Source organism: Lemur catta, chromosome 5, assembly GCF_020740605.2.
Source record: "Lemur catta isolate mLemCat1 chromosome 5, mLemCat1.pri, whole genome shotgun sequence".
Taxonomy (NCBI): domain Eukaryota; kingdom Metazoa; phylum Chordata; class Mammalia; order Primates; family Lemuridae; genus Lemur; species Lemur catta.
The window spans coordinates 53,122,386-53,194,474 of NC_059132.1; the positions used below are offsets into that span (position 1 = coordinate 53,122,386).

General features: G+C 43.9%; 1 protein-coding gene across 1 annotated transcript; it reads left to right on the forward strand.

The window, feature by feature from the left end:
• The first annotated feature begins 12,058 nt into the window (after nucleotides 1-12,058).
• CD83 (CD83 molecule) lies at nucleotides 12,059-29,678 on the forward strand. Its single transcript, XM_045551824.1, has 5 exons — nucleotides 12,059-12,150; nucleotides 12,239-12,354; nucleotides 24,600-24,828; nucleotides 26,743-26,849; nucleotides 28,068-29,678. The coding sequence occupies exons 1-5, from the start codon at nucleotides 12,114-12,116 to the stop codon at nucleotides 28,194-28,196; spliced, it is 618 nt and encodes a 205-aa protein (XP_045407780.1). The 5' UTR covers nucleotides 12,059-12,113; the 3' UTR covers nucleotides 28,197-29,678.
• Nucleotides 29,679-72,089: the final 42,411 nt, after the last annotated feature.

Here is a 72,089-nt window from a genome sequence, read left to right on the forward strand (position 1 = left end):
GTGGAGGAGGGCAAAGGTCCCACCAGCTCTTCCTCTCAGGCTGGGTTCTGAGGTTGACAGACAGGGCCTGGGTGGGGAGAAGGGGGAGTGGTGGGAGGGGTGGGGTTTGATACACTCCCCCATTGCTGTGGGTTCCTCTGCTCAGAGAGAGAGAAGTGGCACTTGGGGCTTACCAGCCCTGAATCCCCAACCACAGGAGATGATGACTCAGATCTAGCAGAAACACACACACACACACACACACACACACACACACACACACACACACACACACCCCATACTCATTCACAAACACACATACCCACTGTCATGTAGGAATATCTCCAAAAACCCAGAATTACAACTCTTCTCGTCCAGATGTGTTTTGAACCCAAATACCAAACACCAAACACCAAAGTTAGTTAAAAAATACCAGTCAGTGGAGATGTCCTTTGATAAAGGCTCTCCAAATCAGCTCAGGGGGCTCGGGGACCAAGTCTGACCCCAGGCAGGGCCCCCAGGAAGATGCTCTGGCTCAGCTGGGTCGTCATGGTCCTGCCTGACTCTTTCTAGCTGTCTGGAGCCCTCGGGGCTTCTCAGCCTGGCTTTCCTGTCCCCAGTCTTAGCACTGGCATGCATTGTCACACCCCTGCTGCTGGCCACCTATCTGCCTTCCCGGCCCCTCCTCAGTCACGCGCTCTCTGTCCCATTCCAGCTTGGACCAGCTGACCATACTCAGAGCACACTGAGATCTCGGTCTCTGCTCCCAGACAGCTCACTTCTTTTCCTGGCTGGCTGTCTTCGCTTTTCAGATACACTTTCTGGACCTATGTCCCCGTGCAAGCCTGTGATTAGCATGGTTGACCATGCTATTAATATCATGTTTAGATCCTTAGGAGGGTCTATTCTGCTAGCTGTGAGACATGGGAAAGACACCTTTACCTTAGCGACATCACAATATTCTTCTGCCCTCGTGTGACCTACTGTCTTTATGTCTTCAAGGAGCTTTAGCTTGTTGGATTCCCCATGATGTAAGTGACCAGAGACTAAGTTGAATTCCCTCTTCTCTTTTGGCTTGACACTCTCTTGAGGCACCTAGAGGGTGTTTATAGAACGTCCTACAGAAATTTTGCAGGGCGTTACGAAAGCATAGGAACATGAGGCTCCTCACTGGCCTAGCAACATAGTAACATCCCACGGGGGAGAAGGTATAACTGTGGGACGGAGTATTCAAAATATGGAAAAATCAAGACACGTGATTACCATGTCTAACAGCTGGCTCTAGGGTCAGGAGTATTTGGGCATCGGTTTCCTCCTGTGTCCAGGTGGAATTGTCATAAGGATTAAGTGGTGCCATGTGTATGTCTGCTGAGGATCACTCAGTAGACGTCCGCTTCTTTTCTCTTACAGGTAACAGTAGAATGTGCTTTCAGGAGCGCAGCTGATAGACGTTCTTGAAAATAAAACCCTTAAGCAAGCTCGGGTGCTCTTGTGCATGAGGCGGCCTCACTGCCATTACTGTTAGAGATAAACGCTCTGCCATGTCGGCTCTTCCTGCGGGCAGCGGCTCTCAGGTCTGTTCGGGTTGGGGAGACCTTTCCTGGCCTCCCCCAGAATTCTCATGTCTGCAGTGTCCCCGGGGCTACATGCAGCAAGGGAATGAGGGGAGGCAAAGGACACCTGGCGCTAAATAAATGTCATCATCTTACAAAGGACTTGTCTCTGCAATAATAATTATTGCACATGTAGAGCAGAGCAAAGCTGACATCAGGCCCCGACACTGGAGAGTAAACGCCCTGGAAGGCAGTTGGCAGGACTTAACTGACAGCTCTACTGTGTCCACAGCTAAATTCCATTTTGGAAAAAAGTGTAGGTGCCAATGTCCATAGCTTTTAGTTACAAACAGGGAAAAAGCCCACCTCTCGCTTCTCTCTTTTAAAGAGCAAACTTCTGCAAACGCAATGGAGGGTTGGTGTTTGGGGCTGCGCTTAGCTGGGGTGTGGGCTTGTGCGGGGCCTGTGTTAGCACCTCCTGCCTTGCTCCTGAACCCCGGGCAGAGACTGTTCCCGTTGTTGTGCTACTACTGCTATAGTTTTGAGTTCCTAAAACATTTCCCAGCATCGTACAGAGTGACGTCTGTAAAGGACTAAGACAGATGCTTTATGCCTTGCCTGATTATTATGGGTGTTATATCCCCAAAGAAGAAAATTGTTAACAAGCCATTTTATAACCCTTAAGTGCCTCCATTAAGCTGTGATGGGAAAGGCTGTTGGCCAAATGACAGTGGATAAGTTTGTCTTTGGCATCCACCTGTTACGTCCTCTCTCCTCAGAGCATGACTGTTCCTCTCTCTCTGCTGCAACCCATCACCCAGCCCCATAGGAAGCAACCAGTCACTTCATGTTGATGCAGGCCATCAGGGGTCCTCTCTTTAAGGTCTCAGACAAGCCTGCTGCCACTAGATGTTGCACATGATGTCATAACTGAGAAATTGCACATTGACAGCCATAGATGTGTTTGGTTCGTCTTTCACAGTGTTTTGAACAAAAAATCAATCATTTGTAGCATTTAAGAGATTTCATATAAGTATCTATATCCTCAGCTTCTTTGAAAAAAATACTTGAAAGATTTGACAACAGCGGGTTATCATTTTCACATTGCCAAAAACTGGTAGGAGTGAAGCGGTGGCTTCCCCTTTTAGATGGGCCACTGCTGTTTCATTTGCCATAGTCCCCACTATTCCCTATTGCTTCCCCTCTCAGTAGGTCACATTTATCGTCAGGCAACTGGCTCTCTTTATTCACTCACATTACCTTCCCAGCCCTGGAGGTACCCGTGTTTGCAGTCACTACTTTAGCCCTCCCAAATTTCCTCCTTCATCATTTGCGTCCATCCAAACTTTGTCAACTTGTGTCCATTTTCTCAAGCTACCCTGTTTCAATTACAACTGAAGGAACTCTAACAGGATCAGCAAACTCACAGTAAAATCTGAATGGTTTTTAAGGGTTTGATGTCTTTATCAGTTAACTATTCCCACAATAATGCTGCCTAAAAACCAATCACAAAATCTCAGCAGCAAACAACAGAAAGAATTTATGTAGTTGTAGGTGGTCAGCCTGTGGGTTGGAGATCAGCTCCAGGCTGAGCTCAGACTAGGGCTGAGGTGGGGTTGCTTTGCTCCATGTGTTTCTCATCTTCTTCCTGGGACTGGTGGGCCAGCCTGGACATAGTCATCCCATGGTAATGGCTGAGATGCAAGAAAGAAAGTGGAATCAGCACATCTTGGTTTCTGCCTCATTCTATGGCCAAGAAGTCACACTACCAAACCCGAGGTCAAGAGGTGGAGGAGTATTCCCACCCACAGCTCAAGGGCATGACAAAGTTACACGGCACGTGTGTAGTGAGGAATTAATTATCCCCAAAGAGAGGTCTGGACTTTGCCCTTGGCTATGGGGAGGGAGTATTTAGGCTGTTGGAGTACCATGACTGATAGAAATGTCTTTGTCTGGGGGCTTCGGCCACATGACAGTATAACAATATGATTTATGATAGAGGCTTTTGCGAGCAGTAGTGGTATCAGTCCTGTCTTTAGAGGGACTGGAGACTAGAGCTCAGCCATGTGGGTGGTATGTGATGGAGCCTCAATAAAAACTCTGGGCACTGAGGCTGAGTGAGCTTTCCTGGTTGGCAGTTCTCCATGCACACTGTCACGTGTCATGGCCAGGAGGTGATATTGCTGATCCTGACTTCACTAGTGGGGGATGCCTGGAATCTCGAGGTCTGGACCCCTCCTGGACTCTGCCCCACCTATATGTCTCATCCTTACTTGGTTTTGATCTGTATCCTTTCCCTGTAAGAAACAGTGACCATGAATAGAACAGCTTCCTGTGACTTCTGTGAGTCCTTGGAGTGAATTATCAAACCTGAGGGTGGTTTTGGGAACCCCTCAAACTTGACGTGATGTCAGAAGTGTGGGTGGGAACCCCTCAAACTTGACGTGATGTCAGAAGTGTGGGTGGTCTCCTGTGGACTGTTTTCTAATGTCACAGTTGGTCTCAACTCTCACCACATGGAAATAAGGAGGGATGAAAATGGAAGGTGATAAAGCAAATTGCCAAATATCTCTCTCAAGTGCAACTTTCTTCATTTCTCCACCCATTTGGAAAATACTTATTGAGCACCTACTATGTGTCCAATGTTATTCCAAGGACCTGAGACTAGAAGAGGTGAATAAGACATGGCCTCCACATTCTAGTGGAGGAGACAAAGTACAAGCAAGTGGACAACATGAGGTAACGTCAGAGGTGAGATGTATTGTGGGGAACAATAGAGCAAGGTGGGGGAGGGGCAGGGGTTAGGTCCTTATATAGGGTGGTTGAGATGGACTCTTTTGGAAAGGTGACATTTGAACACACTTGGACGAAATGAAGGAAGAGGTCTGGCTGGGATTCAGGGCAAGGATTTTCTAGAGAGGGGCAAGCACGCCCAAAGACGTGGGGAGAAGCATGTGAACACGGATTCCAGCACAGACATTACTGTTGCACAAGAAGTCCATCCTAGGGAAAGTTTTCTTCACAAGGTCCTTGGAGGACTGTGCGGTGCATCGGGAAACCCAGGGAAGAGGGAAGCCTTTCCTTGAACGCCTCAGATCAAGCCTGAGACCTATTTCCCTGTGTTTTGTTTTAGTGACACTTGCAAGGTTGTGTGGTTTCGTCCTCACGTTCAACATAGCAATTATTTCACCTGCCTCTTTCCTCCTTCAGAGAGGATGAGCAGCATCTCTAAATGCTTTTGGTTTCCTAGAGAAATAAAGACAGGAAAGGAAAAGTACAGGAAATAAGAGTTACTTCTATTTATTTTGTTCACTAAATGAACAAATAAGCCCGTAACTGGAAAGTACAGGGTGACTAAGAAATAGCCCTAAGGGAAAAACCTAATGGGGAAATTTTATTAAAAAACATAGTTTACATACCCACGCTTTGGGCTTTCCTTTCAGCCCCTCTGTGGTTCTCAAAAGCCCATGGTGGTTCAGACCTTAATGCCGGAAGGAGCATGAGGGTGGAAGGTGTTTGTGAAGGTTCTGTGGGCTTGAGGGAAGGGACGTGGGGTGGGGACCCAAAACCTGGTGGCCAGCAGATGAGAACTCTCCATTGGGGGTGTTGGGGAGCAGAGAGGCAGGAGGGACTGACCGCAGCAGGGCTTGACTCTTGCCAAAGAAACCACAAGTGGTGGGTTTGTTGGCAGGGCTGGGTTAAGTGCATTCTTTTCACTCAAAAGCCCTTCTCCAGAGGGGAGGTTCAGAAGGCATGCTCGGGGCAGCGGGGAACCCCCGCCTTCTCCTTTTACAGAACTTCCTCATTTTTCGGGTCAGTCCACCCAGGGAGCTGGGTCTGGAGATGGGTGCATGGTGGAGTTAACTGTGGGTTTTGCTCCCCATCCCCTGGCAGCAGATCTCAGATGACCTAGTCCTGGTCCATCAGAAGCTTCTCTTTGCCAATTTGCGACTCGCTTAGCATTTGAGGGATGTCTAAGGACAATACGAGTGAGAAGCGTGTTCCCGGCCCCTGCCTACAGGACTTTTTCTTAAAGGGCATGGCCCTCTCGGTTCCTTTTACTCCTGATCCTCTCTCCTCCCTCCCTGAATCCTCACCTCACTGATTCCCCGGCTCTTCACAGAACTGCCCTGGTCCCCCTGCACCTGCTCCCCTCGCCCCGCCCTGGACCTTCAAAGAGATGTCGTCTAGAACTTCAGAGAGGCAGCAAGGTCCACTTTCAGAAACAGGCTTCTTGTGTAAACTTCTCGAGAACTTAGTAAACTAACACTTCCTCTTCTTTGCACCACCCCCTCAGTCCCCTGGCTTGGTAGAGGTAGGTGAGGAGAACTAATGGAACATTCTAGAAATTTCTCCCATTGTTCCCAAACTCTGACCAGGTTCTCAAATGTCTGAGTTCAAAATGTCACGACATGCTCCATCAGCATGTTCTCTGGGAGAAATGAAACAACAACGCCCCAGATGTAATTAACAAGCAGGCGGGAGGAGTTGGGGGTCGGGAGACCCAGAAAAGGGCACTGGCTGGTTTGTTCTTGGTCTAAGGTTAATGAACACTTACCCTTGGCAGGGAGAATGTGTAACCACAATGTTTTCTAAAGATGTGGGGTTTTCCCCTTTTTGTAGACGCAGAGCTGAAAGACACGAAGGTGACAACTAGTGGTTTCAGAAAGACAAGAAGCTCTTCCTTTGTATTCACTTTCTTTTCCCTTTCCAGTGAAACTGAAGATCAACCCATCTGTAAACTCCTCTCTTGCGCTCACGGAGACCCCAAGTTAGGACTCAGAGCCATTGCTTTCCCACCTGCATTCCCACGTCAGATACACGCTGTGAAATTCTCTGGTTTTTTTATAATGTGGGCTGTAGTTAACCTGCGAATGCTTCATGAAGAATGGCCTTCACCAGAAATATCTTCCTATGCAGTCGAGGGACCATTCGGGACATGAGGAAGAACACGTCAGGTGTGCAAATGAACTTTGGCACATCTGTGGGTTAACAAGGCGCCGCCGTGAAGGCAGAACTCTAGGCTACTGAGCAGTAGATTGTATAATTTTCAGCAATATGGGTTTCTGTGTAATATAAACAACATCCTTTGCAAATTTCTACAAATGCTGAATAAAGTCTAGCAAGCGCATAGCTGCATCTGCAAGAAAGTAAGGGAACCTTGAAGGGTGAAAAACGAAGAGAGAGCTGTGAGACAGCAGGAGCCCACCTTGGGCTGCTGTAGGCTGGGTGGGAGAGGGTCTCTGGCCAGGCTAGTGACTAGGCTTGATGGTCAAGGAGCTAAGGCTTTCACCACCGGCAGGCACACAGGAGGAGGCCTGGGGCCTGGAAGAGTGGGTAGGAAGTTGGAACTGAGACCCCAGTGTAAGGATGAGCTAAAAACAGTTGCCTCCTCGCACAGGGAGATGACAAGGAAGCCTGTCTGAACAAGGGCAGAAACGCTCCCCTTAAAATTCATAACCATATATGTGTCCTCACATGAATGTGATATTTAAATGTATATTACTAGAGTGTCCCATTTTGTGTGACACATTGCACCAAGAAATTAATACAAAATGCTGTCACAGGCTGATAGTATCCTTGTGGCACTAGGTTGAAACAAGCATAAAAGCTCTCTGGAAGGCCACACCCTCACCCCAGACCCTTTGCCACACCCCCATATGAAGCCCCAATGAAAGACTAACTTACAATGAAACATTACCAAACACATGAAAAAACAATCCACAGAAACCAAGAGTTAGCCAACAAAACAAAAAGCTGTATGAAACCTCCAACAACTTCAGGTAAAACATAATTATCAGGTAGAGGTAGATTATAAAATAAGCATGTTTAAAATCATAAGTCATAAAAGAAGTAATAAAGAAACAAAAGAAGAAGACACCATCAACAAAGACCAGATTGAGTTAAATAAGAAATCAAACATAACTCAGATATTTAAAAATTACAATTTAAAACTTAATATGTTAAACCAAAGGTTACATATCACTGAACAAATAACTAGTGAAGGGAAAGAAAGATCTGGGGAATATTCAGAAGCCTGTGCAGAGAGAGGAAGGAATAGAACATGTGGAAGAAAGACAAGGAGTGTGGAGCAGGAAGGTCCAACACACATTAGATGTTCAAGACGTAATATGAGAACGAATGAAAGTTATGAACCCCAGATGGTTAAATAACATGAAATCCTCCACTGAAAACAGCATAGTGTAACTAAAACAAGACCAAGTGTAAAGGCCAAGCTCTCAGGAGCACTGATACTTAGGTAAAAGCATTGCCTGCAAAAGAATGGGCATCGAGTTGTCCGGAACTTTGCAACACAACAACAGAAGCCAGAAGAAAAATGGAATAATAGATTCAAAGTGCTGAGAGCAAATAACCATCAATTTACATTACAACTTAATTATCATTCAAGCAGATGGGCAGAATAAACATTTTCAGACAAAAACTGAGAGTATTTACCACTAAAAGATCTTTGCTAAAAGAATTACTCAAGAATATACTTCAGAAGAAACTGACCTCAGAAAGAAGCAGTGAGATGCACAATATTAGATAAATTTGAACAAATATTTAATACATAAAAAAGGACTAATTGGGGAAGTATAAAACAAGGTGGAATGAAGGTACTGTTCATAATAGGATAAAAGATGAGCAGAGATGGGCAGAGTTCAGGCATTCAGGCATTTTGGGGAGAAGGGTGAAAATATTGATTAAGTTTAGAATTTATTAAATGAAGCATGCTTATTGAAAATTATGTAAAGGTAATCATTTAAGGAGAGAAATAGTATGCATGACTTTCAAACCAGTAGAGAGAACACCATTGATATGAAAAAAATTGGTCAATAAAATAGATGCAAGAAAGGAAGAAAAGAAGCAGAGAAAATGGAGTTAAGTATAAAGCATAAAACAAGATGCCCAAAATAAATCTAAACATAGCAGAATTCAGAAAATAAGTAAAATTAAACTCTCAATTAAAAAGACATTGTCAGTCATATTGGATTAGAAAAATCTAGCTATATGCTTTTTTTAAAAAGAAGACACATTAAGAACTTAAGGACAAAGGAATGTTGAATGTAAAAGTATGAAAAATACCAGCAAAATATTAGCCCAATGTGGTAATATTAAGAGTAGACAAGACTGTCTTTCAAGCAAAAAGGAATATTAGGGAAAAAGTCACTAAATGAAGATAAAAAGGAACAATTCATTGGAAAGATACAATTATGAGCACTAAAGCACTAAAACATGGCATTAAATTATTAATATATGAAACAATAAATTGACATTTCAAAGATAAATAGACAATTCCATAGTCACTGGGGGAGAATTTAAGACATCTCTTTCAGCAATCGGTAGTTTACAATGACAGAAAGAAAGCGTATAGAAGATTGGGGCAACTCCATGAGCAAACAACCAAAAAAGACCTACGCAGAGAAGGCACATTCTTTCCACACACACAGGCACACTTACCAAAAGACCACATATGAGGCCACAAGCAATCCTTGATATGCAACAAAGAATGGCACAGACTATGGTCTTGAGTATTCAACAACTGTTAGATACCAGTAGCAAAATTAAAACCAAACCATATATTTGGAATTTTTTGTTTGTTTGTTTGAGACAGGGTCTTGCTCTATTGGCCAGGCTAGAGTGCAGTGGCAGCATGATAGCTCACTGCAATCTCAAATCCCTGGGCTCAAGGGATCCTCCTACCTCAGGCTCCCGAGTACTTGGGACTACGGGAGCACACCACCACAGCTGGCTAATGTTTTCTATTTTTATAGTAGAGATGGGGTCTCACTCTTGCTTAGGCAGGTCTCAAACTTCTGACCTCAAGCGATTGTCCTGCCTTGGCCTGCCAGAGTGGTAGGATCATAGGCGTGAGCCACCTCGCCTGGCTGGCAAAAAAAATTTTTTAACCCTCTAAACTATTCATGATTAAACAAGAGCCTTAATGGAGAGTCTAAGAACATATTCTTAACATGAAAAAGAAAGTAAACTTGTATTTACTGGCTATGGACACCCAGAAAAATATAGTTTAGAAAAATATATGTGAATATAGCAACCAAAAATATAAAGGTACCCAGAAAGAAATCTGTCAAAAATCTTTTTAAGTTCTTGGAGACCTAAATAAATGGAAAGATACACAACATTCATGGATGTGTAGAATTGATTTTTTAAAGATATTGATTTTATGTAATTTATAAATTGAATATATTCCTATTAAAATTCAAATGAGGATTTTGAAGTTCACCAGTTGATCTAATTTGCGTAAGGTAAGACAAAGGACCAAGAATGCCATAACAATTTTGAAGAGGAAGTTCAACATTTGAGGACTCACTCCACTACCCCAGCAAGACTTAATTAAATTGTAGTAATAGGAAAGTGTGATATTAGCACAAGGAAAGGCAGAATAGAGTCTAGAAACAGAGTCATACATAGAAATTTTTATAAAGCAGAGATGTCATTTCAAATCAGTAGGGAAAGAAGACTTTTAGCAAGCTGCATTGGAACAATTGGTTATCCATGTGGAAAAAATAAGTTAGACCCCCTACATCAAACCATATTTAAATGGATTAAAGACTTACATATAAAACAGTGTGACCTTAAAAGTTTTGGAAGAAAATGAAGGAGAATGTTTCTATGATATCATAGTAGGAAAAGATTTCTTAAACACAACACCAGAAGTACAAACCATAAACAAAAAGATCAATCAATCTGATGACATTAAAACATTTATTTTATTTTATTATTATTTTTAAATCAGCTGAATTTAAGATTCATGCATTATTTTTTAAAAACTCTTTGGTAGATTAAAGACATCATAAACAAGTGGAAAATAACAAATCTCCAACTTGGAGAAGAGATTTGGCATGCATGTAACCAAGAATAGATTTAGCCCTGATTTTATAAACAGCTCTAATGGAAAAGACCAAAGGATATGAATAGATAGTTCTCAGAAAAGGATATCCAATAGTCTCAAAACATATGTAATCAATGTAACACAAATTAAACAAAAAGGATATAATATTTCATACTCATTAGATATACAGAAATGGAAAAAAAAAAAAAAAGACTGACCATGCTAAGATCTGCTGAGCATAGTGTAAATGGGTACAGGCACCTTGGAGGACAAGATGGCAATATCTAACAATGCAGTGCCATGCTGAGCCAGAGGGTTGGACGCCTTCAGCTTCACTGCAACATTGTTAATAATGGAGAAAAACTTGAAGGACTCTAAATGCCCAGGTATGGGATCTGGCAAAGGGCACATAGGAGGCCTCGAAAACATTAGTAGTATTTTATTTCTTAAGAATGAATGTCTACAAATATTTTCAGTTCTATCATTTTCTATACTTGTTTTTGTATGCTTGAAAATTACATAATTAAAAAATTAGTTTGGCGAGGGTTACCAGGAAAAGGCACTCACACAGAGCTGGAGTGACTGTCAACTGTCAGTTGGTACAACCACTTCCAAGGGCAAATTAAAACTTCATGGTGACACAACTCTTTTTAACCTCTTGGATGGACAAGATGGAAAAGCTGGATAACAGTTTGTGTTGCCAAGAGTGTTGGGAACAGGCACTCTCCCACACTGCAGGTGGGAATAGGGAGTGAGGACACCCCTTGGTGGTAACTCTGGGAATATTTAACACAATCGGAAACTCCCTTTGACCTGGCACAATTTCCCCCAGGTGTTTATTCTAAGAAAATAAGCAACATTAGAGCAAAGATTTATGTACACTAAAGCTCATCAAAGCAATCACAGCATTGACCAAAATGATGCTGTTGAAACTTTTTAATGATGTGGAACTGCTTCCAAAATATTAAGCTAAAATAAAGTAAATTACAAAATAGCATGAAGACTAAACCATGAAAAACACTAATCTATATACACTGAAGTAAATGTAACAAAATATTAACAGGAGTTACTTCTGGATGGATTATAGGTGATTTCATTGTCTTCTAGAATTCTTTCTTTGTCTTTTCCAGAAATGTTGTGTATGTGTGTGTAACTATTATTAAAATAGAAGAAGCTCTCTTTAACTGAAATAATTTAAACATGCCGAATGACACTGACTGATACCCTCCCGCCCCAAGGCAGGGAGTCAAGACCAAGTACTACAGACTTATCCTATTCCTATGGAAATCTAAGGAGTCTGACGTCACCACAGGCAGGCTGGGCTTTCAGGGAAGCTGTCCACCCTCTCTGGTTTCGCCCCTGTGAAATGGACATGACCAGCTCGGGTGGCCTGGTTCCCAGCTCTGTTTTGAGGGTCACCGGCGGTGTCACGCGTGCGAGCGCGGTTTGCAAAGCCTCAAGCGCCGGAGCTTACGCGGGAATTGCTGTCGCCGCTGCACAGCCGCAGCAGCGACGCTAACTTGGGGCCCCCGGCTCGGGCGCGCGGGGGCGGGGCGACGGGGCGGGGACCCGGACGGGGGCGCCCCCGCCACCGCTTCCGTTGCCCGGCCGGGGAATCCCCGGGGGCGGCGCACGGGGAAGTCCCCTCCCGCGCGGGTACAAGAGCCGGCGCGGCGCCAGCGCGCCCCAGGACTGCGGCCCCGCGGCGGCGGCGCAGCGCTCCAGCCATGTCTCGCGGCCTCCAGCTCCTGCTCCTGTGCTGCGGTAGGGCCCGAGAGCCCCTGTCGCCCCCCGCCTCTCGGCGACACCCGCTCTCGGCGCTTGCTCACGCCGCGCGCTCTCTTTCTTGCAGCCTATACCCTGGCGCCCGCGACGCGGGAGGTGAAGGTGACTTGTTCGGAAGACGTGGACTTGCCCTGCACCGCCCCCTGGGACCCGCAGGTCCCTTACACCGCCTCCTGGGCCAAGGTAAGCGCGGCGATGCCCGCGGGCTGGGGTTTGGTGCGCTCTTTGGGGACACAGAAACCATCTCCCCTGGGCTGGCGACCCTTTGTGGCTGAGAGTCGGGCGGGGGGGCGTCTCCTGCAGCTGAACTCGGAGTACCCTGTCTTCTGACACGCCTGCCCCACCCCTGCTCCCGCCCCATCCGCATCCAGGTACCAGGCAGACTTAGGTTTTGTTCCCTGAAGACCTCGATCCTGTCCCTGCCCCTAAAGGTAGCCTGAGAGGAATGATCCAAATAAGATACTTTGGAAAGGTGGAGAATTTCTCATTTGGATGAATTCTGAAGGCCACCTGTGGTTGTGGCCAGCAGGTCAGGAAGAAAGCGACAGGGGCCCAGATTTGAGCATTGGCCAGGAGGAATATCCCCAGACTTCCAATGTCTTGTGTTTTGTGACTAGGATGTCCACAAAACGTGGGAGGAGGAGGGGGCAATTTGAGAGGAAGAACTAAGAGAGTCAGAAGTGGTCGTTTTCAGCGGTCATCCCCTTTCTGGGGTACCCCCGGGTCTTCCCCCAGCCCTGCTTCTTCCGCTGGCAGCTTGAGAGGTGCGGAGATGAGGGCATCCTTCAGGGTGCGCGAGCCCAGCCCACAGGTGGAAGAGCAGGCCTTGCTGCCCCTACTGTGAGAGGATGGAGTTGCAGGGAGGCTTTTTAAGGTTTCCTCTCAACTGGAACATTCTCCGATTGCAATTCTGGTGGCATTCCAAAGCCAAGCAGCCACCGTTTGATGTTACTTACTGGTCCTTTGCTCCCCTTCTTTAAGTCAGGCTACTGCCTCAACAGCACCTCCATTTTTGGTCAAATGAATATGTTATCCCAGCCTCACTCTGTGGCTCTGTCTGATTGGCTGTCTTACCTTGGAGGAAATCCATGCATTTGTAGCTTTCCACAAAATGCAGGCCTTCTTTCTGCCCACCATAAAAGATACTATAGGAACCCACGCAGGTATCTGGCCATTTAACAGTCAGTACAAGGCAGCATTGAAGGGATGTGTATGTTTGTGTGTGTGTGTCTTCTTCTAAATGGATTGTCAGTTGCCTGGGGACAGCGCCTGTACCAATGCTTTTAAGTATTCAGCAGGGCATCCAATGTTTGTGCTGTTAATTGCAAAGGTGCTCAGTGAATTCAGGCTGGTACTTCAGGCTCAGTGAATTCAGGCAATGTAGAGATGCTGTTGCTGCCTTGGAGCACTGGATGGTGCATGAAAGTAGGGTGTTAGTATTCCTACTTCATTCCACCTTCCTCACTGTGGGATCAGAGAACACAATTCCACAATTGTCCTCATAGTCAAAACAATAGTATTTTTTTAATTATAAAAACAATATTATTTGAGTGCTCACCATAAGCCAAGCTCCAAGGTAAATACGCACATGCATTATCTGTTTCTATCCTTCCAAAGGACTTCAGGGGTCAGTACCATTACTATTCCTACCTCACAGGGAGGAAACGCAGCCGGCTTAATAAGTGGTGGAGGTGGGATTTGAACCGAGCAGCCTGATTCCAGATGCTGAGCTGTTAGCAGTCTGACTTGATAACTCTGATAACTCTGTTTTCTACCTTAATTACCTACAGTAAAGAAAATAAAAGCGCCCCTGGGCTAGCCAGGCAGGGACTTAGTTATCTCAAAGAAGTGGGGAAACATGAAACCACTGTCCCTTCCAGAGAGTAATTAAAAAATAGAAAACATTATTAATATCCCCAGGGGAGTAATTAAAAAGTACTCATGAAACAAGGAGATGAAATTTCAGACTGTAAAGTTCAAACAGTTGTCGAGTTAAATCTTCTTGCACAGCGTCATTTGGAATGGTTCAGTAAACCATAGCAATTAACCTTTGACTTCTCCTTGGATGTCAGCTGGTGACGTAACTCTGTAATGTATGTGCTTGTTTATTGGGCATAATTCTTGCAAGATTTACCCTGCAAGTCTTCTCCAAACTCTGTAAAAAAAAAAAAAAAGAAAAGAAAAGACAGTATGCTATAGGCCTTTTCTTTTTTTCTATTGGTCCATGGAACAGGGCTGTTGAAAAGTCATATCATGGTTAGTTTTTAAGAAGTAAACTGTGGGCGAGATGAGTGGATGGTAGGAGAGTTGTGCTGTGCCAATAAACTAATCAGGTGCCTTGAAAGTGATATGTATTGTTCCTTCAAGTGTTTTTTTTTTGAGACAGAGTCTTGCTCTGTGGCCCTGGGTAGGGTGCAGCAGTGGCATCGTCATAGCTCACTGCAACCTCCAATTCCTGGGCTCAAGCGATCCTTCCACCTCGGCCTCCCAGGGTGCTAGGATTACATGTGTGAGCCATTGAGTCTGGCCTCCTTCAAGTATTTTTTTTTAACACGTCTCAGCATATTCTGTAGATATTTGTTATTTTCCAGCCCAATAATTATACTTTTGCATTGATTGCATTTGCACAACAAAAATGGATAGAGTGTTCTGGAAACAAAGCCAGTAGTCACATACTGAAATGCTTCATTTTATGGAAGATTAAACATCTTGTCATTTTTCCACAACTTTCATCAAAGTAGAGAGGTGGCCATAAAGGGAGGAATTTAACCCTGGTGAGCACGGCCGGCCCAGCCCATCTCCCCTCACTGTTTTGTCATTTCCCTGGGTTTGTAAAACTTGTTTCCTCTGCACAGGAGGAGGGCTTAATCTAGACATGCACTTGAGGTCAAAGTTGAAGCCAAAAGTGGACAGAGATAGCCTAGTTCCTGTTTGCCCAGCTCTTCTTTCCTGTGGACTAGTGTCCTCCTAACTGGGATCCAACAAAGGGTCTTCCTCTCATCCCTTTCTCTCTTGTACCTTTTAAGGCAGAATGGGTGACTAAGAAAAAAATAGGAATTTTTTTTTTTTTTTGAGACACAGTCTCACTTTGTTGTCCAGGCTAGAATGCCATAGAGTCATAGAGTCAGTCTAGCTCACAGCAACCTCAAACTCCTGGGCTCAAGCAATCCTCCTGCCTCAGCCTCCTGAATAGCTGAGACTACAGGCACGAGCCACCTTGCCTGGCTAATTTTTTCTATTTTTAGTTGCCCGGCTAATTTTTCTCTGTTTTTAGTAGAGATGCAGTCTCACTCTTGCTCAGGCTGGTCTCGAACTCCTGAGCTCAAGCAAACCTCCTGCCTCGGTCTCCCAGAGTGTGAGGCATGAGTCACCGCACCCAGCCTGAAAAGTTAATAAATTATATCCCTTAGGATAGTAGCACAATTTGGCTTTAAAGTTGTAATAGATTGTGGCTGTTTGGGGAGGTATTTTGAGAAAATATGCAAATAGATTTTGATCCGTCACTCTTCTTCTGTTGGCCACGACCTGTGGTTAAATTCTGGCATAAGGGGGTGTAGCATGATATTGCATCTGCCAGGAGTAAGAACATGCATCAGAGGGCTACATCTGTGTTTCGCGATGAGCGTCACCATGTCCACACTCTCTTTAGTGAAGGTTTGGAGAGAGACTGTGGATGGAATGCTTTGGGCGTGGTTGGTGTTTGCCACCAATAATGATAATGAGCAGTCATTTATCCAGGAGATGAAGTGTCATCTTGTATCATGGAGCCTGACAGCCTACGGTGATGCAAAATGAAAGAGGATATATAGTGTCATCTCTGGGTGACATTGCGGGGGTGAGGACCATGAAGCATCACAAGACAAGTGCCCTTTACAGATGATTTCCAAAGGAAAGGAGAAAGAGGAAGTAAGACTGTGATTTCAGAGCATAGGTCAAACTTGAACTTTAGAATATTTAGAGAGCTCCAGCTGGGATAGATCACAGGCCATCCCATGGAGTGTTCTGTCTCTGACATTCAAGCCAAGAGAACTGGTGGAGAACAGATTCATGGCTTGCATGAGGCTACTTCAAAAGTTCAGGGATAGTCACCATGCAGATCTCGCTTGTCCTCATTATGAAGCTGTCTTCCCTGTATGTTGCTACACTTATATTCGGCAGAGTTGTATTTTCTGGCTCTACCATCTTGTGTGATAATGAGCTACAAAGCCAGGGGTACTGAGGAGAGCCCAGTGCCGTAGGAGGGGCTGGAGTTGATGAGTGTTGGGGTGGATGTAATCCTTCCAGCCCTGCACCCTGAAGGACCCACAAAGGAGCTGATGTGGGCCACTTCCTGCACTTCCTTGATTCCAGAATGCTCTCTATTGTATGATAGATTTAAGAACATGTTTTTAGGACAAAAAGGAAACATTTCTACATTAAATATAGAAGCATTGAAACATTGAAATGTGAAAACACTGTGTGTCTATTAGAATCAAAGAAAAATTATACTGTCCCCATTGGCACTACAGTACTTGATCTGATCTAATCACTTTTATGGGCTCGACGTAAAGTTTGTTTACAGATGTCTCTCATATTTACACTTTCATTATTTAGTAAACCTTTCTAACTCCCAAATATGGCCAAGTTTTGGGCCTGGCATTGGCCATCCCAAGATTGACACGGAACTTTTGCTAAAGGATCATCTTGAGAAAAGGCATGGAAATAGGAATCCACAAAGCCTTTTTGGGGACCAGTGGAGTAAATAGTAATCTAGAAGGGAGAATAACACAGCAGGAGGCTGAGAGATAATGTTAGAAAGTAGGCAGGGAACAGATTGTGAATGGCCTTGAATGTCAAACTATAATGGCTTGAACTTTATCCTTTTAGCAGAAAAGAGCCATTCAAACGTTTTAAGCAAAGAGAATGACATGCAGAATTTGTCTAAAGAAAAGCACATTTCTCCTGGTGATGGATAGAATATGACTCACCTTGAAAGATGAGTCACTTTGGAAGAGGCAGGCTTCATTCTTTCACTGCAGTGAAATTCCCATTATGTTAACTCAACTAAGGCTTAAACACACTCTTGAGATCCTCCTTACTTTCTCTCTTGGTCGCCAGTCCTGTCCATCTGGTTCTACAGAGGCTTAAACAAGGCAGAATGAGGCTGCCTCACGGGGCTGTGGAAGAAGTCTCACCCAGGTGAGAAGGGGGGATCACTGAGATTTTTGGACAATGGTGGAACAGAGCAAAGTTGCTAAAATCTTTTATCTTGAAAGTGTGTAGGGAGGAGGAAGGCAGCTGTGAGAGTTAAATAGAAAAAAAAAACACAACAAGAAACCCCCACTTGTTTTCTGTGAATAACTTTGCCATGAGTAAAATGGGGAACGTGAGTCACATGAGGACTGGATTGTCTCAGCTACATACTTGGGTACGTTGCTACACAGAGAAGAGGAAGTTTGGAGAAGCCCTCAGTGACATAAGGGAAAGTTTTATGTAGGGCAAGACTAAAAACAGATTCATTACCTAAAAAAGGTTCCTCCATCTAAAGCTGTTTCCATAATTCTTTCCTGGCTTCTCCTGGAATAACCCTAGATTTTCTATCAGCAGTCTTTAGCTCAAACCAGAGCTGGACAAAAATAGTTTCCTAAGATTCTTTTACACCCATAAGCATGTTTTTGTTTTTTGTTTGGTTTTGTTTTGCACTGGGGTGTATTTGGGTAAAATTCCTGTGTGTGCTGTATGTAGCTAGTACAGACTTGGGAGCCCAGGACTTGTTAATATCACTTGGTATTTCTTGGAGCACCAACTAGTCTACTGCATGTTGTTGTTCCAATTCTCCAAAGAGAGTATAGATTACAAAAGAGCTGGTAGTTGTCTAGGATTATGGGTCCAGATGGAAAAAAGCTTTTTGAAGAGAAGGATACTGGTTGCCATAAATAGTTCATAGTCACATTGGACCAGACTCTCTGGGTCAATTCTAGACAACAAAGGTTCTGAATCAAATCAGGCCCTGAGGTCTCATTCTCTGAGGAGTGGGAAGCCTGTGAGCCTAAGGGACAAAGCAGGGGTGGCCTAGAGGCTGGAGCCATGTGCGGATAGCCCCCTGTGTGCACCCTCATTTATGCGGTAGTGCTGGGTGCTCCTATCAGTTAGGAGTCTTTCATTTGGGAGGGATTGTAAAACCAATCAAAACTAGCTTAAGGAAAAGGAAATATATTGGCTTACATAGAATTGAAATGGGAAAAAAATCGAAAAATCAAAATATAGTTCACATTTTAGATATATAGCTGGTGTTACGGGTTGAATTGTGTGCCCCAAAAAGATATGTTGAAATTCTAACTAACCCCTGATACTTGTGACTGTGACTTTTTTGGGAAATAGGGTCTTTGTAGATATAATCAAATTAAGATGCTGTCAATCCTGACTCGGGTGGACCCTGATTCAAAATGACTCATGTCCTTACAAAAAGAGAAAACAAACAGGGAGACAAACAGGGGGACACAGGGACACAGGAAGAACACCATATGAAGATAGAGACTGGAGTGACGTGTCTGCAAGCCAAGGAATGCCAAGAATTGCCAGCAACGTCAGAATCAAAGAGAAAGGCATGGAACAGATGCTTCTCTAGAGTTTTCAGAGAGAGCATGGCACTGCCACCCCCTTGATTTTGGACTTCTGGCCTCCTGAACTGCGGGAGAATACATTCCTGTTTTAAGCTACCCAGTTTGTGGTGCTTTGTAACAGCCCCTCTAGCTAATGAATACAGCTGGACTTAGAGGTTCACAGATGTCCCCAGGGCTTGGTAACTTTCCATCTCTCAACTCTTCTTCCTTCATGTTGGTTTTGTTTCTAGACTCCACGTGGCAGTGAGATAGTAGCCAATAACTGCAGACCTGTACAGGTTGAGTATCCCTTTTTCAGAATGCTTGAGACCAGAAGTGGTTCAGACTTTTTGGGTTAGGGATGCTCAACCTGGGTATCCTTCCAGAAGCAAGTGCAAAGGAAGAGATTGTGCCTCTCTTCTAATGTCTCAACAGATGTCTGATTATTCTTAAGTGGCTTTGATTGATTGGATCATGTGCCCATCAGAACCAGTCTCTGTGGTCCTGGAAGGTCTGGCTTGAGTTAAGCGTGCCCCCTTTAGAGCCAGGTGTGGAGCCCTGTAAATGGCATGAGCTCAAAGCCAGTAATGGTGCCCCTTCCAGGTCCAGCAGGACCCTCATGATGCTAATGGCAGAAGGAAGGTGACATGAACAACAGATGGTCCAACATTGCCTTCAGATCCCAGTTGCAAAGGGATTTTGCTGTACTATTATCATGATGCTTTAGAAAATTCAGAATGTTGTGGATATTTTAGAGACATCGTGGGTGGAAAGCTAATTTCTCCCTAGAGTAGGGATTGGGACTTCTAGGACAACTTCACCAGAGAGGAGACGGGAATTATCAGTGGTGAGGAAATGTCAGGATTGGTGGATGGAGTGGAAAGCTATCATGTGTAACAATTTCTATTACCAACATTACCAATTATAAAGCATTTCTCTAATAATCCCATGGGCAAGTAAGGTAGCACAGATGAGGAAATGAGACTCAGGTGAAGTGATTTATCAAAGATGACCCACCTAACTAACGGACAAGCTGGGACTTGACTTCAGGCCTTTGAATTCTAAAGCCAGTGCTCTTGCAACTGTCTTATTGTTTCCAAAATTGAATCATTCATTCAGCAAATACTTTTTGAATACTTCCAATGTGTAGGGAACTGTTTAGTATGCTGAATGAAACCTTGACTATTAAAAAAAAAATAGAGAGCAGTAACATTTTTAGAGCCTTCTGTGTGATCAGTACTGTGCTTGGGGTCCATGTACATTGTACGTGTCTTCACACCAGCTCTCTGAGATGTAATCACCCCCAGATTCCAGTGGAGCAAACCAAGCCTGAGAGTTTTCAGTGAGTTGGCTGAGAGCGGCACTAGCCGTGGGAGGGCTGGGGTTTGGTTCCAGCTCCGTCCAGTGCCAAAGCCTGTGCTCTTAATTATGCTGCCTCTGCTATACTCGTAACTCTGTTAACAGCCATAAATCCAGCTCTGTCTGTTAGACCTAGTAAATTTCAAAGTGGAAAATCATTTTTCTAATAAAACTACACTTAGAAAAAAATGATGTTAATGCTCATACATTCTACCCTCATTATGACATCAACCTCCAAGCCAAACTATTTTGCACGTTATAAAGAGCTGTTTTTATGATGAATGGGGATTATATTGGCACTTTAATTGAGTTAGAAACCAAGGTACATGAATGCTAGTGCATAAGAAATGCAGTAAAAAAAAAAAGCTGTTCAATGTGCTTGGAATACATCAGATTAATTTAATACCACCTTTAAATCCTTAAAGTCTACCTTTAAATATGTTTCATGAAATTGTTAGATGAAATTTTTATATACACATATATGTACACACATTTTTCTCCCCTGAAAAAAATTTTTTTTTGTTTTTGTTAGGCTCCTATCACATTCTTAACAGATATAATGTATGATATATTTGGATTTCAAGTTTGTGATCAAAGCTCTTTCTTTGCTATAGGAATGGAACTGTTGCCCTCTTAGGTTCAAAAATGCTTATCTAGGAGGTTGGTATGTATTTGGATAAAATTAGGTAAACTTTAAAAAAAAAAAAACACTTTCCACAATAGGATTTTTGAAATATTGGTTCAATTCCAGCCATATTTAATTATTTATTTCTTTTGTTCTAGTCCAAATTTGTCCATCATTTAAAAAAGAAAAAACCTACTTCATTCACTTGCCTTTAAAATTAGTGCTTGTATTTGCTTGATTTAGCTTTCAGCAAATTAAAGAGAGTTTATTTTAATTTAAGGCTTGTGGTTTCCTTAAGGTCAAATCTCCATTTGAGAGAAAGAATATGGTATTTAAATTATTTAGTCAAATTGGAGGCTTTGAGACAAGTCAGAGTCCCTAGGCTTTCTGAAAATGAAATGTCCCACATTTGCATTTTTCAACCCAAGAAGATAGAGTTGTCAGCATAAAAGTTAATGCACAAAGTGTGAATTTTAAAAGACATTTTTGGGATGAGTGTTTTGAGGAACTAATTTGCTGAAATTGTGTTGTGCTTTAACGCACTGTACTACAATATTAGCGTTGTGAAGTGTGCATTAAATAGTTCCTGTCAATTATGGTTGGCTGTGAATGAATCCAAGGGTTCCTTTTGTTATAAATTACTATTTCCTAAAACACTTTTGCAGAGAGGCAATGGAACACTTTTAGATTTGGAATGTTTAAAGAGCTATTCTTGCCAGTGGTTGATTTTGAGCCAGCTCCAGTGTATATAAGAACTCATAAAACAAAGCAAAGTAAAGATGGCCCGTTTGTCGTTACTCTGTTTTCCTCCCACTGAAATTTCTCCTTCAGTTCTTGGTGATGCCTCTGCCTCAGCTGACTCATCTGATAAGGTGGGTGATAGCTGCTTGGCCACGTGGCTGACAATAATGATTTGAGCTTTTGCACACAAAGTCCCTTGATCCTGTTAGCATCCCACTCCCATTGTGAGCCTGCAACATTAACACAAAAACTACAACTACATTTGCAACTCTGGGCAAATCCCAGATTCCTCAGATGGGATCACACAAGAAAGTATAGGTTAAAATGGCAAAAGGAAGAGGAAATGGGGCGTGTGTATACCTAGAACTTGAAGCTAGAGGGAGGGTTATGAAATATTTCCAGGTGCATTGTGCGAATTTACAGAAGATCCTTTTTGCTATAGTTAGTTATCAGGCAGAGTGCTGTTCATTAGTTTGGCAAGAGTTCCCAGGTTGTGCCAGTAGTTCTCTGGGTCATTTAGGAGAAGGGGTCTTTGGAAGATGACCCAGTGAGAATTGAGATATTTTGCTATGACCCCGCCGATGGCTGTGATGTTTCAGCAAATCAGAGTTCTGCAGATTGCTTTGGGGTTCTTTGTTTTGCATTTCCCCTCATTTCTTCGTTCTGTCCTTACGGGCTCCCTGCATTTGTTTTTCCATTTAAAAATAACTAGAGGCCCATGGAAATCTGACCATCAAATAAACTACATTTTATTGTTGCTGCTGCTGATTTTTTTAAATGAATTCTCCTCTGCAAATAGGCAGAAAGTGCTGCCAGCCAGTTCTGATTGCCAGCACCTCCTTGCTTCAACAATTCCCAGCAGCTAGCGTAATGGGGCCATCTTTATGTAAATGGGCGCAATCGGTTATATTTCCACCAGCTCCAGAGGGGTTCGCAGTTTTGATCTTGACTTTCAGATGGGCCTTTCTGAGTTGAGGGAGGGGGTGGTTGCTGGATTGGAGAGAAGCTTCCCAGAGGCAGGTAATCTCAAACCGATTGTTGCAGCCACGTTTGCATCTGGAGGTTCAATTAGAAAAGAGAAGTAGGGTGGGATGTCGCGGCATGGGGACTGCAGAGACTGGGCTGAGTTAATTATTTCAAAGTGGCCTTTCGGGGGACCCTTGGCACAGATTGGTCCTGGATGGCCCTGGGCATCTGGCCTGTTGCAAGCTCTGCCTGGCAGGAGGAAGGGCCGCTGACAGGCAGCAGAGAGGAGGGGAGGGGGGCTGTGAGCCCACGATGAGACTGCAGTTTGTGGTTGACTTAGGCTTGAAAAGGGAAAAAATGTGCTAAATTAGATGTGCTCTAGAATCAGTTGGATACCTTTAGTTTTCTCTAAGTTTCTTTGGCTACACTTACATTTTTTGCTATATTTTTGAATACCCGAAGGCCCCAGTCTTTTAGCTTCCTCCTGTAGATTCTTGATTATTTAGGAAGGAACCTTTCAACATAAGAAGAACCGTCAAGTAATGGGATTTATGTATATAGACTCGGCCTGGGAAGAGCCATTAGTCTCGGCCCAGTGAGAGGAGGGTGCTGAGCAGGTTTTCTTGCAGGAGCGATAAATCTGCCACCAGATGTCTCTGTAGCCCACTGTACAGGAACGCTAACACGCACCGAGAGCTGAGCCTGAGCTATCGGGTGACCTTGTGGTGCATTCCCCAACTTAATAAATGAAACCAAAACGACTGAGAGCATGTGCATGTGTGTTTGTGTGTGTGTGTGTGTGTGTGTGTGTGTGTGCATGCGTGCACGGATATATTTTCTTGCCTGAGCTGCTTCCTAGGGTGTCCCCCCCAGTTCCTTGGTTATCTGTTTTCCATCACTGAGTCCTTTAGTAAAAGTCAGAGCAGAGTTGCAGGGTGCTCCCAGAACAGGGGGATTAAACACTGGCAGGTGCAGGCAAAGACAGTGGCAGTGAGGCCTGCTAATCTCTGTCTCTTTCCCTAAGGTGGCTCTTGGGTGCAGTTATAATGCTAGGGACAGATAAGGAACGTCACTTAATCCCGGGCTCCCTGCTGACCCCCAGCCGACCAGCAAAGGCAGCGCAGGTGCTACTAGGCGATGCGACACTGAGCACTGAAGGGCTGCCCATGAGCGCTGAAAACAGGGATTTTCTTTACTGTGTGTGTAAATCCATTTTAGAAGCTTTAAAACTTTTCAATGGAGGAGCAATTGGCGAGTTAATTAGGCAAATTAAAAATGTGTCCCGGAAAGAGAGAGTGAATGGTGAATGTGATGTGTGCCTCATCTTCGAAGTGGGAGGTGCTGAAAACACCGTATTGGTTTAATCACAAAGACAGTTCAGGGAAAGGAAGCGGCCAGATTAATTGTCTGACTACACTGGGCATCCCCCCTCCCCCGTCAGGCAGGTCTGCCCTGGGTATGGTGATTTCAGCTATTTCCGCCCTTCGTGCGCAGTTTGACATGACCACCACATGGTCTGACACATCCCATCTCCGCAAGGCACTCTTCTCAGCTGTCTCCCTGCCCTCGTAGAGAGAAAAACTGTGGCACATTTGGCTACGTCGGGCGTGACCACAGAAATACACAGCCTTTGAAGAACAAGGTGACTGTTGCCAGGAGGCATTGCTCATCTGCGTCTCTGGTCTTAGTCGAGTTGTCTGGCAATGATCTTAAGAGACTTAGGAATTTTTACAAATAAAAGGCTAGGGTACAAAAATAAGAATCTGTCAATGGGTGAGTTGGTATCTGAAGAAGACAAGAGAACATTTAATACAGTATGATCAATACCAAAATATAATCCGGTGTGACTCATGCTCAATACATCACCACTGTCAACAGCAACATTCTGTCCTGTGTATAGGGTGGAAGCTGGGGATACTTAAGACAGAATCCTAAGATGCAGTCCTGCTCTTATTTCTAGGAAGATACAGCGTTAAGGAATTTCCAGAGGTTCTCTCTTGCTCCTGCAAAAGTCACACATACAAAAACAAAAAGCGCAATATCTTGCTTTAGAAACATTACCTTAGGCTGAATTTTATGAAAACAAGATGGAAAATGCTGGTGTCGAGTCCCAGTGCTTGCGGTGGAGTGTGACTCACTGTGGTTCCTTCCTCCAGCTTACAGAGGGCAGAGCAGAGAGGATAGAGGCCCCCCGGGAAGACCTGCGCCCGGGGGAACAGCTCTTCCAGCAGGGCCCAAATGGCTCTGCCGACGCTCCCAGCGAAAGGCCCTATTCCCTGAAGATCCAAAACACAACCAGCTGCAACTCAGGGACATACAGGTGCACTCTGTGGGACCCGGAAGGGCAGAGAAGCCTAAGCGGCACAGTGATCTTGAGAGTGACAGGTGAGGTGACCTGCTGCACTTGTTTTCCTCTTGCAAAATGCATGTGCACTTAATATCCGGCCTATTACCAGTGCTCTCTTTTGGAGTCTAACTACAGCTCTGGATCACCTCTGTGGCTAAACGCTGAATTCCATTGCAAGAATGTCATAACTTTTCTTTCTATGGCTTAAGCTGTTCCTTTTGTTTGACTTTTGCCTACCACTTGTCTGGGGCTGAGGCTGGAAATGAAAAACATGCTGTCGTAGAGCCCTTGATTTTGTACAATAGCTGCTTTCTGCTTGTGTCAGGTATCTGAAAGGAATCAGACTCAAGATCATATTCTTATACTCACAAGAGCACACTCCCTGTTGCGGGGCAGTGTGTGCGTTTTGCTCAGCGTTATACACACACACACACCCCCTCAGGCCCTCCTCCACCTCCAGCCCTCTGCCCTGGTTTCTTTGTCTTCCTAGCACTTGGTACAAGACGTGTTGTGTGTGGGTTGGATTACTGTCTGTCTGCCCTAAGGCAGCAATACCTTCTCTCTGTTTGGTTCTCTGCTGTAATCTGGCACACAGTGGGCCTTCAATGAATAGTATGCACATGAATGACAAATAAGAGGAAGCTCGTGGGGGATCCTAGAGAGGGGAGGTGTGTCCTGCAGGGAGCAGAGGGACATGAACAGGAAATAGCTGGTTTTCTTTCCCTTCCCTCTTTGAAGGCAGCGTTGCTTCCAAGTTAAGAGGTCAGATTCTGGAATCATCTAGGTCTAGTTCAAATATTAACCTGCCATTTGTTGGCATGTTACTGTGGGCAAATCACTGATTGACTCTAAGCCTCAGTTCTCTCATCCCTAAAAGGGGGATAATAACATGTGCAACATAGGCTTGTTGTGAAGGTTAAACAAGAAATTGCACTAAAATGCTGAATGCAGTGCCTGGGGCAGATTGAATGCTCAAGCAGTATTTGAGACCATTAGGTCAATGGCTCTCAACCTCTTTTCTTGAGTTACAGACCCTTGTGGGTATCCATCCCTAGATTATTGCATGAAATGTAGAATCCAATTTTAGGGTTGCCATCTCTCTGGAAATGCAGCCATACAGACTCCAAGGGAGGAACCCCCTCCGATAATCTGCACTCCCCCTGCTCCTGCCTGGGCCTTTACCCAGACCCCGTTAGCGAGTGCAGTGTGTATAGCCAAAGCCAAACTTGCTTCCCTGAGCAGTGCACTGGATGTCCCACCTGAGTAGGGAGAGGCCCTCCCGTCCATGTCTCTGCCTGGGCTGAAGGCCTCACGCCTTCCACTCTCCTTGAGGGCTGCAGCCTCAGCCTTTACCAAGCCCTTCGGGAGTGTTCTCCCTCCCACCTTGCTGCCACCTTGGTGGGAGAGCTTGAACGAGTCCACAAAAACATGTCGACTGACTCAGCTATCGCAGGTCGGTTCACCTGCTTCATTTCATCGTCCCCGAATCCTTCTGCAGTGAGGACACATTAAGATAATTTATGGATTAGCAAATGCGGGTTCATCTGATATAAGGACAGAATACAAGCCAGGCACGGCCCAGCATCTGACATGGAGGCAGATGGGCCGCAGGTTAATCCTGGGCCGGACGCCTGGCTCTGCCACCTGCTGTGGTCTCTGAGCCTCGGCTCCTCCGTCTGCAGACTGGGACTGCTCGTGCCTGCTCTGAGGATTTGGGCAGAGGCTGTATGCAAGTCCCGTGGCACACAGCCGGGCACAGAATGGCAGTGACCACTGGCTGCTGCTACTGCCGTCACCGGCACCGTTACTGTCGTTCATCCTGATGGCACAGATGCAGATAGCAGTGGGAGACAGGCAGGACTTCCGAACGGAGAACAAAACCCTCACGACCTTTTATCATGGTAGAAAGATCCTGTTAATGTGGCTTCATGTGGTTCTTTATTTTCTTTAAGGATGCTTGCCAAAACGTAAAGAAGAGACTTTTAAGAAGTATAGAGCTGAGATTGTACTGCTGTTGGCTCTGGTCGTTTTCTACTTAACACTCATCATTTTCACTTGCGTAAGTATCTTTCTAGAACATCGATATAATGGTGAGACTGGGAGGATCATCACAGGGAACTCCCTGAACTACCCCCAGAGTGTTTCTTACCTACTGGCCACGCATTGAGTGCTGGGAAGGAAAATGAAGTAAGATTTGTAAGGGAAGTTTGAGAAATGCCACAGGGTCCCATGGAAGGCCTTGCAGCTACAGTGCTGGCCGTTGCAGCCTGACTGTGTGCCGTCCCAGAGCGGAGCCCCTTCTTCCTGCGGACGAGGGTGCGAGGCCTGCTGCCCCAGGGATAGATCAGTCTCCTCTGCCTGCCCCCCAACTGTTTTCTCTTGGGGGTTCTCCCCTGATATTTTGGGTACTTCCATCCACTCCTTAAGAATTAGCCCCAAGGAGCCAGAGCAGTGGGGGACCCAGGGAGTCCCCAGGGGTGGAGGATGGCTGGCTGGTGCTTGGACATCCTGGACATGCCCTTGAACTCCAGCCAAACCCCCCCCTCCAATGAGCCTTCTGCATGGCTGCTCACTTGGGTGACCCCGGTCATGTGGGAGTAGGGCCATTTGTGAGTCTGAGCTACTAGGAAGTGATCTGTTCCTTATGTTTCAGTATCCCCAGGAAGGGCTGGCTACTTAGGGACCAGGACAGATGTCACCCAGGAGCTACCCCAAGGCTGGTTCTCGTCACTCACTATGCCCCTCTACTCACTCACTTGCCTCTCCGGCTGTGCACTCCTCGTTCTGGGTTCTGTTGTAGACACCAGTTGATCAAAAGGCTCCAGGGGGCACCTACTGCATACGAGACATTATGATAGGCACTGTGTGGGGTGTAAAAAGGTGTAAGACGTTGTTCCTGGCCTCAAGGAGCTTATAGTTTGGTTGTTAGGGTTCTTTGCACATAAGAAAAAATAATGAGAATTCCCAGACAGTAAATTTTAAAAATGAGTGATGTTAGTTTCCTGTTGGCAGATGCCTTCTTCTGTGGGCACAGACTTTCTATGCAGACATCTAACAGCAGGGGCTTGAAGTGGCCACAGTCTAATCAGTGAATCTCCAAGTCCACGTTTGGAGATGCCCGTGTAACTGTGCAAGTCCCTTGCGGAGTGAGTGAGGTGGCAGGTTTAACGAGGGATTCCAGAATGAGCTGTCTGGGCAGCTCTTAGAGTTTAAATGGAGGTGGCAACTCCTGCATTGTCTCAATTATTCACCTCACTTTTATTTGATTTTTTTTCAGAAATTTGCACGACTGCAGAGTATTTTTCCAGATTTTTCTAAACCTGGCATGGAACGAGCTTTTCTTCCAGACACTTCCCCAGATAAACATTTGGGGCCAGTGACTTTTCACAAGACAGAACTGGTATAAGCAGGATTTCCGCGGGTGGTTTTTTCTGAAGTGAAGGGCTCGGTGGTGTGCAAGTCTGTCAAGCCGGATAGGAGGAGCATGAGCCCCGCGCTGAAGATGGCATCCTTCCTACGAGGTCCTCACATGACTGGAAATGTCTGACAGTGGATCTCAGCCTACTTCTGCGAGCCGGGGCTTGAAAACCACGACATGACCAGCCAGCGCAGAACCATCACTACTTCTCCATGACTACTTTTTAGCGGTTTATGCGGCCATCTGGTCAACCTCTTGGACAGTTTTTCAGTCATATAAAAGCTACGGTGAGATGCAGTTGGAGAAGGGTCTTGGGAAACGTGAACGGCCCCAGCTGGCCCTGTGACAGACTCCCGAGGACAGCTGTCCTTCTCCACATCTGGGGAACATCTCTTTGAATTTTGCTGTGTTTTGTTGTACTAGCCCAGATGTTTTCTGTCTGGGAGAAATTGACAGGCCAAGCTGTGAGACAGTGGGAAATATTTAGCAAATAATTTCCTGGTGTGAAGGTCCTGCTCTTACTAAGGAGTATTATGTGTACAAAGAAATAACAGGTCAATGAACTGTCCCCCAGCAGGGTCTTTTCATCTGGGACAGACATCCATGAAGAAGCAATAAAGGAGAGCGCCACGTCTATTTTTATATCTGTGTGTACTTGTCAAGGGAGCGTTTGTGTTTTTCTCCTTTTGAAATCTATAGTTAGATAGCATTGCTAACGGGGGAGCAACCTGACTACGGAGAGGGAGAAGAAGTCGGAGAGGGTGACAGTGGGACAGAGAGCTGTCTAGTGACCTGCCAGGGTGACAGAGGGATAGAGAGCTGTCTAGTGACCTGCCGGGAACGCTGGGCCAGCCGCGCAATCTGGGTTCTAGTCCCGGTTGTCCCACTCCTGGCTGTAGGATCTAGGGCAAGTTCCTGTGGTTTTTGTTTTCTCCGTTGTAAACCAGAAGGTTGTTGCCTGGGTTAATTAAAATGACACATGTGAAAATGCTTTGAAAAATTATAAAGCACTATACACATTTGAAGCTCTGTTGGGCCATTATCCTCGCTGTTACGATGGTGTACTGGGGATGAGAGGATGCTTCTTATTTCTCATGTTTTCCATCCTTCTGCACAAAGAAGGTTACCAAGAGACTTTCCCATAGTCTTCTGTGTGAATTCACTTGGGGAAGTGAGGAGACCAGTTCTGTGGTCTTGAAGCATCAGACAAAAGTACTTGAAGATATGGACACGTGGGAGCCACTGGCAGAAGGGACTTCACAAAATGGTGCACTGATGTTTTGGTGGCAACTGTCCAGTTTCTCTTATCAAACGTGGGCCCTTCCCTTCTTGTTTTCCAAAGAGATTTTATGGCTTTAGTAGTGTGTGCATTGCTCCCACTGATATTAGAGAGTAAAAGGGTCACCGGGTTGACTGTTTGCCTCTTTGTCATTGCTTTCATGTCATTAAAGGTGTGCATGTGAACAGGGAGTGCTTTTCTGTTTTATATTTAACACTACTTGTAAGACGTTGGAATGAGTGCTGGGATGTCTATAAACTAGTCTGAGAATCAGAATACAAAATAAGAGCTGAACGATTGGTGAGCCCTCCCTCTGGGAGTGGAGGACATATGGCAACGGACCTCTGTAAACAGCACCCTGCTTCCCAGAGATGCTCCTGCGTGCACCGTGGAGATGCACTGACACCCAGTCACTCCATGACCAGCTTGTGCCAACATATATGGCAACAGGTGGCAGGAATGGAAAGAAGGAGAGTTTCTGCTTCAGAAAGATACATAAAGTCAGGGCATTTGTGCCTGGGAATCATGGGGTTTCACTCAAGATCTCTAATAAGACCCTTATCCCCCAAAATTTTAACAACAATCTGGTATAAGTGGTTGTAATAGTTATAAAAGCATCATAGGTGAATGGCTCTTTGAAAAGATGAATGCACATAAAATGTCTCTGAAATCTGTCAATTCCATTTCAATGGAACCAAACCTATTCTCAAATGCTTTACCAAAAGTGCCAGGGTGCCCATTTGGCATGGCAATCAAGAGCTCAGAGAGCTCCCACTCACCTGAGTTTGTAGCCCAGCTATGTGATTTGGAAGTTGTACCACCTTGGGCGGGAGGCTTACCTCTCTAAGCCTTTGTTGGCAGATCTTTAGAATAAGAATAATATCTGCCTAATAGGTTTATTGTGAGGATTAAATGAGATGATACATGGAAGGGCTAAGCCTAGTGTCTAGCAAACAGTAAGCCCTCAATTGATACTGGAACAAGAAAGGAGAAAAAGGGAGCAAAGAAAGAGTCAGCAACCATGACTCTTTGACAAGGCGATTTTGTTAAAAGAAATGAATTGACTTGGTGAGGGAGCCCTGTGACTTTCAGAGGATTAATACAGGGTAAATGAAATGCTTCATGGCCATGGGAATTACAGGACAAGAGAGACCAGAGAGCAGAATTGCCCTTTGTCAGTTTGGACTGACTTAAGCTAGAAACGTGATGGGAATTTGAGAGCAGGTAGACTCAACATTTCACTCCTAGTCTTTGGTATCAGAAAAGGGGTGTGTGTGTGTGTGTGTGTGTGTGTGTGTGTGTGAGAGAGAGAGAGAGAGAGAGAGAGAGAGAACGGAGGGAGGGAGGAGGGGAGAACAGAATTTATCAAGGAGAGCGAACTGGTTTTTCACTGCCTTGATTGAGGCCTGTTGAGATATTTCAGAGGAAGGGGGGTGATCATGGACCATATTTATTCTTTGTCTCCACTGCCAAGGAAGGCTTTGTTCTCAGGTCTCTCCTTTGTCCATGGAATTAGATCTATAGTTATAATAACTTCTCTTTGGAATGTCCCAGGACACAAATACAAACATGAATATCAGCTCCACGTTCTTCCAAAAGAAAGCCTGTGGTTTCTTGTATTTATAATATTACTTAGCAGGTTTTATCACAGAAAACACTGAGCCGCACTCACAGAGTCCAGCAGAGTGCAACAGAGCCCGATTATGTGCTGGGCTTGCAAGAGAAGAGATACAACAGCAGCCTGTGGACACAGAGACAGCAAAGTGAGGCCATGTATTTGACCTCCCAGCACAGTGGGAGCCGGGAGTCCTGGAATGATTCGGTCTGGTTCCCCAGCTCTTTCCTCACTGGCAACTTTATTTGGTGGCATTAACTGGATTGTTGTTGAATACTTCATCTTTCCTATTTAAAAATAGCGAAAGGTTGAAAATCTTAGAATAGGAACTGTTTACTTAGTTCACCAGCGATTGCAAATTAGTTTTGCAAGTGATTGTTTGCAGAGCCAGATTTGATCTCATTGGTTGGTAAAATACAGTCAATCAGTTCTTTGGTCACAGTCTACTATTGTTATTTATTGTCTTCTCAAGATGATGTGCTTATTTTCTACTTTTCACCTTTAAATTGCTTAAGAAATTAAGATTCTACCACCTGCTTTTTTGTAGTGTGTTTGTGTGTCTGTTGAAAGGGTGAAATGAAACATAAATATATGGGCTGAGCATTTGCTATGGACAAAATACTGCTGTAGGCACTCTGTGCAATACTTAAAATAGCAAGACACATTCCTTCCTTGCAGGGAGCTTACAACTGACGGAAGGAGAAATGAGCTCAGAGCTGTATGCACAGGTACTTGTTTTACTTAGTGTTAGGGAGATAAATGAAGAATCGTGGGAACATAGAAAAAGGGCTGTGGGAGTGTCCAAATTCCTCTGGGAGCACCTTGAAAGGCTTTTCAGAACTGATTCCATTTGAACTTGGACTTGAAAGATAAGCAGATAGAAAAAATTAGCCAGGAGTGGTGGCTAACTGTCCCAGCTACTTGGGAGGTTGAGGCAGGAGGATCTCTTGAGCCCAGGAGTTTGAGGTTGCTGTGAGCTAGGCTGATGCCACGGCACTCACTCTAGCCCAGATGACAGAGCAAGACTTCATCTCAAAAAAAAAGGAAAAAAAAGAAAGACAAGCAGGATTTGAATGGGTGGTGGGAATGGGAAGGGGACAGTCTCTAAGGCAAGAGGGTGGGGAGCAGGGTGAACAGAGGGCTGGGTGGGAGTTCAGTAGGCAGAGGACACCTGCAGCCCCAGTGGAGGAGGGAGGCGCATTTGTGGAAGACGCACAAGCTCCTGTAGAGTGTGTACCTGGGGTGTCATTGAAGGATTCCGAGTTGAAGACCCATAGTTCTAGATCCAAGATAGTAGCCAGGAAAACAGAGCAAAGGATGAAAGAACTGGAGCAGATAGCAGACAGGAAGGCCACGCAGGAGACTGAGGGGAAGCTCAAGGAAGCACTGCATCCATGGAAGAGAAGAGGCGGGATGGCAACGGCTGGCTCCTATACCCACCTCTTTTCAATTGTCAGTCCTGGGTGTTTTTTTTTTAATGATCCTAGCTGCTGTACATATGTGTTTGTTATTATTTTTAAACTTAGACCTCTTTTTCTTTTTAAAAGTAACAGAATGCAAAGAAAGAACCTATCCCTTCCATCTTTACCTCTACTCAAGAGGCAGAACTTAATCATCATAGACCCAGAAAAGGTGGCCCGTGTTTCACAGCCGCTGCTGTAGCCGACACGATGCTGCCGCTGCTGCAGGTGTAGACTTTACCTGTTTCAAGCTGGTTTTCTCCATCTCCAAGCCCAATCCCACCTCTACATTCCTTTTCCGGAAGCGTATTCCTGGTTTTCCCCTTATATAACTGGATATTATGTTTGATCGGTGATCGGTTGACTTAGGAATCCTGGTGTGCATCATCTGAGCCCTTTTGGTTTATTTGTGTGTGTGTTTACAATCATATAACTAACATTCGATTCTTTCATTGGTTCTGTGCCTTTATACTTTGGTCCAACTGATTACTTGTTATGTAATTGCTCCTTAGTGATTATTTAAAAAAAAAATCTTCCAGAAGCTGGCTGATTAACAAATGCTTCTAACCAAGCCTGATGATAAACCCAACGATACCTTCAAGAGAGCGTGATGGTTTGTGTGTGGGGAGTGTCGGATGGGTTTAGAGAAAAGGCAAATGGTGCGATATAACATTGCTTATCAGCCCAGTGCTTGATAAATCACACGTGCGCCCTACTCTGTCCTTCAGAGACAAGGCATTTCCCTTGCAGACATATCTTCCTCCTTTTCCACTTCTTTATTTCACTCTCCCTATGGGACCCCAGGCAGTGCACAGTCAGGTAACAAAGGACTATCAGGAAAACATCATCTGGGTGGGGTGCATTTGTTTCCACGGTTCCGGAGAAGTTATGGTGAGGGAAGGAGGCGAAACTTGGGCGCTGAAAACAAATCTTCTATTCTGTTCCTCTTCCAATTCATAAACACATACAGTACCCCTCTGGGCAAGGGAGAGAGACTCCACTCAGTGGTTCATTTAGATTCTGCATGAGAAAGAGATATTGTTTTATTCTTCATTATAAGAGGGGCTATTTCTTTAAATTGACCATTTTCTCCTCTTCCTTGCCAAAGGAGCCTGTTTACAATCTACTCTTGTCGATTACAGTGCTTAGGAGAGACAAGTAGAGAGAAATTCAGACATTGAAAAGCTTCGAGACATCCCACAGAGTTGGAATGCTTTTTTCAAAGGGAAAAAAAAATCTGCAAATGTGTATGTACTCACCCGTGTGCCCAAAAGAGCCAGCTGGACAGCCCATAAACGGCTCCCATTCAGGGACAACAAAAGCCCGTGTCAGGAGTCAAGGGACAGGAGGCTGAGAACTAATAATAATTTTGCACTTACACAGCAGTTTTCATCCCAAGACCTCGGAGTGCTTTATAAACATTAATTAAATTGCCCAATAGCCCTATTAGATGGCTGTGTGTCACTATTTCCAATTTGCAGGGGGTGCAGGGAGGAGAACTGTATGCAGGGTGTGAAGTTGGAACCAGGCCATGCTACAATGCATGTGGACGGTGGACCCAAAACAAGCAGTGGGAACGCCTTCCTTGTGAGTCCAAGGCTGTAGTCAGGTGTGCGCAGTACCTGCCAGGCCAAGGAGGTGGTCTGCTGACTCCCCAGCAAGAGCTTCTTTATACATGAAGTGAGTAGACCACCTGCACTAGGGATCGAAGGGCACTTGCATGATCTCCCCAACAAGCTCATCACCACGTCCCAGAGTGGGTCAGTACAGACTCATTCCATTAGTGAGACTCGTGATGGCAAATCAGTTTCACTGCAGGCGTCAGCCCTGATTGCCAGTGGGTACAGCCTGGCCGCTGCCTGGGGACGGTGGTATGCAGTGTGCTCGGCGGAGTAGGCCATGCTCATGTGGCATGTGGGGAAAGGTGGTTGTGGGTTGAGACGTGTCCTTTCCAAAAGATATGTTGAAGCCCTCATGCCTGTTACCTGCGAATGTCACCTTATTTGGAAATGGGGTCTTTACAGGTGTAGTCAAGTTAAAGTGAAGGCATATTGGATTAGAATTGGTGTCCTTATATCATGAGTGAAATTTGGACACAGACACATGGAGAAGAGAAGCCCTCGTAAAGACAGAGGCAGAGATTGGAATGATGTGTCTACAAGCCAAGAAATGTCAAGGATTGCTGGTCACTACCAGAAGCTGGGAGAGAAGGTTGGAACAGATCCTTACCTAGTGCCTTCAGAGGGGGCACCTGCTGACACCTTGACTTCAGACGTCTGGCCTCCAGAACTGTGAGAGAATACATTTCTGCTGGTCTGAGCCACCCAGTTGGTGGTACTTTGTTACAGTAACCCTAGCAACTAATACAATATTAGAAGCTTCCAAATGCAGGACACAAGATGGTTAACATGATCATTCATTTAAAAACACATCCCACCATCATGATCACTGAAGGCAGCTTTCCTGGAGTGACTGGGCTATGGCAATGGTGTGCTCCGGCTAGAGATAAGGCAGGGGGATGGGGTGCATTACATTGGTGGGGACAGGGACATCACAGTGGTCTTCTGGCATGGCCGATGTTGATGGTTCTCAGACACTTATATGCTTGGAGGGATCAATCCTGTTTTAACATGTTGAATTGCAGTTGTGCAAATGCATTTAACACATTCCATTTCTTAATCCCTACAGTGAAACAGAAAGTCAAAGAATGCGCCCAGAAGCCACTGGTGAGAGATCAAGTGTCGCAAAAGGAACAAATAATCTACATGAATTAAGACCCAAACTCTGGAAATACCATTAATCTGGCATGGGTGAGGTTGCAGACAATCAGGGCAAGAGATCATCTGTGATATTCATCCTTAGTCTTGCCCTTTTCAGGTTCCTTCTTTTAAAATGCCAACAGTTCCCAAGTGGAACCACATAAAACAATACAATCACGGCAGCCTACACACTGGTCTGAAAAACATATGGTCTTTGGAGTCAGACAGATGTGAATTGGAATCCAGGCTATGTCATTCACTGGTTCTATGGTATTAGGCAAGTCACTTGACATCTCAGTGCCTCGGTATGTTCATCTGCTAAATGGGTGTAATAATATTCTCACAGATTTGTTGTGAGAACTAAGTGAGTTGATATTTGTGTAAAAGCCAGGTCTATAGTGTGTGCTAAATTATCAGTAGCATTTGCTTCTGGTCACTCAGTGGTTTTCTTTCCTTGGAGAGTGAAAGCTGATGGTGTAGATGGGGCAAGCTGGAGTGGAGGCAGAGGGTGAGGCTGGGGGGGATGACTCAGTGGAAGGGTGCTGCACAGGTGAGTCTGCCATGGGACTGTGGCTTAAGGAGAAGGCGCTTCCTTCTCCCCATGGCTTGAGTCAGCCCCTCCCAGGGCCATCCCTTCCTCCTGGTCCAGCATCCCCCAGAGCTGGGAGGGTGACAGCAGCCTGCCCACAGGAGGCAGCAGCCAGCAAAGGAGCTTCTTCCCTCCCTGCCCCAGGGCTCACCTCCTGGGCACCCAGGGCGTGGGATCCTCCGAGTAGTACAAGCCAGGAAGCAGAAGTTGCCCTGTTGCTCCCGTCAGACGAGGCCGAACACTGAACGCCAGCTTGAACTGAACCGGGGGGAGGAAAAATCAGCAACTTAACCTTCTCTGAAAGTGATCTCTTAATCCCAGTTAAACCCATCAACCCCGATTTACCCGGACAGAAACCATCTTCCCCAAACCGCTCAGCATCTTTTCATTTCTTTTAAACGCTAACAAGCTTTGAGGGTAACTTTAATTCCCCAGGCTCCCCGCGATCAAGAACGTAACAACCTTGATAAAAATGAAAATGTCTCTGAGGTTGCATTTCCCCACAAAACGTAGCTGAGATCCCAAGCACGGGCCCAGTTCCTGCGGGTCCCGTGTGGCTCTCCATGGCCCTTGGCCGCCATCAGGGTTTCTTCTTGTCACGGCCACCGCCACCCTCTGCTCTGCCACCTGGTGGACGGACTCGGCAACTGCTGCGCCCGTTCCTCCCCGGAGGCCGCAGGACCGTTGCTGCTCCCGCTTGCTGCAGCCGCTTGGCCCGGGGGAGTTGGAAAGGCCTCTCTTTCTATAAGGTCTCCCTGAATAATAAGCTAACTTCTTGAGATTTCTTTCCGTTCCTGGAATTGGGGCACTTTGCACCACCCCAGTGCTGCATCCAGAAACATCTTGCCCCCCAACCATTAGTCAAAAACCATCATAGGGCCCAGACCCTTCAAGTGTCGCTCTGGGAAGATGCCCTGACCACGTGGGGCTTCGCAGGTTGGGACTTTCTCTCTCACCTTGGAGACTCTTAATCCCAGGAAGGGCCTGACCCGTCAGATTTAGTCTCCCCATAATCCATCCTGGGAAGCCCACTGAGGTTGGCGGCCATACATCTTAGATTTGGGTGAGCAGGAGGGGGGCATTTGTCATTTCAAATCGTCTTTCCCACTGCCAGCAAATGAGTCCTGAATTGTTTCTTCCAACACAAAAAACAAAAAAAAGGTCAGCGTATTTTCTGCTCAGGTACAGAGCAGTGCTCCCGACGTCCTCCTCCTCGGGTGAGTTTACATTCCCCCAGGCTCCAGTAACCTCCCTTTCCTGGGAGAATGTGGGACCAAATGGCCAGCTATCCCCTTCAGTATCAGGGTCTGCCTCTCCAGTGAGTTAGCTCAGAATAGCAGCTGACCCACTGGGATGTGGCCTCCAGGGCTTTCTCAGTTTCTCTGGTCCTTGGGACGAGGTAGGAGCACAGGAGAGGAGAGGAAGAGATGAGCTTTGTCCCCCTTTCTCTTCCTGCCTTTCTGCCCAACACCGTGCGGGCTGGGAGTGGGATGCTCTGATCTGGCTCCTTTTTTTCTCATGAAAATCCCATTGTCCCCAAAGCCAGATGCTGGGTAAAGAGAAAGCCAGGCCAAGCCTCAAACATGATGACAGGGAGCAAAAGCAGCCTGGAGAGTCTGGGCACAAAGAAAAGGATAAGAGTAGGTGAGAAAAGAGGACCCACATGGCAGGTGTTTGCTGGGGAGGGGGGCACAGTGCACATGTAATGCAGGCACTTCGCCTCCATTGGCCTCCCCCCACTTTATGGATTAGGAAACTGAACCGTGGGTGGGTTAGATTATGTCTCCAGGTCCCATGGCCCATGTGTGGAGCCAGGATCTAGATTCAGGTCTGTGGATCTATGTGACCTCCCTGCCCTGGCTCCTACTGCTAAACCCTACTCCTCCCACTGGGGGCGACCTGCGTGTGCTCCTGGGAACAGGTGTGCCGTTCTCATACGTTTTCTATAGAAGCCTGGCCACCTTCTCCCAACCACTGTCCCTCCGTGCCTCTGATCTTGTTACCATTATTGTGGTTTCCAACCAAATAGTCACAATCATCTCTGAGGTGACAGAAATGGCACCAGTCGGCCGACATCTGAAAGGGCTCAGGGCTGCCACGACCACTGGCACAGGGTCCAGGCTCAGCCTGTGTCTTCTGTAGACCTCAGAGGGCCGGAGTCAGATGATCTTGGCAGGGGAGAGCGATGAGCAAGGTGGAAACCAGGCCCGGGAGGTTCCCTCGAGAGACAGCCGTGAGTTATGTCTCTTTGGGAAGGCCGATCTGTGCCCCGAGCCCTCAGGGTGTAGGTAACCCCGTCTGACAAGTGACTTTGAGAGAATTACAGCAATAATATTTTCAGTGGGTTGAGTCAGTCTTGGCCGATTTCTCCAGAGCGTTGGGTACAAAGGTTCATCTCCGACTCCACATCGCCCATGCATGTGTTTGCCTCGTTCCCCTCGCAGTTTTAAGTGTTTATCCTGTGGCTTGGACAAGCAACATCTCTCTCTTCCCTGGCGAGAGCCAGTCTCCAGGCTTCCCTCCGCCCTCCTCTGCAAGTGCAGCGAAGCAATGCGGACAAGGATCTTGTTCCAAGCCCACTGAGCAAGTGCTAGCATTTAGTGACCTTCTGCACCAGTAATTCTGTCCTTCGGGGATTGAAATTGATTTTCCTCCTCTGTGTGTGTGAGCACAACTGAGTGCACAGCCCTGCTACGAAGGCCTATCTCAGGTGTGTATTTAAAGGTGAACAGCAGCACTCTCGAAAAGATAAATGAGGAAAGTTGTTTTAAGAATGCACTCTATAACCTCTATGAATGCATGGGATGTGTGCTTAAATTTCCAAAGAGTGGCTTTTAATTTCTCCATGCCCTTTTGTGTGTATGTGCCTGTGTGCATGTGTGTGTGTGTGGACGTGTGTGTTGGAGTATCTGAAATAAACACCTGTAAAACTGTCCAAATTCCTCCCTACACTGCTGAGCTGAGAGGTGTTCAAAAAGTCAGTACTCAAGATTAAAATGTTTTAATATCCTATTTTTCAAAGATCAAAATGGATGCAATGATGAACAAAATATGTAAATTTTAAATACACAAACAACCATCATTACTGATTTTTCCTTTTGCCTCAGGCTCCAGTAGGGCCCTGCAGGGCATTTCATCGTATACAATTTTGATATTTTGTTCGTCATGGATTTTTTTTAACATTCATGTTGATTTTTAAAATATTGCATGAAAATATTTTTTATCTTGATTACTGAGTTTTCGGGGCCCCCTTACGTTTTGCATCCTAGGTGAACTGCCTCTTCCTGGTCCCTGTCCCCTTTAAGCATCACCCGGGTCAGGGACAGGGCAGTTTTTGAGATTGGCTAGAGATACTAGCTGGCATTTATTTCCAGCTAGTTGAAAGCAGTTGTTGAACGAGTCCTCTAGTTCATGACTGTTAACAGAAGGGCATTCATATTTTGTCATTTGCTTTGTCACAGCTAAAATCATCTTCAATGCCAAGTAGAAGGAGTGAAGGAGTATTAGTTTTCTTGGGGATCGTGCAAAGTCTGCACAGACTGTGGTGGGCCGAGAACTGCCCGGGCCATGGGAGGATACAGTGAAGGTTGGGGTAGGTGCACAGTTTCGTTCTGATGCCCAGTGATTGCTGATGAGTTTTGTAAAGGAGCCTCTGGCTGTGCTCCTGCTCTGCCCGGGCTGGTAGCACATGCTCAGCCTTGCACCAAAGCACTCCCTCTATGCCAGCCCGCCTCACCATTGTGTTCCCCAGTGACAGGTTGCACAGGTATAATTTTAGTAGCTGTCCTTGAGGATATGGTCCGGTGACTGCTGGTGTTTCTGGAAAAGCCAGCTACTTCATATTTGTAAAACTGACCTCTATCCCACAGGTCCACTACACACCCGAGTATTTCCTGGCAAATCCATCTGACTCCAAATGAAATGACATTTCCTGGCAAGCGATGGGCAAGTGGTTGAAAAAATCACAGCAACCACACTGCTCAACTTGCAATATTCCTTTACCTTCAATAGCTCAGGTCTTTCTGGGTCTGTTAGCTGACTCTGGGAGCTTGGCGTCCTGCCCTTTGGACCAAGAAGTCAGCAAGAGACTGCCTGACACTGTCAGTTGTCATTTTTCCTGAGCGTCCTTTCGATCCCAAATGCACCCCAGGAGTTGTCATCCTTGCTGATTCTCAGCCAGACATTCCCGATTTTACCTCCTTCACCTCTGAAAGCCTCCTCTGCTACCAGAGGGGTCCTGCCCAAATGCTGATGTGATCGTGCCCTTCAACTTTTTTCCAGCCCTCTAGAACTCCTTCTAGTCTATAAGCCTAGCTTCAAGTTCCCCACTGGGCTCTGCCCACCCCACTGTGCTCACAGCTCACTGCTGCCCCCACCTGGCTGTTTGTGGCACTGTCTCAGCCTCTGGGTCTTGGCACAGAACTTCCCTCTGGTCATACTGCAGTCTCCCGCCTGGAGGTGACTGCCTGGCTGCCAGTCTTCTTAGAGCTCAGTTCTGTTGAGGCGAGGTGGTGGTGGGGTCTCAGGGTCCAGCATGTGGACTTTTTACTGCTTGCCCTGACATCAGCAGGGTGCCACGCCCCCGCCCTCTGACCTGCCTGGTGGCCTCGATTCTGGAGACTCTCTTATCCATTTCATCCCCAAATAAGACCCCTGTGTCTCTGGGGGAGAGGGGGTGGGATGGGGACCGGTCACCTGGCTGGACAAGTTGACCAGGAGGTCTTATTGCCTCTGGTGACTTCCGATCGATCTTCCTGTGTTCAGTGTCCTGCCTCCCACCTTCAAGGACACTTGGGGCCTCTATTTCCTGGATTTTGCTAGAGTTCTACAGAGCAGATGAGCTTATTTATCATTAATATCCCTTTCTGCAGGCACTTAAGTTTCTCAGGCTTGCTGACATCCTTGCTCTGACTTCATTTTTCTCTTTTGTAAAATGATAAAAATTTTACATTATTTTCAATTCTATTAAAGAAGTGAAATGAGCTAATCTCTCAGGTGACTTTTAAGCTCAGGACTATCTTATGGTTAGTCAAGGAACTTAGGTTTGGGGGGGGGGTTTGTAAGATTTCTCCTTCTTTCCTAGCTGACTATGCTCAGAGGGGGATTGGGCATTGTTGGCATAAGGAAAAACTGGCAAATTAATGTGCTTTTCTTTTTCTTTTTTTTTTTTTGAGACAGGCTCTCACTCTGATGCTTGGGGTAGAGTACAGTGGCAGCATCATAGCTCACTGCAGCCTCAAACTCCTGGACTCAAGCCATTCTTCTACCTAAGCCTCCTGAGTAGCTGAGACTACAGGTGTACAACACCACACCTAGCTAATTTTTTAATTTTTTTGGAAATGGGGTCTTGCTATGTTGCCCAGGCTGGTCCCAAACTCCTGGCCTCACGCTATGCTCTTATCTTGGCCTCCCACAGTGCTGGAATTTCAGGCGTGAGCCATGGTGCCTGGCCTGTATATTTGTTTTAGGTTAAAGTAAAATGTTAGTTGTATGTATGAATCTTTTTTAGGTTTTCCATGTTAGTAGCCATTGTGACTAGCTGACGAATGACAATGATACAGTATTGGATAAGAGTGTTCTTGAAAGGAAACAACCAGGGATTCATGCTGGAGAAGAGCCGAAGAATCTACTTAGTGAGGTGTGAGTGACATCACCCTCTGGCCGAGGCAGTAACCGCGTTACCTGTGTCCCTTCTGTGACTTGGTGGGTAGTGGTGTAAGGTTCAAGGACAGATGTTATTGGGCCAATTAAATAGTTTAGAGCCCTTAAAAACGACCAAGTTTTCATTATGCTTTCCAAGAGTGGGCTGTAATTTTTATTTAAGTACACACAAACCACAGAAGTCTGAACTGTATTACTACTCAATGTATGTAACTGTTCTTTGGAGTATGGGACATCACCCTGAATTGCTACTTGGGGAGCCATGTGCGGCCACTGCTGGCAACAGCCAGTCACTGGGCAGCGCTTTCCTGGCAAGCGTGGACAGGATCTTAGAGCTGCGATGATTTTGGAAAGGAAAACGAGCAGATGTGCCCCCCCAACTTCCCACCTGCCTGGGGACTCATTTGCACATTCTATGGAGCTCTGATACCCCAAGGCACATAATTGCTTTTGGTTAATTGTTATTACTGTGTGTGTAAGAAGAACTCTGGGTGAAATTGCCAAGTCTTTCGCTTGGCCCCAAAATGGAAAAATCTTTCAAACAGAAAATGAAGTTTAGTTTGGCATCCTCATAGATCATTAGCCTGAAAATGTACACTTGGCCTGGCTGTTGGGTTTGAGGAAAGGAAAAGGAGCTAGGCAGGGTTTGAACACTCTGCCCAGTGAGGCCGGCCTCCTGTCCCATGGGCCCCTTAGAGCTCAGGGTTGGCCAAACCTCTGCTTGCGACCAGGTGACCCTACCCTACCTCTGCTGTCAGGGGAAGGGCTGGTGCTCCCCAGGGGTGTCTCACTCAGCTGGCACGAACATTTGGCTCTGCTGGATATTACGCTCAGTCATTTCAATTCATGCTCTTCCTACGGCTGTGCCGGTGACATCTAATGGTCCCCCCTGCCCCCTGGTGAGCTGGGGTCCCTCTGCCTCCTCCACCCCTGCACAGTCACTACCAGGAAATTCAAAAGGGACACAGCTGTGGTTTCTTTTTCCATCTAAGTCCCTTCTTTACAAGCCCACGACCCCGGAAGATTTTATCTAATTTGTCACGCGGCTCTCATGTGTGCAGTTAACCCGATTTCCGATTTCCTTTCATCCCACGTGGAAAGGAATGTACCAGCCTTTGGACACCCACAGCTGGGTTTGGGAGCACACTGGGGTCACTGACGATGTGCGGGTCACACAGGTCTAGGTGGCAAGCTTGGTTGGCAAGCCACACCCTCAGGGCCATGACCCCCTGCCCTTCACAAACTGTAACCGAAACTTATCTGCAGCTCAAGGTGTTCTTTGAGCCGAGGTTATCAACTCAAGTGAGGGTTGATGCAAACTAAAACATGTCACAAGGCTGACTCAGCACGAGGGAGTGGGGAGAGTAGAGGGGGGACGCTGAGGTCCCGAGGGCAGAGGGGACGGGGACAGAAGCCTGACTCTTAAGAAGGGGAGAAGGGTGAATTCCAAGGAGACAAAATAGGCTACTCAAAAATGGATTTCTGGGACTGTGTGCTGGCAGAGCTCATAGAAGAACTGAAACAAGTGGCCGGGGGCTAGAGATGCCTTTAGGGGCAACTATGTAGAGTCTGAACCCTAATTGCGCCAGTCACTTTGAGACATGACTCTGTGCCTCAGTTTCTTCTGCTGTTGACACCGTGAAGACCCAGCAATCCATCCTCATGACGGCTCACTGGCATTTTAGGAGTCTGTTTCAAGGTGTGGAGCGGGCATAATTGCAAGATCACAAAGACAAGGGTTTGAGTCCAGTTCTCCAAGAGAACCGGAGGTCAGATGTGAGAACCTGGCCAGGCTCAGGAAGAGGGTATCGTTTGCCCGTGGTCTGGAAGGAACAGAGCAGGAGAGAGCAATTTAAGAGCAAATGCCTTAGGAAGAATCCAAATCCCAGCCAGGCAGACTGTCCTTCGGAGCAGAGAGTGTTGTATGGACTGTACCTTTCCGACCGTGGCCCCAGCAAGTGGGCACCAGACGCAGAGGTCATCTGACCAGTGGCGAGTGGGCCATGTGGTGTTGTATATACGTTGCCGTCCACTGTTCCAGGCTCCTAACTCCACAGCCCTTGTTATAGGGCCTTTTGTTATCATGCTGGGCATGTTAGGCCTTGGGGACGGCCTGCAGGAAACAGAATCTCTCTGACTTCCCCTGCCTTTGTGATTGCAGGTCAGAAGACCCTCGTTCCAGAGAGAGTCCTGCCCCACACTCTGAAGGCTGATCACATTTCAACACAGTTGTCCACAAAACCCCAAGAGGACAGGGTTCCAAGGGCTTCCTGTAGCTGAACACGGGCAGGTTCCTGGAGGGTGGCACACAGGGAGGGCGTGGGGGCTCTGTGCCCCTCCCCCACGCTTCGCCCTGTGTGTGTCTTCACCTGTAGCCTCTGTGATAGTCTTTATAATATACAGGTGGATGGAGGTAAGTGTTTCACCGCATTCTGTGAGCTGCTCCAGTAAATCAGTCAAACCTAAAGGGAGGGTCATAGGAACCCCAACTTGAATCCAGTCGGTCAGAAGTTCCCGAGGCCCAAACTTGGCAACAGATGTCTGAAGGCGGGGAGCAGTTTTGGGTACTGAGCCCTCACCTGGTGGGATCGGATGCCATCTCCAGGTAAACAGAGTCAGAACTGATTGAGTGTGGTTCAGTGGTGGTGTCCACATTTGGTCACAGAAGTCTTCTGTGTTGATTGCTGTGGTGTATGTAGAGTTTAGAGGAAAGCACGGTTTGAGTGTGTTTCCCAAGTAGGCTACCACATTTGGACTTGGGCATTTAAACCTTTATAAATACAGGGTGTTTCTTCTTTTCTTTTGAGCAATCACATCGCATTGGTTAGTGATTATTTAAAGCTATATATGAACATAGAATTAGGTCACTTCTCCCTGCTCTTGTAGTTGTGTTTGATTTTAATAATTCCAGATACAGTATTTTATATTCAATGCCATCAAATTTAATCTTGTTTGTTTTGGCCTATTGTTCCAACTTGCCAGGTTCTTTTTGAGACTGAGGTCTGTTTTCCAATATGTCATATGTTATCTCCAGCTTTCTGATAAGTACAAATTTGATATTCATGTTTGATATGCTTTTATTGACATAAATGTTGAAAAGATAAGGTTGAGATTGCCTACAAGATCTATAGAATTCCATTAGAGATCTTCCAGTTTAATATCAATCCAGCAATCCAATCTCTTTGGGTAATTGCAACCAGCCAGCTATTGATCATCTAACCCAATACGCCTGATACACAACCTCCTCCTCCTCAGTGGCTCCCGGGCACTCTGCGGAGGCCACGCCCTTACCTTCCATCCTGCCTACACCACAGCCCTTCTAGGGGAAGCTTTCTTACCTGACCTCCTACCTAGGCAGCCTGGCTTTATATTCTCCCATCACGCCCCCTTATCAGCTAACCTGACCCAAGAACAATAATCCTATTACTTCTGGCCTGATGTAGAAAAGCTGGCTTAATCAGATTCTCTAATTTTAAGATTTCAGCTAGGAAAATGAAAAAAAAGTTGTAATTTGCAATCGATCTGGAAGTGACTAGAGCTCGTGGGGCTGAGTTGGGGCTGAGGCATGCCAAAGCTGCCCTCTCTCTGGGGAGAGAAAGGTGATGAGATTTCAGGCTTCTTTTGTATCTTAGATCACACTGAGGATCTTAGGAAAGCTATGGGCTCTCTCCCCAGAGAAATGTACAAATGGATATTGTGCTTACAATTTCAGGATGTTTATAGACCTTTCAAATCTTGGATTACTTAACCCCAGGAAGTGGTAATAAAGTGAGTACTGAGAAAATGAAGAGGATGCATAGAAATAAATAGGGTTGGTGCAAGACAGACACCCCTGGAGCTGCCTCATTTACTGAGGTCTGGTTCAGACCTTTCCAAAAATCTCACTTTTCCTGCAACTAAAGATACCTGCCTTAAATAATCAGGTCAACATCTCCTCAGTTATCTGAATCATAAACCCTAGAGTTGCACCTCTAACTTCAAACATCGCTTTCCAAGGCTCCATGTTTAACCCATCTCACCTTTCTTATTGTGCTGATATTCCAGGGGTGAATCCACCCCTTCAGCTTCCTTTATTTGCCTATATCCTAATGATTCTATGCATCTAGCCCAGATTGTTTCCCAAACTTGAGACTCAAGTATCCAACAACTTGCTGAACATCTCTACTTGGTTGTCCCATAAATATTGCAAATGCAACATGTTCAAAACTGAACTCATAATTTTCTTAGGAAGCAGAAAGCAAAAATTGTAAAAAGGCGTACACAATTGCTCTTCTCTGTATGTGCTTTGTCTTGTTTTTTGTCAACAGTATCCTTTCCAAGAAGTCTAAGAAACTTCACTGACACCCTTCCCTCACCTGACCTCAACCAATCAATCACTACATCTTGCTAATTCGGTCCTTTGAAGAGTTCTTCTCCCTGTTTCTTTCTCCCCACTACCACGATCCTTACTCTGCCGTTCTCATCCATCACCTGGATGAGGTTTGTTGTAAAATAAAACTCTAATCTGTCTCCCTGTCTCCAATCTTGACTGCTCTAATCCGTCTTCCAGCTGCAGCCACATGGTCAGCGTAAGTTACAAATCTAAGATACTCCCACTTAAAACTCTTCAGTAGTTCCAAGTAATCGATGAGGTAAAGTCCACATGTCCTCCAAGGCACAGGGTCCTCCAGGATGTGTCTCCTGCTTACTGTCTAGCCCCTCTCTCATCCTTCCTTGACCATCACTTTATGCCTGACGCCAACTGACCTTCTCACACTCCCAGCTTCGACCCTCTTATTTCTTGTCCCAAGACTCTGCAAGGATGCCTTTCTCCAGCGGGAGGTTTTCACAGACTCCTCTTCAGCTAAATTTCTTTTGGTGTGAGGGAGGGGTCTGAAAAAATACATACACATGCACAAAATTACTGACGCTTTCATAAGAAGTAAGGAAGAGTTATATGTCACACACAATGTGGCCAAACATCAGAAAACCCCCTTAAAGGTGCCTAATATATGAACTGTATCTAAGGTTTACTATCTCAGCTCCCCAGCGTTCATCTTCGGATGGTCACTTCAGGACTTCAGGGCTCCTTTCTGCCCCAGTGACATTCACCCTGCAACATCTCCAGTGATGCTCGCTCCAGCCTTTTGTATTTCTCCTCGTCCACCCTGGTTTTCCTTTTTTCTTTTTTTTGGATTTGTCAGCTGGCATCCTTCAGCTTAGCACGCCATTAGCAGAAGCAGCGTTTCTCTAAGGATCAGCCTTCATGGGAAGGCAAGGTGAATCTGAAATATTATGTGAATTTTAAAGAACATATACATTTTAAAGTGAAATAGTTTTTCTGGTTACAAAAGTAATTTCTGCTCAATGAGGAAATATTAGAAATTACAAAAAAAAAATAATAAAGGAGTTTGTAACAACTACCATATTGCTCAAACTACCATGGACATGGCATAGTTCTCTGTCTCTGTCTCTGTCTCTGTCTTGCTCTCTCTTTCTTCCTCCCTCCCTCCCTCCTTCTCCTTTTGCTTTGGCTGGAATCCCCACCAGAAACTACAAAGAATCTCTCCTAGGACCTCTTGTAAGGCCAAGATCAAGTCTAACTCATGAAACATTCTGAAGACAGTCGAATATTTTCTTTTCTTTTAATAAAAGCAAGCTGCTGCAACCTGAAAACCCATAGGTATTCACTCTCTTTTTTAAAAAAACATTGATTATTAAATATTTGTATAGGTCCTACATTCACATGGTTCCGAATTCTAGGAGTATTAAAACTTAGTATGATTTTAAATATGTCTGCAAATTCTTTGCCACTTCTCCTATAGAAAGATAGAGTCTAATTCCCCCCTCTTGAGTATGGCCTGCCCTTAGGGACCCAATTTCTTGGGTATCCATCCAGAGAATTTTATGCACTTGAAAAAGATATAAATATATCTTTTCTCCTCCTTTCTTTTACTCATGGTTTCATACCTCTTTTTCTTTTAACCTATCAGTACACATTAGAGATCTTTCATTCTTTTTTACACGTGAATAATATTTCCTTGTCAGAGTTCCTTTTTAGTGGGCATTTAGGTAGTTTCCAATCTTTCACTCTTACAGTGTTGCAACAAATAATCTTGTACATACATCATTTTGCATATGTGTGGGTATAACTGTAGGATAAAGGCTGTGAAATGGAATTGCTGGGTCAAAGGGCAGGCACATTTGTAATTTTAATAGATATTGCCACATTGACCTTTGCAGTCCTCCAATTTATTTCCCCTCCAGTGATAAATGAGTTCCTTTTACTCCAAGCCTCCCCAACCAAGTATGTTATTGGAGTTTTGGATCTTTGCCAATCTGAGCAGTAAAAAATAGTACTTCGGTGCAGTTTTAACTTGTATTTTCTTTTACAAATGATGTTGAACATTTTTTACATTTTAAAGAGCCTTATTATATTTACTTTTCTATGAACTGTTTATATCCTCTGCCCATTTTTTAAAATGGATGGATGGTCTTTTAAAAAAATTAACTTGCAAGAGAACATGCATATTAATGAATTAGGCCTTCGTCTGTGATGGACGAAGTGAATTTTTTCCTGATTTGTCATTTTTCAGATTGACTTTGCTTGTAATGTACATTGCATAGAGAATTTTTATTTTATTTTTCCATCATGGAATGTTATCAGTCTTTTCTTTCATGGCTGCAGAATTTAATGTCACAGTTGAAAGTCTTTTCAATCTCAAGTCATTAAATTATTCTCTCATGCTTTCTTCTATTACTTTGGGGTTTTAATTTCTTACATTTGGAATTTATCCAGGTGTAAGGTGTGAGGCATAGATCCAACTTAATTTTTCAAGATGGCTTCTGTGTTGCTCCAACACCACTGATCAAATAATCTACTTTCTTCTCACTCATTTGAGACATCTGCATCATGTACATTTCCAGGTGTGTTTCAATTATTTCTATTTTGTTCCATTAACGTGTCCGTCTCTTTGGGGCAGTACCATACTTTTCGGTTGTTGGCATTTTAGAATATATGGTCAGCTCTCTGATCCCATGGGCTCGCCATCTGCAGATTCAACTAACTGCAGATGGAAAATATTGGGGAAAAAAAAGAAAAATAACAATAAAAATAATATAAATAAAAAATCATACAATATGGTAACTATTTAAATAGCATTTACATTGCGTTAGGTATTATAAATAATCTAGAGATGATATAAAGTATATGGAAGGAGGTGTGTAAGTTGTATGCAAATACTATGCCATTTTATATAAGGGAGTTGAGCATCTGTGGATTTTGGAATCTTGAAGGGTCCTGGAACCAATGTCCTTTGGACAGCGAGGAACCACTATATTTTAATATCTAGTATATATATTCCCCATTCATTGCTCTTCTTATTCATACTTTTCCAGATAAATCTTATTTACTGGTCCTTATAAAATTTGAATCACTGTGTCTTCATTTTCAGAAGCACTTATCTGAAGTGCAACAGCTTTAAAACTTGGACAATATAGCAACTTTGTTTCAAAGCTTTTCTCTCTTTCACATGCGATCCTAAATAGTTCTTCCTTGTTGGTCAGAGGCAATTCTAAGGGACACAACTTCCACTACCCACTGAAGGTGAAAATGTTAGTAAGGTAAGTCAAAGGAGCATGCATTTGGTGTACACAGCCTTTAGCACACGTCTGGAGAGCTCACATCCATCACTTGTCGTGGGCAGATGTTGAGAGAGCATTAGTAGTGTCCTCCATTGGGGCGGGGAAAGGTAGTTTGCAGTGTGCTCAGTCCCCACTCACCCTCCACTGGGCTTCTCTTTATATGCATGGATTTCCACACTCATTCATTCATCAGCCGTTTGGGGGGAACCTATTGTGTGCCAGGCGCTGTTCTAGACAGCAGTGATGTAGCAGTGAACAAAACAGGTTAAAACAAAATCCCTGCCCTTGTGAAGCTTATTGTCTAGGAAGCTGATGGAGTTTGCTATAACGTGAGTATATGTATTTATCATATATACAGGCATACACACATTATGTATATTTTTATTATTTGTGTGCATATATATTTTGTATATATTACAGAAGAATAAAGCTGTGCTCTTCCATTACCAAATCCAAGTCAAGAACTCCAGACCAATGTCATAGACATCAGCCATTCTTGGCTACTCAGATCTCCTTCCCTCTTCTTTGGAGAGCATCACTCTGGCTTTCCTTGGGGAAACCATCTTTCCCACTGCAGGCAATAAGGAAGCTCAATGAAAGTACTTCAAACAGTTACCCTTTGGGATTGGATAAGGGTTATGTGCTTTGTTACACCAGAAGGAGAGCCCAGGACTTTTTCTGGAATAATTTAGGAAAAGGAGTTTTTTACACTGGGCTTACGAAGCTGACAGCAGGTAAACTGTACTTTGTAGCGACTATCGCAGACATAGTTTAAGTGTGAAAATTACTTGAGAATGAAGACAACACAGAAAAAAGCAAGACTAAGAGATTTATTTTACTTCTATGTTACGGACATCATTTGAGCTCCATGATCCACTCATGTTTAAAACTAGCTCTATCTCTAGACTTTTTAGTTCTACCCCCCACCATCTCTTAGTTGGGCCCCAAAGGTCATATTTATTTCCTATTCTTAGGATTTCAAGTTCACTTAATTTACTACTTACACTCTGGGAATTTGCAGGTGAAATCGTGAACCTGGCAGGATTGTTTTGAACTCTCTTCCCCATAATTCTTTCCTGACAAGGACAGGGGACCCGCCTTACTGCTGTTTGTTCATGCCGTGTCACGTCAGTTTTTGCCCTGCTGCTAGAGGGGATCCAAGATTGGGTGAGAACTGTCCATAAGTCTGGGGAACCCTGAAAATGTTTCCGTGAGCTCCCGATCAGGCGTGCCAGGTGTATCCACAGCTGCCGCCAGACCCTCAGAGGGGAGACATTGGCCACCATGACTAGTCTCTTCCTTCCAGGGATGGCACGAAGCTTTGGTTACCCATGGATTACTAAATGTTTGCTGCTGCCTCTTTTTGAAGTTCCAGATCCACCCTCTATGGAAAAAGGCTATTCCTGATAGATACGGTGGATTAAATCTTTTCCATTTCCTCAGTTAGGTTTGCATTCTTTCACTTCTTCAATAGCAAGCATGGAGTGATGTACCAGCCGCGGGGCTAAAGGCTGGGTGCATTTCTTTCTTGTGTCTAGTGCTTTCCATTCACTGGCTTCTTTGGGATTCTGTCTTCTTAAGAGTTATTTTTCCTCCTGCTTCTTTCTGCAGTCATGTTGGCCATTACATCTAAGAATTCTTTGTTCTTCCTAGCCAGCCAGAATTTAGAAGACTTTCCTCTACACCCCTTTCTCTCTAGCAAAAAAGCTTGTATTTATATCATACCTAATCCACAGGAAGGCAAAAGTGTGTGCCCTACAGGTCCCTAAAACAGCTCAATCCTATTCCTTGGGTTTGGGTTGGACTAAACTATAGCTCTTCATGCATTTGTCCTGGACCTTTGCCCCATAAACTGTTGTGATTTGGGGACTATGAGCCATACTTGTTCACCAGGTCACATCTGGTCTTGAAAAATTCATGGAAACTTCTCATCAGCTCTCTATCTGCTCATACTTAAGCACAGCTTCTTGGCTAGGTGACTGTGTGTTTGCTTGAAATGCAAATTGTACAAATCACTGTTATTTACTATTTTAAAAGATGCCTCATTCTGCTGATGGCAAAATTGCCAAGTATTTCCCTTAGTTTGCTGGGCTTCTTTTCTGGGGACTATATCCTTTCACAAGGGCTTCTGGTTCTAAGATTGCTAAATTTATTTATTTATTTTATTTTTTTTTTTTGAGACAGAGTCTCACTCTATTGCCCAGGCTAGAGTGCCATGGTGTCAGCCTAGCTCACAGCAACCTCAGACTCCTGGGCTCAAGCGATCCTTCTGCCTCAGCCTCCCAAGTAGCTAGGACTACAGGCATGCACCACCATGCCTGCGTAATTTTTTCTATATATTTTTAGTTGTCCAGCTAAATTCTTTCTATTTTTGGTAGAGATGGGGCCTCACTCTTGCTCAGGTTGGTCTCGAACTCCTGACCTCGAGCGATCCTCCCGCCTTGGCCTCCCAGAGTGCTAGGATTACAGGTGTGAGCCACCATGCCCAGCCTGCTAAATTTTTTAAATGGTCAGAATTTTAAAATTTATTAAAAATGTCCTTATCAAAATAGCATAATGATGATTGTTCAGAAAAGCTTTAACTTATCCAGCCGCTTATCTCCTGTCTACCTGGTCTCAAATCCTGTTCCACGTGCTCGTGTTTTACATTCTTCAAAAATGTGGAGGTTTGAGGACAGGTTGGGTTGTTGGCTTTTATGGATGGTAGAGTTAATTTAAGTCCACAATGGAACTCCAGGAATTCTGCCCCTATGGGTAGACAGTGTTCCAGCACCTGGGCCCACAGGGACCCAACTTCAACAACAAGAGAATCTCATGGTTCAAAAACATGAAATTGACCAGTGAGTGCCCCTTTGTCTATTTTATTAAAAAATATCTGATCCATCCCAAGCATACAGCCCTTGTGAGGGAAGGTGCAGTCATTAAAGGCAGTGGCTGAGGTTTGACCTGCTTCAATCTAACCTTCCAGGTGCTCATAAAATTGGACTGTGCTCTGAGATGAAAGAATTCTGCTTTCTTCAAAGAGAATGCCCAGTGCTCCTGCTTCGCTTTCAGGAGCAGGCTTCTGTTCAGCTTCGCAGATTCGAGCTTAAAAGAGTGCTGTTGCTCACCTGTGTTCACCTGGAGTATCTGTATGTGGAAAGAAGTAACTTCCTAAGGTAAGTTAAAAACATCGACCCGGGGGCTCTAGAAGGAATCTGTGTCTCTCAAGGCCTCGGCGGGGAAAGGTGGAGACATGAAGGGGAAGAGGGAGAATGATATGCAGGAGCCGGAAGCTGAAAGTGAAGAACTAAAGGGGAAGAGAGAGACATCCAGTGCCATAAAAAGAAAGATGGCAAATCTTAGAGAGAAGTGGAGAGACAACTGCTGGAGACTGTGATAAATCACAAAAATGGGGAGGCAAAAAAAAAAAAAAGAATACTAAACAGTGAAAAGAGTAGAAACTGCCTTTTCTGGTGTCCCCTGAAGTGTGAAGCACAGCCTGATTCTAAGACCCGCCACTGTTTATGTATTCATTGCTTACTTATGTTTTCTTGAACATCTGAACTTTCAAAATTCTCCTCCCAGAGTGGGCGTAAGTGGCTAAACCTTGCCCTGAACTTCACAAAGCAAAGTGGATGCATTCTAATTTCTGGTTCATTTTGATACTCTTGAAAACTTCTAATTCAAGTCCTTGAAATGCAAGGTATCTATTCATTAACTGTGTTCTAAATGAATGAACTAAAATGGTGATGTCAATGGCATTGCCAATGGTGATGAAAATGAAAACACCCTTGCACATCCTGCAATAACATAGCCTGGCTTAATGTTCTTTGCTGATGGTTCTCACAAGTATTAATTGACTTGGGAAGAATAGATGCACAAAGTCTTAAAACAATTTTTGGACTTGAGAATAATTGTCTTTGGATCTATGCACATAACTGAACACAATTTCAATGGTCTCTGTTGAGTCTGGGTTCTTGACAAACCTCTCGGGTCCCTGAATGAACAGTGGATGCTCTATTCTTCCAGACAACTCAACATGAGAGTTGAGTTTCTGTTACTTGCAGACAAAAGCATCTTCACTGGTGTTGTGGACTGAATTATGTCTCCTCAAAATTAGTATTTTGAAGTCCTAACTCCAAATATGTCTGTATTGAGAGATAAGTCATTTAAAGAGGTAATTAAGGTTAAATAAGATCATAAGGGTGGTCTCTAATCCAATAGTGGTGGTGTCCTTATAAGAAGAGGAGGAGGCAGGGATGTGGGTGCACATGAGAAAGGTCATGTGAAGACACAGTGAGAAGGAGCCATCTACAAGCCAAGGAGAGAAGCCTCAGGAGAAACCAACCCTGCTAACACCTTGACCTTGGACTTCCAGCCTCCAACACTATAATGAAATAAATTTCTGTTTTTTTAAGCCACCCAGTCTGTAGTATTTTGTTATGGCAGCCCTAGCAAACTAATACAACTGGTAACCCCACCTGCATGATTTTTACTGCCTTTTTTGGAGCCCTGAGAGCTTGACCTCTGGTTTAGGCTATTGGCGTCAGAGCTTCAGCACACTGATGAGCTGAAAACCATGACACAAGGGAGAAACCAGAGCCTGCCCCCAGGCTGAAGTCCTGACACAGAGTAGTTGCTCTAGAGATGCTTGGGGGCTAAGTGGAGAAGAAACCAGAAGGGATGATGTGTGTGGAGGCTTACTCTGGAGCTGTTGAGGAAGCAACCACGTGCCTTGACCTAAAGAAAATGAAGAGGATTCAGAGGGTCCAGCTGGAGAAAGAACCACTGGGCGCAAAACCGAAGAGGCTACTGTGAGGAAGGAAGGGGAGAGGGGAGAGCTGAGGGAGTCACGCAGCCTCCCACCTTCCCACGCCTGTCCCTGGTAGTGATGCTCACAGACAGCAAGAGGCTCAGCTGGAGGTGGCACGTGACACGTGCCAGATGCCCACTGTCGGAAGCAATGTCCTCAATGCCATCACGCCACCCTGCTCCTGATCCCAGGGAAAACACATTAGCGTCCGAGTAGAGAGAGGCTTTAGTTGTTACCAGGGCTGTCTTCTTTCCTCGTTTTTTCTCTGGCCCATCCGAAGTCATTCCATGTAAGATACCTGCCCACGATTCTGCATCTTACATAAAATAAACTTATCTTCCTCCTTTAAAGAGATCTCCACCACACTTTCCTACTCTTCCCCTTCCATCCTTGCTCAACTTCCCTCTTTGCTCTTTTTGAGAATCCTTCTCATTCCCCGGGACATCACTGCTGCCTGCCGCTACTGCCAAACGCAGCCTTCATGGGCAGGCTGTGTTGCTCAGCGACTTGGAGAAGTTTCTGGGTGGAAGGCCAGCTGGCCACCTCCTCCACACCAGGAGATACTACACTTCTGAAGAGATTTTCCTTGCGCCACCAGTTCTCTTGGCTTGCTTTACAAACAATGGCTGCCCCAGCATTGGGAAGTCCCGAGCCATACCTTGTACCCTTCAAGGCTGTCTGCATTGGATCCCTTTTCTGTAGAAACTTCACACGCCCTTGGCATTGCTGCTCTGTGGCTGAAAGCAATGTATTGGCGTTCCGGAATACTCTGTGACTCCTGTGACTAAACAGAGACAAGAATGTCTAATTCCAGCATCATGATGAAGGATGAAAGAATATAATTTCCTAAGAAATGGATTTTTTAGAAATAAAAACCTGTTAACTCAAAAAGCACAGTCTCCAAATGGAGAAAGCAGAGATTTGAGAAGCCTTTCTGGAACCACAGAATTTGCTATAGCTTCTTAACATCTGAAAGAATAACTTTAAAGAAAAATAAAAATTGCCACATTACGGGCGAAATTCTGTGTATATAGCAGTTTTAAAATATGCATTCGTTCATGCACACAAGTACGAAACCTCTTGGGTTCTTCTTCCTCCAGTTGCTTTCTATTTCACTCTAACTCAACAGCTGTAAATGGCGCTAGTACATTTCCATTAACATTAGCAAAATTTATGTCAACTGCACTGACAACAACTGTCAGCCCTGAAAGACCCTAATCTTCTCTTGCACAGAGAACACACACCTGTGTCACACCTACAGTTTCTCATACATCATGGTACCATTTGTCTATCTCGTTTCCATTTTGTTGTCCTCTGGACTCAGAAGGCTCCTTGCTCATCAATCAGCTTTAGTGTCAACGAGGTGTATTCTGACTCGGTACAGGCTTCCTGATTATTCCTTCCTCTGGCATAGCTGGCTTTTTATATCAGTGAATGAGGTTTTCCTTGCAGAGCAGCTACATTTGTGTGCTACAAAGATGGATGATAAATTGGTTTGGAAACTGTACCATACTGCATAACTTCAGGGTAATGTCCATTATTCCATAAACAGAAACTTTTTTTTCCTATTGGAACATACACTGGAGCTTATGAGTCCCACGCATCAGGAGTCATTACCCCAGGTTTGCAATTTTTCTGAAAGTCACGTGGTAGAGACGGTCCTCAAGCTCACAGGCTGTTCTGGAGACAGACTGAACAGCCTCTGCATTTGGCCAACTGAGAACTAAACCCATACTTCTCACACTATTTGTGATGAAGCAGCAGTGATTTTTGTTTCTAATACAACATGGGCCGATACTTTAATAAAATACAAAATCAGGTGCTTGGCTACTGTGGCAATGTCCAGTAGCACATACAAGTTTCTAAGTGCTTGTTCTCACGTTCTGTACTTATTCAGAGGGGTGACACAGTTCATGGGCCAGCCCAGGTCTGGGGTCCACACTATGAGCAGCATTCAGTTCCTGGCCTACTGGCTACACTATTCCAAGATGGATTCTGCAAAAACTACCATGTGATGCAAGATGTGCTCTCCCTTGTTTCATAAAGCAGGATAGTTTTTGATCTCCAAGGAAGGAAACAATTTAAACTTGTTTCTTAAAGAACAGGTGCTGACAGCATCTGTCTGTGTTGAAACTCTGAGTCACTATGAGCAAAGCACGATGATGCACAGTATTCAGGTGGGAAAGGGAAAACAAACTAGCCTGCAAGAGAGCAAACAAACCCATTAAATGGCCGCTCAAAACTGGAAAAGGGAATCACGACCAAAAATATGAACAGGTTAGGAAAAATGGAAAAAATTTATTTTGTAAGTTTATTCATTCATTCACTCACCCATGAGCAAATATTTGGGTATCTACTCTGTGCTAGTCCAGGTGTTGGACATATAACATTGAACGAAACAGGTAAAGATGCTGTGCTCATGGAGCTTAATGCAGAGAGGCTGGAGATGGTATACTAGAAGCTCAGGAGGAAAAAAGGGAGTTGAGAATTTTAAAAGGCAGACGTTTTTCCAGAAAAGCCTCCCATATAGCTATCTAGCAGAACAAAAAATCCTCACCCTATCAATAAACAAAAATATTGCTTGATGAAGAAGATCAAGAAAGAGCATAAACCTGAGCCTGTCACTTACAAATCAATACTAATTAGAAAAAAAGAATTTAACGAAACTCATTACATCAATAGATTCAAAAGCCAAGAGTAAAAGTTTCTGCACAAAAAGGAGGAAATCAACTACAGAACCAGAGGGGCCACTTTATAACCATGTTACAAAAGATGGTTTGAGACCAAAAGGAGCATGGAGGTAATCGATGAGGTCTTGTTTGGGCTTCCATATTGAAGAAATTCACAGTTCTAAGTTTTCTTTTGAAACTAATTGGGCAAAAATATTAGAAAAATAGTTATAAGGTCACAGGCTAGTCTAGAACTAAAAACCTGGTTATAAAAAGAAAAGAAACACTTAGCCCCCCAAGTTACCCACTCAAGAGTTTAGATAACTGAAGGACAACATTATGAAAATTTTGGCCATCACATATAACATGCAGGAAATCAATAGCCCCTTGGCACTGACTGATTAGCAGAGAAGTGGCAGATTGTCAAAGGGGCTCCTGTCTATTAGAAAATTTCCAAATGATGCCCAGGAACTGCAATGTGAGAGTCTCCCTTCTATAGCTGGCAAGCTAGTGGGGAAAATCAAAGGGAGAAACAGAGAGTTCTCAAGGAAGAACCACCTTTCAGGGGGAAGGATGTGCCTGACCTGTTTATTAGATTGCCTTAGTGTATAATGTTCTAAGTATCCTTTTCAAGGTTCAAAGAGGGTCTTCCAGTTCCTGATGAATGCAGGCTTATGCTAGCTAATCTCTTTTTGAGATAGAGTAGTGACTGCTTTGTTACACTCAGGTCTTAGAGGCAAACTTGAATGTAAGTTCCATGACAGCAGAGACTTTTCTTTGACTTGTTGCTCAAGACTCTATCTCCAGCACCTAGACCAGAAACTTGCATATACTAAGTGCTCAGTTAGTATTTGTCGAATAAATTAAACAGACCTGGGAGAGTCAAGACTCATACATTAGCCAAGAAAGAGAGATCCAGCACAATCATTAAAAACAATAGGTAGAAGCTTGTCCAGAGAAGGGAGGTAGATTAGGAATCAGTAGGCAGGTACCATGGTTGTTAAGTAGGCAGGAATCAGACTCCAAAAGGGTAGAGAGCCAACAGGATTTCAGCCCTCTTACCTTAACACATACATCCTAAGCCTTACGTTGTTTGGTCCTATATGTAGGTATGGACAGGTTTGGGTTGAAGGGGTTGAACATTCCTGGAACCAATTGTATGTCTGCAGATAAGATCCGTCTGCATACAGGAAAGAGCCAGAAATGTTTACATTGTCTTATACACATGGAACTTGTAATTCCTCATAAGGCAGAGCTGAAACACATAGTTCTAGATAACTTTCTAGAAAAAAAAAGATAAAACCAGTTTATCACCATAACACATTATTTAAGGGAAGTTAGGGGTACCAGTTGTATCTCAGGGAGGGCCATGAGGACAACATTATGTTATTCTATTGAGCTATCTGGATGAGACTCTCAGGGAAACAATACTGGCTTGGGTGGACCACTGAAATGAGCTAGGGTATAGTGAGTAGTGTTTCCTGACTACACATGTAAGCTCTTATAGAGGGAAAGCATAGTGCAGAATGAATAAAATGGTAGTAACAATGCCAACCAGTCAGTCAACAATGAAATGGAAGCCTGCCTTGGCAGAACCATGTCCTGGTACATGTCTGTGAAAATTAAACAGTGAGTCAGGCACAGTAGCGTGCACCTGAAGTCCCTGCTATTTGGGAGGCTGAGGTGGGAGGATTCCTTGAGCCCAGGAGTTCAAGTTCAGCCTGGGCAACAGAGATATATATATATATATATGTATATATATATATACATATATATATATATATATACATATATATATATATATATTTGTGTGTGTGCATGCATACACACACACACATACATAAAACAATGATTTGTTGCTTGCCTTCATGCCTCATTTACATTCTTCATTCTCACAATAATCCTAATAGTGGATATCATTATAGTCCCTTTAGAAATGAGAAAACCAGCTAAAAAGTGACACAGCTAGGATTAAAATCCACATTTGCCTCATACCAAAGCCACTGCATTTTCCATCCTACTTAACTGTATTGCTAATCAAACTATTGGAAGACAAAGACGAAGGGAGAATCTTGGAAGCAACAAGACAGAAGTGACTGATCACATATGAGAGATCCTCACTAAGTTTTATAGCTGACTTCTCACCACAAACCATGGAAGCCAGAAGGCAGTGGAATGCCATATTCAAAGAGCTGAGAGACAAAAGCTATCAGTCAAAAATTCTGTACCTGGCAAAATCATTCTTCAAAAATGATGGAGAAATTAAGACATCCCTAAATAAACAAACTCTGAGGGAGTTTGTGCTACCAGGTGTGCCCTACAAGAAATGTTAAAAGAAGACATTCAGGCTGAAATGGAAGGATACCAGAAGTTTAATCCACACAAAGAAATTAAGAACACCAGCAAAGATAACTACATAAGAAATTATACGACAGTATTAATGCATTCCTTTGGTTGTAACTCCTCTTTTTTTCCTAACTGATTTAAATGACAACTGTGTAAAGCAATAAATATAAATCTATATTGGTGAGGACACAATGCATAAAGATATAATCTGTGATAACAATATAAAGTGGTGTAGAGTAGGACTAAAACAATATTTTAGTTTGTTTGATGGTGACTTGTTTTTTGCTCTTAGCTAACAGCCAAATTCCGCTTCTGTACACAAAGCTTGCTTGCTTATTGCTTGATTACGATAAAGAGCTAAAACCATGCTCAAATGCAGTTAAAAAAAAAGAGAAAAAACCGCACCGCAGGTGGCTTCCTGATAGGGAGGCCGGCTGTGCAGGGCGAGTGTCCTTGGGGAGAGAATCTCCTGGGAGGGACTCTCTTGGGAAAGAGTCTCTTATCAGAAATAACTAACAACAGACTCCAGCAAAAAAAAAAAAAGTATAAAAGCTTTGTTTTTACCCCAGGGCGGGGTCCTGGTTCGTACAGAGACCACTGCGTTGGTGCTCTGGGACCTGGACCCTAGCTCAAGCTAGTCAGAATAAAACTCCTTTGCCTTTGCAGCCTCAGTGACTCTGTCTTTCTGTTCCCGGGGCCGAGGGAAACCGGCTCTAACAGTGGAAGTATGGAGCTGTATAGGAACAAAGTATTAGTATACAAAGTTTTGAAACACAGAAGCTACCAAAACTGATTAAAGAAGAAATAGGAAACTTGAACAGACTTTTCAGAAAAAGAAACACTGAGGACAAGATTTCTTCACTGATGAATTCTACCAAACATTTAGAAAAGAATTAACAACACTAATTTTAAAATGCTTCCAAAAAAATAAAAAAGAAGATAGAATACTTCCTAACCTATTCTATGAGACCAGTATTACCACAATTCCAAGCCAGACAAATACATCACATGAAAAGAAAACTATAGATCAATATCTCTTACGAATATAGATGCAAAAATTCTCAACAAAATACTAGCAAACTGAATCCAACAGCATATTAAAAGGATTATATACAAAGACCAGGTAGGATTTATCACAGCAATTCTAGGTTGTTTCAACATATGAAAATCAATCAATGGAACACATTGTGTTAATAGAACAAAGGGAAAAAACTATAATCAACTTAGAAAAAGAATTATACAAGATCCCATACTTTCATGTTAAAAAACACTTAGAAAACTAACAATAGGAGAGAACTTTCTCAACCTGATAAAAGGCATATATGAAAAACCCACAGCTAGCATCATACTTAATGGTGAAAGACTGAAAGAAAGCTTTCCTGTTAAGGTCAGGAGCAAGAGAATGTTGTCACCTCTTGCCAATTCCTATCAAAATCCAGCTGCCCTTTCTGCAGAAGTTGACAAACTGATTCTAAAGTTCATGTGGAAATCTGAAGGATTCAGAATAGCAAAAGCAATCTTGAGAGAGAATAAAGTTGGATTAGTTACAATTCATGATTTAAAAACTTACTCCAAAGCTACAGTAATCAAGATGATGTGGTTCTGGCATAAGGATGGCAAATAAATCTGTGAAATAGAATTGAGAGTCTAGAAATAAACCCTCACACTTAATGGTCAATTAATTTTCAACAAGAGTGCCAAAACAATTCAATAGGGAAAGGGCAGTCTTTTCAACAAGGGTTGCTGGGATAACTATAGGCAAAAGAATAAATTTTGAGACCTACTTCACACCATGTACAAAAATAAACCCAAAATGGATCAAAGATCTAAATGCAAGAGCTGAACCTGTACTATAAAATTCTTTGAAGGAAATATAGGTGTACATTTTTGTGAATTTGGATTAGGCAATGACTTCTTAAATATGACATCAAAAGCAAAAGCAACAAAAGAAAAAAGTAGATAAATTGGACTTTACTCTTTATATTAGTAGTAATTAAAATTTTTGTGCATAAAAAGACACTATCTGGAGAGTGAAAAGACAACCTATAGAAAAGGAGAAAATATTTGCAAGCTCTGTATCTGATAAAAGTTGGGCATCCAGAATATATACAAAAATAAAAACCCCTTACAACTCAACATCAAAACCAAAAACAACCCAATTTGAAAATGGGCCAAGGACTTGGTAGAGACATCCTTCCAACAATAATACAAATGGCTAACAAGCACTTGAAAAGATCCTCAACATCAGTAGTCATTAGGGAAATGCAAGTCAAAACAACCATGAGATACCACTCTATGTACCCTCCAGGATGGCTAGAATAAATTTAAAAAAGGAAAATAACAAGCGTTAATGAGGATGTGGAGAAATGGAAACCCTCAAGCGTCATTGGTGGGGATGGAAAATGATGCAGCTGTTGATGAAAACAATCCGGCTGTTTCCTCAAAAGGTAAACAGAGTTAACACACAGCCCAGCAATCCCACTTCTAGGTATATACCCAGGAGAATGGAAATATATGCTCGTAAAAAGATTTGTACATGAATTTTCATAGCAGTATTATTCACAATAGCCTTAAAGTGGAAAAAACCCGATGTCCTTTGCCTGATGACTGGAAAAACACACTGTGGTATATCCACACAATGGGATATTTTCAGCCATGAAAAGGAAGTGCTAATAAATGCTACAACACAGATGAACCTTGAATACATGCTACATGAAAGAAGGCAGAACAAAGGGCCACATGTTATATGATTCCATTTATGTGAAACATCCCAAACAGACAAATCTTATAGCGACATGAGGAGAGAAAGGAGGAATTCAGAGTTATGGGGCTTCTTGCTGGGTCATGGAAATGTTCTGGAATTAGACAGAGGTGATATTGGTATAATATAAATATACTAAAATTTACAAAATTGTACACTTTAAAATGATTTAAATGGCAAATTTTATGTTATGGGAATTTCATCTCAATAAATTTTTTTTTAAAAGCAATGTAGAATCCTGATGAGTTGTAGGCAAATTTGAATATCTGAGTCCTCTGTCTGTGGCTGGAGAATGAATTGCTGAGAGTGGCTGTGCAGAGACCAGGTGGCTGGAAACAAGAGTGGCCAGGTGTGGGCTGGGACCATGAGCCACGCCTGAGCCACCAGGCACAGCAGGCACAGAGCCCAAGGCCCACAGTACGTTTTAGTGGCCTTAATAATGTTTTAATTTGAGTTTACCTTAAAATCAGAATTTAAAAATAACTATAATCATGACTCCAACTTAGATTATATTTGACTATATACCAACCACATCACAAAACAGAATATTAAGTTTTGTTTTTTTTTTTTTTATGGTGGAGGGGCCCATGCAGGCAAAAGTGCCTAAGGCCACCAAAGTCATTGTGTGGTTCTGGCCCCATGAACAGAGATAAAGTGATGTAGATGAATTCAAGAGATATTTACAAGATAAAAATTGATGGGGTTAGGATTGGGGTTGGATACAGGGATCACACATCTGGGTGGTGGATAGTGGTGTCGCTGAGATGGGAAGCATTGGAGAAAACCAAATTTGGGGAACCATGTTGAGTTTGGCTTTGGACGCGCTTTGTCTGAGGTACCCATGGCTTTGGAGAATGCAGGTGGACACCTGTGTCCCTACTGTGTTCAGATTAGCAAAGTTTCATTCCTTTGCTCTCTGCAGCTGGGATGTGAAAATTGCTTTAGTAAACAGAAGCTTCTTTTGATATGGCATTCATCACGCTGAACATTTATCACAGTAACCTGAGGTCTGGGAACTGTTTGGAGAGATCTGAAGAAGCATCACTCTTTTACTGAAATGTGCAAACTCTATCAGTACTGATTATATTTTGCAAGATGCAGAAAAGCCATGTAAAATTAAAAATTTAAAAATTAACCAAAAAGAAAGAAAAGAAAAACAAAAATAGTTATTCACGCAGCTCCTCTTTGCACACTGAGGCAGATAATACCATGAAAGCTGAAGCATAAACAACAAATTATAGTAAAAAAGCCATGCTATGTACATCTCCATTGGAAGCACGTTAGGAAGTAAAACTCAGGCCGGGCCCAGTGGCTCATGCCTGTAATCCTAGCACTCTGGGAGGCCGAGGTGGGAGGCTCGCTTGAGCTTGGGAGTTCGAGACCAGCCTGAGCAAGGGTGAGACCCCATCTCTACTAGAAAAATAGAAAGAAATTAGCTGGACAACTAAAAATATATAGAAAATATTAGACAGACATGGTGGCGCATGCCTGTAGTCCCAGCTACTCGGGAGGCTGAGGCAGGAGGATCGCTTGAGCCCAGGAGTTTGAGGTTGCTGTGAGCTAGGCTGACACCACGGCACTCTAGCCTGGGCAACAGAATGAGACTCTGTCTCAAAAGAAAAAAAAAGAAAGAAAGAAAATGAAATGCAACAGCTGCCAAATGTGCGAAATGGTCAGATCAGGAGGAAGTGAGTGTCTTTCTGAAGCCCTCCGAAAGGATTTTACAACTAAAGCATTAAAAAAAAGAGAGAGAGATAATGTGCATTTGATAGTCCCCTTAGAAACATCTTAAATATCTTTTGACATCTTCGGTTCATGTTTCACAACAACATTTGTTTCTTCAATTATATCTGATAACGTAGTGTATTTTGTAAATTAGAGAGAAACTGATGTCTTTTGCAAAACGCTTATATGAAAAAAGATATGGCATCACACTTAGTCTTTTTTGTAATAAAATAAAACCTGACCCAACATGTGGTAATAAAAGAGCATCTGAACTAGACCAGATGATCTGTCCCCAAGAATGCCCGAGTCATCATTTTGATAATTTCTTTTTCTCGAAACATCAGCAGAATTGTGAATTGTGTGTGTGTGTGTGTGTGTGTGTGTGTGTGTGTGGTTTTTTTTTTTTTTTTTTTTGTAAAATTAACTCTATGCTAAAAATCTTTTACCTTTAAATTTCTTCCTGACAATTATTAATTTGGGGGATCAATCCGAGCCATGAAATCTCTACGCATTTAGATCTAACCCTCTCTTTTCTTCCTTTTGACTCTGATGTCTGGGGTGATGGTCAGGCCAAAAACAATTAAGCTGAATGTAGGTCAGTGCACCAGGTGATAAATTTACCCATGCCTTTGGATCCTCGCTCTGAAGTTTCTGAGGCTAACATGATGGCAGGTACTATTTTGAGCAGAGATGAAAGAAAAGGATCTTCAAAGATCTGCACAATGCAGAACGTTCAGGGAGCACGTGACAGACAGGCCTGCAGCGAGGGGCTTGCAGCTTCAAGAGAAGCCTGCTGTCCCCAAAGCAGCCAAAATACTGAGAGCCTCCATCTGGCAACATGTTTCTTTTAATAAGAGGGAGCAGAGGATGTGCAGTGGAAGAGACTGACTAAAAGGGTTTGATTGTTTTCCGGAGAGTACCGGACTGGGAGTTAAATGCTGGGTTCTAGACCCCGACAGGCCACGAAACCACTGTGAGTACGTGGCAAACCTTTTGCCTCTCTGGGCCTCAGTTTCCACATCTACATATGAGGGTGTTAGTCTGTCTTTCAGGTCCACTTCATAGGCTTCCGTGAAAGTCCTGACAATCTAAGAATCTGCTATTGATTAATCAACCCCTTTCTATTAGTTATTTATTTCTTCAATAGTATGGCAGGCAGAATAATGGCTTCCCCAATATGTCCACATCCCAATCCCTGGAGCCTGTGGATATGTTTCCTTACGTGGCAAAAGGACTTTGCAGATATAATTAAGTGTCTTTGGATGAGGCGATTACCCTGGATTATCCTGGTGGGCCCACTATAATTACAAGGGTCTTTATAAGAGGGAGGCAAGAATGTCAGGGCTAGAGAAAGAAGAGAGTTGCACATGCTATGTTGCTGGCTTTGAAGGGAGAAGGGAGGAGGCGCGAGCCAGGGAATGCAGGTGGCCTCTAGAAGCTCAAAAAGGGAAGGAAACATATTCCCCCACAGAGGAAATCTGTCATCTCATTTCAGACTTCTGGCTTCTAGAATGGTAAGATAATAAATTTGTATTGTTTTAAGCCACCAAGATTGTGGCATTAATAATTCATTACAATAGCAATAGAAAACAGATACACTTAGATTGTAAGAACTTCAGTTTCTGTCTCCTCCCTTATGGAAGGGTGGGTAAGTCGTACAGTAGCAGTTTGGCTGGTTAGAGTCCATCCTTCCCTAAGGAAAGATTTTTCATTTACAGGAGAGATAGGAAATCACCGAGAAGTTGAGCATCAGACAATGGAGAATGAAACTCTTAGCCAAAGAAGAAATCTTTCTGTTTACCTCAAGCTGGGTAAGTCTGTAAGTCTCCCCTTTCCATGGAAGCAGCAGCCCTGGAGCGGGCCGTTTGCACTTAAGCCTGACCCAGTGGAGGTAGCTCTGCCTTCAGTCCTAACCTCGGTCAGGTTTGGGGAGTATTGACTAGAGCAGGAATGGCAAGAGCTGGAGAAATGCGCTGCAAACTGGATGTGGCCGCAGCAGGAAACATTCCCATGAGGGTGGCATTTCAGAGCTTGTAGACAGAGGGACAGGCTCAGTCTCCCAGGCAGACAGGCAAAGTCTGTGCGTACTTAGTGGATCTGTGTCAGAAAGGTTCTGCTCTGGTAGGCACAGAGTGCATAGAAGGGGGCCCACACAACTGGGGAGGAACAGTACAAGGAAATAAGAGAAAATGGACCAGACAGGAGAGACATAATAACCTAGGACTACTCACTAAATGGCTACAATAATGCTTTCATGAGACAGGATTGATAGTTAACACCTGGAAGTATTAATATTTTAGCTTTATCACTGTAGTCATTATTTTATAGGTTCATTATATTTAGACACAGAAATAAATACTTTGGTTAACCTCCTGTGCAGTTCATTTAGAAGTGCGTGTGTGTGTGTGTGTGTGTGTGTGTGTGTTCTGATCTTTTTCACTAACTCAATCTTTTGTACTTACAAAGCTCTGAATTTATTCCAACTCTGGTTTAGTAGAAGTGTCTTAACCATGTAGATCCAAATAATATGAATTGTTTCCAAGAAAATGCCCTAATTAAGGAGACAAGGTGAAATGGCACCCAACTAAGGGATCTTTGACTGTTTTCTTTGTCAGGCTAGAGATTGACCAAGGTTATTTCCAAGGCTGGAGCAGAATGCTGAGAGGTGTGTGAGGAAAAGGGGGTGATCTCAGAGTGGCTGGCAGGGTAGAGGGGTGGACGTCACTGCAGAGGGGCAGCAATCTGAAGCAAAATCCTCAGTGAGTAGCAGGTTCTAGTGAGGGAGACAACCAGTGTTGGGTCATTGTCCAAGTGGGCTGGGCAAGGATAAGGTGCCAAACAAAGTGGGGAGAAGGGAGCCCCAAAGAGGAAGGTTTTGTAGTACATGTTGGACAGTGAACCTTGTGCTAATGTATGGCAATTGAGGTGGCCTTTAATTTGGTTCTCATGTCATGATTGTGAGCAGGTTGGAACTATTAAGGGGGCTCAGTAGAAGGGACAAATGATGTTTTAGTCTCATGTGCCAACACATATAATAGTCACATGGTCGTCATTCAATAATCACCTGTTGATGGATAATGCTCCTGTGTAACAGAAAGGAAAGTCAGGATGTGTCCATGAGTTGCTTTGAAATGTCAGAGCAGGGCCCCTGGGAAGAGCTCTAGCAAATGTGTCCTGGAGGGCCACCTGCCATAATGCATTCAATGGTTAACAGTAATATCCACCAGCTCTGGCTGTCAAAGGGACATTTAATGGTGCTGCCCACCAGCTGTCATGGCAGAAGGCATTCACAAATCTTCCCAAGAGAGGATTCTTACAGCTCCTGTTCTGTCAAGGTAGACTCCACCCCCACTGATTCCTGCATTGCCACAATGTCCTGACCAATGTGCCCCTGAGGAAGAAGGGCCCACCAAGAGAACTCAAGTTGCCCACCCACACATGCTTTGGGTAGACAGACAGGAAGCTGTCACTTGTTGAAGGCAACACTTGGCAAAGTGTATTAGGTGGGAGAAAAGATTTCTGGAGAAATCAATTGACATTGAGTCAGTGTTTGAATGTGCTTAGCAAAAGGGCTTATGCAAAGACTTCTTACTTGCTAGTAAGAAGAGCCTTGATTCACAGAGACATTCCAGAGCAGACTACATTCATTATACAAGGATAGCATGAGACACTTCAGATTATTCACGTAGCCACCTCAGTCATCTCTAAGATGATTGGGAAAGAAATGCCAGAGTCTGCTCTAAATTGCTTAGATTCTTCTACTATATGTAAATATGCGTAGCAAATTCCATTGTTCTTACCACTTAAGTCTGTGTTAATCAAGTCCTTTTGTTGGCTTCATGAAGTGCTGAGTAAAAATACTCTATATCTATATTAGCAGATATAGGCACCTGAACTGTGGGTGCTACTGACCAAGCGAATGATTTGCATATACAGCATTTTCAGGGAGGCTGTACCATACAGTGACGGAGCACAAAAGCTTCAGACTCAGGGAACTTGGGTCCATAGTTGTTTCTGCCACTTCATAGCTTTGTAATGCTGGGCAGTGACTTCACTTCTCCAGACTTCAGTTTTCTCATTCTTAATATGGGGGTTAATGTAGTACCTCCCTTTAAGATGCTTATGAAGATAAACAAAGTTGATGTGTATAAAATGCTAAGCAAAGTAAGTGCCTGGCTCAGAAGAGGCATTCAATGTATCCTCATTATTAGTAATAATTAGCCTGAACATGGGTTGTTTCTGCCTCAGGGTGTTACATGGGATAATCAGGTCACCCATAAGAAGTTATGAGTTCAAAATTATACTCAAGAGAGGTTGCTTTGTGGAAGAGTTGAGCATGACAATGAAGCCATAACTACCAAATATTTAGTAAGACTTGAGCACCTGTTCCTCTACTTTCACAGCTTGGCAGCTTCTAGCAAATTCTTTGGCAAAAGCCGCCCCCATTTTTTAGTAGAGAATTAAACTACCTTCCCATCCTCTGCAGGGCCAGAGCATACCCTGGGGCCTGTGGACTGATTAAAGATGGAAAATCCAGGAAGGAAAGGAATTTTTCTTTCTCACCATTGAGAAGGTACAGTAGGTGCTTTCCCACATGCAAAAGGAAGCTGATGCCAATGCCCCTACTGACAACGTCAACAGTCCTCAGGGGTCCTGCCTACAATGTTCACCTCCCAAGGCAAATGCTGCTCTTTTACAGACCAAAGGAGCCTATGGGATGGGCAGAACACTCGGCATTCCATCCCCCATCACCATCTCTTCCCAAACAGGACTCACCTTGGTCTTGCAGAGGTGGATGTTAATTTCCTCTTCAGTGGCCCTCCAGGAGTGCCTTGTCCATGTCCCTGTCCGACCTTGCAGTGCAGTCCCAAATGCACTCACCACCAGGTGGGGAAGACAGCAACACCTCTGGCGGGCAAGAAGGGCTGGCTCTGCTTCCTGGGGAAGACTTTGTTTCTTTCTTGACAACTCTTCTGAAAGATGATGTGTTCCATCGATTGGAAAGCAGTAGGGGTTGGCCAAAATGGTGCTTTTCACTTTTTTTCTTTGTGGGGCTAATGTGTTTGATGGGAAGAGGCAGATGCGGTCCAGCTGACCTAGCAGAGTTCTGGCTGCCCCTGTGCCTGTTCTCTGGCTCTCCCCTCTCTCTGCCACTATCAAAACCACACCTTCCATTTCAATAACTCCTTAGGAAACACTAACCGGATTCATAATTCTTAGCTCATTTAGTAGGCAGATAACCTTGCTGAAGAGGGAAAGGGAAACTAATAGTTACTGGCCATCTGTTACACCTCACGCCTGTGCTAGGGACTTGCACCAAAAAATAAGAATGGATGATATGTATTGAGTACTTACCATATGCCAAACATTGTTCTAAATGCTTCATAAAAATTTTTCAATTGCTCCTGACAACAGCCCAATGAAGAAGTGTAAGTATCATTGTCCCCTTTTTATAGATGAGGAAACTGAGGCCCCTAGAGGTTGAATGACTCATCCACGGTGACTCACCTAGCAGGTGTCCCGTCTGATTTAAACCCAGCTGTCTGAGGGCAAGTGCATGTTCTTTGTCATTACAATAACTCGTTCCTTACAGGGTTTCAAAGGACCCTCTTTGAACCCAGAGTTTCAAAGAATTCACACTATTCACATGGTACATATGAACATCTAAGTCTCATTTAATCATAATCTTGATTCATGGCTCACTCTCAGTATTGGTTCTAAGTATGTCCTCATTTATGCATTCATTTATTCATTTCTACTTATTTAGCACCTGTGAACCCATCACTCAATGTAAAACTAGAACCTTGACCATGACTTTTATGTCATCATCCCTAGGACAGCGTATCTCTCTTCCTCTACCCAAGGAAAAGACATCTACAACCCTGTGTTCCTGCTTTTGTTCCTTTAACGTTTATGTAGTTTTTATCTCACCTATATATATTCCTAAAATGTATATTTTTAAATTATAGGGTTTATTTCTTACCTTAGTATAAAAAGGTACAAAGCTGTATAAAAAGAAAAGAATAGGGAAAAAAAGGCCTTTTCCAGGAAGCATTAACTTATAACCAAGACTAGGTGAAGCCCAAAGAGAATCTGGTTTCTTGGCTATATATTTGTAGAATTATTTTCATTGAAAAACTGTTTTCCAAATATTATAGGAAGTCACTGTAGGAGACTTTTAAATGAGTGAAAAGGAAAGGAACTCATGTTTCAGTGAAATTTTTAGTAATTGTGAATTACTGTTGAGATTTTGGAAGAGCTTATGTGAGATTTAGAAGGGAAAGGATTTTTGAAACATTCACATGCGATCTCCATTAGAAAGTTTAAAAGGGCTTGAAAAGACATGTTAAAAATAATTCGATAAAAAGAGAGAGAGAAGGCAATTACCAGAACAGAGGCTTTTTATATGGCTGGGGTGATAAAACAGGCTGGTTATTAACCTGGCAGGTAGAGAGAAAACCCATGGATGGTAATTGGGGAAATTAGTGCTCAGGATGTAATTCTTCCCCTTCCACCATTCTTTGGAAGAAATAAATGTTTTATTGAAGCGATTCCATGAGAATCTTTACAGTTTCTTGGACGAGTTGGTGATTCAAGAGGCTTTTGTGACTACAAAACAGTTATTTAAATCATTTCCTGAGGAAAGAAGTTTGGAGGAAGATGAAAATATTAATGCCAGTTTAGCTATTAGTGTGGGCACTGAAAGAGGTGTTTATTGGCTGCACTGTGCTTTCTGTGGTTTGAAAGGCAATGTCACGTCTTGGCAAACATGGGAGCTGAGTTCCATGGTGGCAAACTAGGAACCACCCCCTTCCAAGTTCAATACCATGATGTAATTGTAGGAATGCTGCAAAAGATATAAGATTGTGGGTCAGGGCTTACTGGGGGAGGGGGTGCGGGGAAGAGGGAAGAAAAACAACCAAAGAAATAGAGCTAAGTGAACTACATTTCCTTTACTCAAAGATTTGTATTAGAAGAGAGAAAGACTTCTAATGGTTTGTTGGTAAATGCTTTGAGTCTAACAACTTTGTACTTCCATGTCCGACTTCAGGAGATAATCAGAAATCATGCTAGTGAGAAACAAAATCAGCACAGGACTTTGGTATAGTGAATATACAATATGTATAGAATGGACCAAGCAGTTCTGGGAAAGAGCAATATAAACTATGGCTGGACTGGATTTATGTGATTTCTTCATTATGTTCAATAAGTAATTGTGATTTCACAAAATCATTGGGTTAAGTCACAGAGTTTTCACTCTGGACAGAGAATGTGGATTATCATGAATTTTTTAAATAAACATTTCCTGAATTATGGGCATTTGTAGTTTTGTTTAGTTTTTAAAAAGCCCATTCCTAATTTCCTGTTTCAAAGAAAACAGCTATGTGCATGTTCAGCCCTTTTCTTAAAACTATTGAGTACACATTGCCTTTTATATTAAGTGTTAGAGTGTAGATGCTTTTCTTTTTCTTTTTATATCAGCCTTCCTTTGTCTAAGTTTTCAGTGGCATAATATTCTCATATGTGTGTGTATGTGACATCATGTCTACTTGTAGAGTGATAAATTGGGTGTCGCTTTGAAGCAGTCACAATGTATCATGTTGGTAGTTTGCATTAAGTTGCCAGTTAATTAAATAACCTCTGTCTTTTACTGCAAAAAAAACTTGAGCCTTATTAAGTTAGAAAATTTACAACCAATAGCATAATCAATAAAACATTAACAAACATGTCACCCCCGACAAACCTTTTGTATTGATTTTCACATTCTTACAAAGCCTGCCTGTAGCCTGAAATAAAAAAGAAAGGCACGAGTAAAATGAGTGTTTCAACATTAGCCAAATCTATACCATTCCACAGGGCAGTCGTGAAAGTTATGTAATTGCTGTTGGTTCTGATTATTTGGAAATCTCTACTTCTAGATGCTTTTGAAATGGCTTCACTGCTGAAGGAGTTTAAACTTCACCAGCGAAAGACAGAACTAATAGCAGGATGTCACTCTAACCTTCATTCGTAGGTGACTGCAGATTAAGGGACGAACTGAAGCAATTTTCTTGCTAATCCAAATAACCACCACAGCTTCGGCATTAGTTGTTTGAATTTTCAGGAAGCTATAATTATTTGCCGTCTGAAATATCCAAATGACAGCTTTCCATCCCTCTGTGTGCATGTAGAGACAGCCGTTTGATGGGCTGCGTGGTAGGGAGCTGGGTTTGAACAGACACTGGAGGTGAGGGACTGAACAAGTTGCTTCTCCTGTGTGGTCCCTAAGCTGGCTGCTGAGAGCTGCAAATGTTTCCCTGAACGTGCACAGAAAACGTCTGCCTTGCTCTATGAAAAGGGAATCCATAGCCTGAGTTTGCAAGTCAGAGATTAGAGGCTGCCTAGAAAGGTCTGGAAAAGGATTCTGTCTTGTGGCTTCCCTCACCCGGTTATTGGACCAGATCAGGTGTCCTGTGGAGGTGAGGATGGCTCTCCCAGGAGGAGGAGGAGCCACAGGCAGGGGAGGTGGCTGGCGGGCAGGGAGCCACCTCACATTTGAAGTCAGGAAGCTGCATTGCAGAGCCTCTTGTGAGTCCTGCCTGTGCAAATGCACCAGAGG

Bases quoted from the DNA above. Each gene is read 5' to 3' on its own strand.
- CD83 (XM_045551824.1), top strand. From the start codon at position 12,114: ATGTCTCGCGGCCTCCAGCTCCTGCTCCTGTGCTGCG. The intron at 12,151-12,238 runs GTAGGGCCCGAG...TCTTTCTTGCAG, and splicing joins GCTCCTGCTCCTGTGCTGCG to CCTATACCCTGGCGCCCGCG. The intron at 24,829-26,742 runs GTGAGGTGACCT...ATTTTCTTTAAG, and splicing joins AGTGATCTTGAGAGTGACAG to GATGCTTGCCAAAACGTAAA.